This window comes from Sceloporus undulatus, chromosome 6, assembly GCF_019175285.1.
Source record: "Sceloporus undulatus isolate JIND9_A2432 ecotype Alabama chromosome 6, SceUnd_v1.1, whole genome shotgun sequence".
Taxonomy (NCBI): domain Eukaryota; kingdom Metazoa; phylum Chordata; class Lepidosauria; order Squamata; family Phrynosomatidae; genus Sceloporus; species Sceloporus undulatus.
In genome coordinates this window covers 3,432,922-3,490,103 of record NC_056527.1, presented here as the reverse complement: position 1 = coordinate 3,490,103, position 57,182 = coordinate 3,432,922, and the positions used below count along the sequence as shown (strand labels likewise).

Below are 57,182 nucleotides of genomic sequence, written 5' to 3'. Positions count from 1 at the left end.
CACACTCCTGCAGCCAAAATGCTATCTGGAACCCAATTGCAGCTGATACCAAGGACTCACTGCACACCACTGATGTACAAACTTTCTGGGAATGGTAAGTCCCTCGGTGGTAGGCGTTCAGAAAGACAAACATTCGCCCATGTGGCTCTTCCCATTCTACTCTCCCTCAGGTCTCCAGACTGCATGCATAAATATAACACAGCATGTGATGCTCAGCACATGATGCATGGAAACTGAAATGTGGGAGTTGTGTTGCTACATCTTTCCCTCTCCTGCTTGCTTGTGAAGCCGCCTGGGATGTCTCAACGGCATGCAATTACAAAATTCTGTAAATGGATGTGAAACCCATCTACATCTTGTTATGCAATTTTTAGCTTGATGAGATGAATGGAAAGGGCTCCAATGGAATGATTTTCCTGGACAAATTGGTGGGCAAACAGAGATGTAAAAAAGGAGCTTAACAGTTCTTAAGAATCCTGTGCTCTGAAAGATCCTTCCCCTCTGATCCTGGAAGCTAAACAGGGTCAGCCATGGTTAGTACTTGGATGGGAGACTAACAAGTAATTCTAGCTGCTGTAGGCTAGATTTCAGAGGAAAGAACTGGCAAAATCACCTCTGGGTATTCCTTACCTAGGAAAGCCCTATGAAACTCATGGGACTGCCCTAAATCGACACAAATACTGCTTTCTTTAGTCTGGACAGTATACTCCTTGTTGATGCAGCCCAGAACTCTGTTGGTTTAAGGAACTAGATGCTGTCTGATCTTGGAAGCTAAGCACAGTCAGCTCTGGTTAGTACTTAGATGGGAGACAACCAATGAATCTCAGATACTGTAGGCTCTATTTCAGAGGAAGGAACTGGTAAAACCACTTCTGTGTATTCCTTGCCTACCAAAACTCTAGGAAATTAATGAGGTCCTTGTAACTCAACTGGCAATTTGAAGGCACATACGTATGCACACACACACACACACAAAACATATCAGTGCTATTTGTCGTAATGTGCCTTCACATCAACTCTGGTGTATGTTAGCCCTAACCTATGGTTTTCTTGACGAGATTTGTTCAGATTTACCATTGTCTTCCTCTCTGTCTGAAGACTTGCCCAAAGTCAGGGATTCGAACCCAGCTTTCTTGGGTCCCTAGCCCAATACTCAAACTACAATACCACACTGGCTCTCAACAGTGGTACTACGCTAACAGAAAAGTCTGTTGAGATCTTGGCAAGTTATTTTTAGCAAGCAGTTAATTGCGGTCATTTTTCCGAAGTCCCACAAAGTAGATGGCCTTTGAAACACAGAGAAGCTTCCTATGAGAAAGGCATGTGGCTCCAAAGGCATGTGGAGGAGCTAAGTAGTAGCTCACATGGGAGGACTGGCTTCCTGCATATCCTTTTGCACTAACAGACATAGAGGTCTCATTGCACTAGGCCAGTGATGGCAAACCTTTTTAAGGTCGCGTGACGGGGGCGGGGCTTCTACCCCCAGGATGGGGGCTGGGTGCCGGGGCGGGGCTTCTGCCCCCTTTTCAGAGGGAGGGAGCCTCTGGCTCCTCCCCCCGCCTTTGACGGCCCCAGAGGTTCCCTTCCAGGGCCGTCAGAGGCCAGCAAAAGGGCCCTCGCCCTTCCTTTGCTCATCGCGAAAGGGCTCCGCAGAGCCCTTTCTAGGCAAGCAAAGGCAAGCCAGGAGGAGGAGGAGGCTGGGCACGCGTCCCAGCCTCCTCATCCTCGGCCTTCGCTCGCCAAGAAAGGGCTCCACAGAGCCCTTTCCTGGCAAGTGAAGGCAAGCCGGGAGGGAAGAGGGCTGGGAGGAGGAGACAGACGCCCACACACCTGTCTCCTCCTCCCAGGTGCCATTTTCTGGCTTCCCGCTGTCTCGCTTCCCGCTGGCGGAAGAGAGACATCGGGAGGCCCGAAAATGGTAGGGAGGAGGCGGAAGGGGCACACGCCTGTTCCGCCTTCTCCCTCGCCCCCATGCCTGGCGAAATCGCGCTGCATGCCACCTGTGGCACGCGTGCAACGCATTTACCATCATGGCACTAGGGTAAGTAAAGCAAGGTTTCCTACCTACCCTCTGCCATGTTCCCAAACAACCTTGGGGTTATCCTAAATCTAATAACTGTTTTGTAAATCCAAAGTTTAAACAATCAGTCATTCCAGAATCCCACTGCGGGTTCTGTTCAGAGCATCAGGTCTTTCTTACTTGCAAGATATCACCAAGTATTCCTAGAACCTAGCTATCAGGTATAAATATCAGTCCCAATTCTGTGAGCACAGAGAGTCTTCTTTGCTCACTGTGTCGTCCTTGGATTTTGTCTGAGCCATCCCTCGCTTTCTGTGGATCTGTCTGCAGGACTGGTAAATATGACCCCTCTACAACCTTCCGCCTCCACTATCCCACTTCCACATTTCCTTTCGGTTAGCTCTGTATGGTGCGACTGTTTGAATTGCTATTGTACAGTATTGTGAAGTTTTTGGTGAGTTTTTCAGGCAGGCCATGTTCTAGAAATTTATTCCCGACGTTTCGGCTGCATCTATGGCTGGCATCTTCAGAATGATGCATGGGAACCAAAATGAAGATGCCAGCTACAGATGCAGGCGAAACGTCAGGAATAAACTCTTCTAGAATATGGCCACAAAGTCTGAAAAACCCACAAAAAGCTATGCTATTGTAATTCAGGTGCTGTAGGTTAGATTTCAGAGGAAAGAAGTGGCAAAATCATCTCTGAGTACAGTATTGGATTTCAAAATAAAAACCTGCTTCATTTCATTCAGCCAGGAGTTTTCTCACATTAGTACCGGTAAACATCGGTGAAAACAAACCTCTAGTTACCCAGCCTCTCGCAAAGCATCTTTTGAGTTAAATTGCTTCCAAAATATTTAAAGACGTTGACACAGTTCCAGCCCACTTACCTTTTTGGATAACACACTTCTGCCACAGAAACCCACTGGGTGACCTTGGGCAAGGCACACTTTCTCAGCCTCAGAAGAAGGCAAAGGCAACCCCAACCCCCTCCCCTAAACAAATCTAGCCAAGAAAACCCCATTATAGGCTCATATTTAGGATGCTATAAATTGGAAACAACTTGAAGACACAACAGCAACAACTACCTGGAACTGACCCGAAGAAAATTAATTCTTTCTCATTTCTCTCTTTCTCTTTCTTTGTATACACTAAGTGTACTTCTCCAAATAAAATCCTACCAGTATTTGGAATATTTTTTTCTCAGATTCCTTAAATAAACCTCTTCCTCTCTTACTCCCACTCCTCTCACACAGACTTTATCTTTGGATAAACTGTTTCTGTACTTCAGTCTGCAACCTGTACCACAACAGAAGGCATGTTCACAAGGGCACATTTTCATATTCATGGGTCTCATTGTGCAAAATCTCTAGTCTCTCATCACCTCTGAAAGGCTGAGTAATTTATTCCAGGGAGAAGCGTTTAATCTCTGTCCTTCATCCTTCCCAACGCGATGCCTTTGTCCGAGGCTTCATTATGCCGCTTCTTGGGGTTGATGTTGCTACTCCTGTCTGTTTGCTTTGAAGTCTGCTTCCTACAATAGCTTCTAAATTATTTAAAACGTAAACATCTGGATGAAATGAACTAGACATTGGGGATGGTTTTGCACATCCATTCTTCAGTCTGGCCTCAAGCGGAAAGAATGGCACTGCTTGACAGATATGGTGCATTTGAAGAGGCATCAAAGCCTGAAAACAAACAAAAGTCAAATTTGATGGATCATATCTGAATTTATTTTTTTAGTTATTTAAACTCAAATGTCTCCTTTGAATATGTGAACCTGACGCTGATGAAGACACCCGAGGAAGGCATTTAAGCATTTGAAGGGGTGTCATATTGAGGATGGAGCAAGATTGTTTTCTACTACTCTAGAGACTAAAACACGGAGCAATGGATGCAAACTACAGGAAAAGAGATTCTACCTCAACATTACGAGGAACTTCCTGGCAGTAAAAGCTGTTTGAAAGTGGAAGATGCTCCATTGGAAAGTAGTGGAGTCTCCTTCTTTGAAGGTTTTTAAACAGAGGCTGGATGGTCATCTATTGGGAGTGCTTTGATTGTGAGTTCCTGCATGGCAGAATGAAGTTGAACTGGATGGTCCTTGTGGTCTCTTCCAACTCTATGATCATAACGAAGAATAAGGGTGCAATTAAACTGTAGAAATAATGTAGTTTGACACCACTTTGTCGTGAAACCAGGATTCGATTCCCAGCTTTGCCATGAAACCCACTCTCTGCCACTGGATTCCTCCATCACCACCACCTTCCTTTCCTTTCTCTGTGGCTGCAGCTGCACTGCAGAATTAATGCAGTTTGACAACGTTTAACTACCACATGGCTCAAAGCTATGGAATCCTGGGATTTGTAGTTTCATGAGCTACATGTCCACTGGGGTTTGGTTCCAGGTACGCGCCTCCCCCCCATGGATACCAAAATCCATGGATATTCAAGTCCCATTAAATACAATGCTGTAGTAAAATGGCAAAATCAAGCGTTCCTTTTTTGGAATTTGTCTTTATAAAAAATATTTCCATGCCATGGAGGATTGAATGTATGAATATGGAAGGCTGGCTGTAGTTGTACAGTGGGCCCTTGGTATCCCCTGGGGTTTAGTTCAAGGATCCCCAGTGGATACCAAAATCCGTGGATGCTCAAGTCCCATTAAATACAGTGGCATAGTAAAATGGTGTCCCTTATATAAATTGGGAAATCAAGGTTTGCTATTTGGAATTTATGAATTTTGGGAATATTTTCAAGCTGTGGATACTTGAACCTGTGGATAAAAAAATCCGTGGATAAGGAGGGCTGACTGTATTTAGCTTTCTTCGTCAGAGGGCTCTGGTGCTTTCCATGGATTTCTCTCCTGGAAAGGTAACTCTTGCCCTCTGCAAATTCTCTCCATCCAACCTCTACAACCTTCTTGCAAACAGTTTTGTATGATTCTTAAGGCCACCTGGGCTTTTGTATGTTTGCGTGCACCCTTGCATATTTTCTAAATAAAGCACTTTATTTACCTAAACTGGAGTACTCTCTGCAGTTAATACTGGTATACATAGGTGGAAGATCCCCATAGTTACCCTCCTCTCACAAGCCTCCTTTTGAGCTATTTTGTTGTTAAGTGCCCTCGAATAGATCTTGACTCATGGCGACCCTATGGATGAGACATCTCCAAGACCGTCTGTCCTCCACTGCTCTGCTTAGTTCCTGCAACCCCATAAAACCCACAGTGACCTCCTGAATAGAGCCCCTCCATCTGGCCTGTGGCCTTCCTCTCTTTCTGCTTCTCTCCACCTTTCTCAGCATTATGGTCTTTTCCAATGAGTCCTTCCTTCTCATGATGTGTCCCAAGTACGACAGCCTCAGTTTGGTCATCTTGGCCTTTTCCAGTGAGGTTTCCAGCTTGATCTGCTCTAGGACCCGTTTGTTTGTCCTTTTGGCTCTCCATGGGATCCTCAGCACTCTCCTCCAGCCCCACATAATCTCAAATGAATGGGTTTTCTTCTAATCTTCTTTCTTGATTGCCCAGCTCTCACATCCATCCATGGTAATAATAGGGAATACGATGGCTTGGGTGGTTCTGACTTTTGTGCTCAGTTTGCATTTTGGAATCTTTTCTACTTCTTTCGTAGCCACCCTCCCCATTTCTAACCTTCTTCTGATTTCCTGGCTGCAATCCCCATTTCTATCAACGTTTGATCCCAAGTATGGGAATACTTTCACTATTTCTATTTCTTCACTGTCTAAGCTGAACTTCTGAAGGTCATTGGTGATCATTATTTTGGTTTTCTTTAGGTTCAACCTTAAGTCTGCCTTTGCACTTTCTTCTTTGACCTTCCTTGGTAGTTGTTCCCGGTCTGTGAGGTTTTTTGCTAGTATTATGGTGTCGTTTCCATATCTCAGATTGTTGATATTCCTTCCTCCTCCTTTCACTCCTCCTGCTTTTGTGTCCAAGCCTGCTTTTCTCACAATATGTTCTGCATACAAGTTAGAAAAACAGGGTAATAGGATGCATAATTCTCCCAAATTTTAAGGAGATGCTGTGGCTGCTTATGGGACCCCTAATGTCTCCCCGCCTTTTAGGATAACAGATGAGACTCGTGATATTCATATACATCTCTTGTTTTCCCCCAAAATTGGGACTCGAGGCAGCTTATACAATTTAAAGAAATGCATATAACAGCACATAAATCAGTAAAAACATACAAAACAAGTTTGCTGAATCCTGGGAGCTGTAGTTTATCGTGCCTGACAGAGAAGACTCAGTGTTGTCTCACAGTTCCCAGAATTCCATAGCACTGAGCAAGGGCAGTTAAAGTGGTCTCAGACTGAATTATTCCTGAAGTGTATTTTGGACCAGATGTGGTCTTTGAGAGCTTTTCATGACCTATGCCAGAGTGGTTCCCACACTTTGGTCCTCCAGATGTTTCGGACTTCAGCTCCCAGAATGCCTGACTCTTGGCCAAGCTGGCTGGGGCTTCTGGGAGTTGAAGTCCAAAACACCTGAAGGAGCAAAGGTTTGGGAGCTTTGCTATATTCTATAAAATATATATTCTATAATACATGTTAGAATATAATATATATTCCATAATAAAACATATAACTGATCTCCTTTTGCAATTCTTTGGAGGAGAAGGGAAAGGCTGTCCTCCTCCCATCGATGAGCTAGGCGCTCTGCTCGCCTCCCTTGGGTTCGTCGATCGATGATCTTGGCGCTCTGCTGACCGCCTCTGCTTTTTTGCCCATTGCGCCTGCGCTGTGCGCGGCAAGATGGCGGCCGCGCCGGGAGGGCTGCAAGAAGAAGCGCTGAAGCGGAAGGAGCGGCTGAAAGCGCTGCGGGAGAGGACCGGGGCAGCAGCCAGGCAGGTGGGTCGGGGGTCCCGGCTGGGAGGGAGGGAGGGAGCCGCTGAATGCCGGTGGCTCCGGAATGCGAGGGCTTCCGGTACCTGACGGAAAGGGGGCGGAGCCTCTGGTGATGTCACTTGTGACGTCATCGTGGAACCATGGGATTTGTAGTTTGGTGACCTTCAGCTGTATCTGCATAACCTTCTCAACTTTCTTTTCTGTTGTATTACATTTGTGTTGTTTGCTTCAATAGAGGTTGCATCATTTCCTACTTTGTTATTGTGCTTGGCTATTATTACGATGGTTTATCTTGTATCCTTTGTATATATTGGTTTTGTATACTTTTGTTTTATACACATACACACACACACACACACACACATATATATATATATTGCTTGTTACCCTTTTAAACAACTATAGTTAAAGCTTATCCATAGTACCCTTTCTTGTTTTTTGGTCTTTTCCAGTCCATTGCTTCAACAGTATCCCATGGGATCCTGGGATTTCTGGTTTGGTGGGAAGTTGTATAGACTCCTTTGGCTGTGTCTACGCTGCAGAAATAATGCAGTTCGTTACCGCTATAATAATAATAATAATAATAATAATAAATTTTATTTGTACCCCGCTTCTCTATCGAAGATAATAGAGGCGGCTTATCTATTAAAGCTCCATCCATACTAATCCTCAATATCCCCTTCCGTCCCTCCCCTAATTAACAGAATTAAACAATGAAGTATTAAAACAATCTCAAAATAAAATAATCCAATTGAAATGGACAACGAGGGATTAGGCACAAGGCAGTCAATGGCAGCCCTTTTAAAGCTAAGGCCCCATACAGACAGGCCAAAAGAAAGCTGCTTTGGGTCACTTTGGAGGTACGCTGTTTCAATGATACATGCGTCCTAAGAGTCCGGAAGCTGCGCCAAAGCTGTGCTCTAGTCCTTAGGACTGGATTGTGACTTTGGTGTGGCTTCTGGACTCTGAGGACACATGCATCAATTTAACAGCATGCCTCCAAAGTGACCCAAAGCAGCTTCCTTTTGGCCTGTCTGTTTGGGCCTTAAGATAGCAATAAGACGGATCTCCGTCAGGCCATTCCATGGTCTGGAAGCAGCAAAAGAAAAGGCCCTCTGGGAGGTTGGGGTTAATCTGGCCTCTCCCAGAGGACCAAAGTGCGCAGGGAGGATTCTAAGGAAGGAGGCAATCCCGCAAATAGGGTGGACCCAAGCCATGTAGGGCTTTAAAAGTCACAACCAGCAACTTGTCCTGCGCCCAGAAGCTAATAGGCAGCCATTGGAGTGATGGGGTCACTTCTAGATTTTCCCATGACCAACCTGGCTGCCATATTCTGTACCAATTGAAGTTTCCGGATTAAGCACCAGGATAGCCCCATGTAGAGTGCATTGCAGAAGTCGAGTCGTGAGGTTAGCAGAGCATGTAAGTGATGGGGTCTGGTCCCATGGGATACTGGGATTTGTAGTTTAGTGGGGGGGTGTTTAGGCTTCTCTGGGTGCGTCTGCACCGTAGAAATAAGGCAGTTTGGCACCACTTTAAGTGCTGTAGCTCCATCCTGTGGAATCCTGGGATTTGCAGTTTCCGTCAGACATAACTCTTTGTGCCTACTCTTAAGACTGGATGGATGAGCGAGTAGAGAGGGTCAGTGCTTCCAGGACAGATTGTACTCTTGCTTTTCACCAGGGGATGGCTCCTCCTCTTAAATAAGAGTTAAGATGCTTTACTTACATTGACCCCATGGATGTCGACTGAGGCTTTTGGGGTCAATTTTTTGACCTACATTTTTAGACTTATACATGAGTATATACAGTAATCGAGTTTGAGACCACTTTAACTGCCCCGGCTTAGTGTTAGTGAATCCTGGGCACTGGAGTTTTGTGAAACATTTAGCCTTCTCTGTCAGAGAGGGTTCTGGTGCCACAACAAACTACAGTTCCCAGAATTCCCTAGCACTGAGCCAGGGCAGTTAAAGCAGTCTCAAACTAGATTATTCCTGCAATGCCTCAGAACAATTCACAGATTAACGTGGAAATCACTCCTCCCAATTTAGAATCATATATATATATATATATCTTATATACCCCACTCACTTCCATGCCAGCATTCTCTGAAAATGCCAAAGCCACAGCTGCTGGCGAAATGTTAGGAATAAACTCTTCTAGAGCATGGCCACAGAGCCCCAAAAACCCACAAAAAACTATTTGGGATTTAGCTTAGGATAGTTTGTGAGATTTTTATTTAGAGGAAAGTGAAAAGCATTCATTTGCTGTCCAGCCACCACAGTAAAGGACCCATCCTCTGAAACTGATCCGTCAGGATATTCTGCTAAGAGACACAGAGGTGCATAAATAACCTAGAAACATTCCTAGTGATGAAGCTTGTTATAAGGAACTTTTCAAAGGGTCAGCCAAACGCTTGGAGGAATAGACCTGTCAGTGGTAGTTAGCTTTAATAGGACTCTTGTTTGGAATATTTTTTGAGGAGCAGAAGCTGGAGAGCAACAGGAGCTGACTATTTCCATGATAATTTGCTTATGAACTTTCCAGGGGTTAGCATGCAAGGTAAGGCTATGATGAGGCAATTCCTTTGTTTTCCTCATTTCAGTAATCCCTTTAAAAGAAGCCTGCCAGCCTAGATTTAGCCCACGTTGGTTTGCATGCATCCAGTGCTCCATGTTAAAATCTGCATCCGGTCCTGGGAGAACTAGGCAGTGTGAACTGAACTGATAATAATGTAAAAGAGGAATGCCATTGGCCAGTCCCAGCTGTGACTTGCCCAAGTCCTGCATGTCATTGTTTGTTTTCAAAGGAGAAAACCGTTGCTCTGGTCCCTCCGAAGCCTTTTGTCTTTTAATTAAAAAGGAAGATGATAGCTGAAGGTTTGCTGGTGCTCTCCTTGCCGCTAGTGCCCCTGAGAAGCTACGGTCCCATGAATTATCCATGCTTAGAATAAAGTGATCTGTCTGGCCCATCTGGCAAGATAAACCGTCTGCCTCGTTGCTCATGGTTTATTAATAGTTTGACTAATAAAGTTTTCTAACAGCTCCGGGAAACAGATTGCTTTAGACGAGGAGGCTAGATTCTGTAATTTGCTTTGGAGAGAAGCATCTGGGTGACATAAAACAGACCCAGCGACAGGCACTGTCACCACTGGAGATGTTTCCTGGGCAAATCCCATTGAAATAAATAGTTGTTGCAATATTATTGCTATACCATAATGGTCGTAAGATGCAGCGTGGCATAGTGGTTTGAGTGTTGGGCTTCAACTCTAGAGACCAAGGTTGGATTCCCAGCTCAGCCATGAAATCCACTGGGGGACCTTGGGCAAATCACATGCTCTCAGCCTCGAGGAAGGCCATGGCAAACCTCCTCTGAAGAAATCCTGCCAGGAAAATGCCATACAGGTTCACCTTAGCGTCGCCATAAGTTGGAAATGATTTGAAGGCACACAACATCAACAACAAAGTGTATCTTGGAGGTATGTTGTGGAAGGCAAGAGGAAAAGAGGGACATTACACTATAGGTGGAGTGACTCAGATCAAGGAAGGTGTGTCCCTGAGTTTGCAATGCCTGAGCAACAAGACTGAGTCTCTTGGAAAGCTCACCTTCATAGTGGCGCCATAGGTTAAAAGTTGGCTTGACTTGGTGATGGAACACTGCATTTAGTCTCTTGGGAAGGTCTATGTACTCTTTGTTACGGAGATAGCTTAAGATGACCAAAGAAGTAAATTCTACATACCTTCCAACATTTCACAGATTAAAAACCAGGACACATGTGGCCAAGAAACATCAGAGTGTGATTCAGATGGCAAAGGTTATTAATGGGGAAGTACACACAAGCTATTTGCTACCTAAATCCCCTAAAGGCGCCAGATCCTGCCTGATCTTTGGAGATAAGCAGAGTCATCCCTGGTTAGTACTTGGATGGGAGACTGCCAGTGAGTACCAGGTGCTGTAGGCTACATTCCAGAAGAAGGAACTGGCAAAACCATCTCTGAGGGTTCCTTGCCTAAGAAAATGCTATGAAGTTCATGGGGTTGCCATAAGTTGACAGGTGACCTGAAGGTGCATACACACACAACTTGGTTAGGAAATCATTTGTGCCTTACATGTTCGGCTTTGTTTTCTTCTTATTGTTTGCCTTCAAGTTGTTTCCAATTTATGGTGACTCTGAGGTACTGTTTGAGTAAACAGTTGTTGTCAAGGCTCAGGTTGGATAAAAATGAGTGGATTTTAAGGGGGAAGTATGCTTTTAAAAATTTACACCAGCTTTTTAAAAATTTAAATCAGGATTTGTTTGGGTTTTTTTAAAGAAAAAAACATTTAAAAATTATTAACTAAAAATAACCGATTAAAATGAGATCAGAATGTTATATTACAGTCACTTTTCATAATCGATTAAAGAACAAGCATAATCTTGCATAGAATGCACCAGTTATGGTTCTGATAGAGTTAAGCATTTTAAGCCCAGTTGAGTTCAGAGAGATTTGCTTTGCTCATGCTTTGGTTTCAAGTAGCAGGGCAAAGAGTACTTAAACCTTTCCATGGAAACCAAATTGTTTAACTTTAGTCAGATCTTATCCCTTGAGGACAGAGTCAGAACTCAAGATGACCTTAACAGATTAGAGAATAGGACCAAAATAAAGTGGATTTCAGCAGGAATAAATGTGAGGAGCTACATTTAAGTATGGGAAAAATCAGATGTGCATGCTTTTGAGATGGGTGACACCTGGCTTGGCAGCAGTATGCGTGAAAGGATCTAGGGTTCTAGCAGATCACAAGATAAACATGAGTTAACAGTGTGGTGCGGCACCAAATAAACCAATGCAAGTCTAGATGTAGTAATACCACTCTGTTGTTCTTTGGTCAGACCTCATCTGGAATGCTAAGTCTAGTTTTGGGCGCCACAGTTCAAAAAGGATATTGACAAGCAGGAGCTTGTCCAGAGAAGGCCAACCAAGATGATCAAAGGTCTGGACACCAAGCTTTATGAGGGATGACCTAGGAGCTGGGTATGTTTAGTTAGGAGAAAACTGAGAGGTGGTGTGATAACCATATCTAAAGGGATGTCACATAGAACCTAGAATCACAGATATGGAAGAGACCCTGAGGGGCCATCCGGTCTAACCCCCTGACATGCAGGAATAAACAATCCAAGCACTCCAAACAGATGGCCATCCAGACTCTGCTTAAAAGCCTCCATAGAAGGAGACACAACCACACTCCGAGGGAGCGTGTTCCACTATTGAGCAACTCTTACTGTCAGGATGTTCTTCCTAATGTTTAGGTGGAATTCCTTAGCTCGAATCCATCGCTCTGGGTCCTATTTTCTGGACCCCCTTTGGCCATGCAGGAAAACACAGTGTAAGCCCTCCCTGCGACCAATAGCCATCCAGCCTGTGTTTAAAAATCTCCAAAGAAGGAGATTCCACCACGCTCAGATGGAGTGTGTTCCACTGTCAAACAGCTCTTACTGTTAGGAAGTTCTTCTTAAGGTTTAGGTGGGATCTCTTTTCCTGTAGCTTGCATCCATTGTTCCAGGTCCTGTTCTCTGGAGCAGCAGAAAACAAGCTTGCTACATCCTCAGCGTGACATCCCTTCAGATACTTAAACAGGGCTATTCTATCACCTCTTAATCTTCTCTTCCCCAGGCTAAGCATACCCAGCTCCCTAAGTCACTCCTCATAGGCTTGGTGATTTCCAGACCCTCACCATTTTGGTCGCCCTCGTCTGGACACGCTCCAGCTTGTCAACATCCTTATTGAATTGTGTCCCCTAGAAGTGGACACAGTATTCCTGGTGAGGCCTGGCCAAACCAAAACAAACTGAACAAGTTTGTTTTCTGCTGCTACAGAGACTAGAACAGTGGAATAACTACCTTGGTGGGTGGTGGACTCTTCTTTGGAGGTCTTTAAACAGGTTGGATGACCAACTTTCAGGCAGGTGGCTTAACTAGATAGTTCTTGCAGCTCCTTCCAACTCATAAGTTTCTACAATTTTCAGTAGTTTATGCCCAGAGGATGGTGACCAAAATGGTGAATATTCTGGGAACCAGGACCTATAAGGAATGGTCCCCAGAACTGGATATATTTAGCCTGGAGAAGAGAGGACCAAGAGGGATATAGTAGACATTATTGAATGTCTAAGAAGCTTTCACATGGGAGATAGAGCAAGTTTGTTTTCTGCTTCCTCAGGAGTAGTACTGAAGCAGTCATTCAAGTGACAAGAAAGGAGATTGTGACTTCCTGACAGTAAAAGTTGGTTGACTGTGGAAAGGACTGACTTGAAGAGTGTTGGCATTTCCTTCACTGGAGAGTCTTAAATAAAGGTTGGAGAGCCATGGTCAGGGATGCTTTTCGTTTTTCATGCATTGGCTGAGTTTGAACTAGATCTCCCTTGGGGTCCATTACAGTTCTGTGATTGAAATCAATGCTTGTTTTGTTCTTTGGGGGGGGGATGGCGGCAATAATATGTCGTCAAGAATTAGAAACCACTGCCTATCATGTTTATATGCAGATCATAAACATTCAAGTTCTGTCACTGTGCAGCACAGATTCTTTATTTGCACGCCGTCTCTTCCAACTCTATGATTCTATGATTCTAAGCATTGTTTTGCCCAGTGATCATCAGCTTTAGTTCTGGGTTTAGATTGTGCTGCTATGTAGCCTCCTTGAACTGCGTGTTAGCCATGCCCTCCAAATGCCAACATGTCTTCTTGATTCATGTTTTGCATTAATGAACTCTTCTCTGGGTCAGCCAAGTGTCCCAGTCATTGGGCTCACAGTCATAAGGATGAACTCTAAATGCATACAGTGTGGTCTGTTATTCTTGTCTTGGGGATGGTAGGACTTATAGTCCACACAGTCTTGAGAGTACCAGGTTGGGGAAGTGGGGTACTCGGTGACCGGAATTTCTCTTGATATGCCTGGAGTTGTCTGAGGTTTTCATCTGCCTCTTCTGGAGGCAATAACTTCCAGTTCAGCAATTGCATATTTTATTTTTTGAACTACCCCAAACTCAGGGATTCAACTGGATTCCTCCTCCCTTCCCATATAGATTTTATTTCTTGGAAATGAGGTGTTGCTTGAAGTTGAGAAACTCAGGCTCTCACATCGCCAGCAAAGGTTGTAGGAGGTGTTGAAATCTCTCGGTTCAGTGCAAAGGATGTGACAGCTTTGAAGACTTGCAGTCATATTTTTAAACCTGTTGGCGCCAGTCGGTATACTGGTATAAATAATGAAAGTGGAAGGGGATTAATTGCAGATAACAAATGCTGAGCAAGCTGGCAAGACTGGGAGAATTTTCTAAACACATTTTACAAGTATTTGGGGAATGTGGAATTCATAGCAAAATACCTTCCTCATAAAACTGCACTATGTTTTCTTCTGCCTTCCCCTGCTAAACCCACAAATGCTCCAGTCGTGGACATTTCTCCCCTCTGTATGTTTATACCTTGCAGTATTTCTTTCTTGAGACCCTGCAAAGGCACCAGAACTTATTTAGGTGGGGAAGTATTGGTTCTTTGGGGCTTTGTCTTCTCTTGCAGGTATGAGTAGTTCTGTGACCCAACAGAGCTTGCTGGAAACTTCTGGAGCTAAGCTCAACATTTACGGCAGTAACTCCTGTTGCCTTTGTTCATCTCCATGGGTTTTGTTATCTTCAAACTGTCTGCTCATTGATTACAGAAGTAGCTTACTTCAAGAAAGGGTTTGCTTTGTAAAGCCACTACAGAGATGTCTACTTGCCACTACAACCAAGTTAGAATCGTAGAGGTGGAAGAGATTGCAATGATAATCCAGTCCAATACATAACTAAAGCACTCCCAATAGATGGCCATTCAAGTTCTCTTTAATGACCTCCAAAGAACAGGGTTGGAGTCCACCATCCTCTGAAGCACTTCATTTTACTGTCAAACACATCTTACAATCAAGAAATTCTTCCTAGTGATTTGGTTGTGTCTCTTTTCTTATCATTTAAATCCATTGGTTCATTCCATGGATGTATTCACACTGCAGAAATAAAGTCGTTTGACAAAATTTAACTGTTATGGCTCCATTCTGTGGAATCCTGGGATTTGTAGTTTGGCGAGGTATTCAACCTGGTCTGTCAGAGATGTGTTATTGGTGTCAGACTTTTCTTTGTACTGTTCCACATTGAGAACACTGACTGTTTTTTGAGGGGTCCATTGGCACAAGAGAATTAATAGTGCTGTTATTCCCTTTAAATGCCATGGTTCAGTCCTGTGGAATCCTGGGATTTGCAGTTTAGGAAGGGGCATTTAGAATCCTCGGCCAGAGCCCTCTGTTGTTTCACCAAACTATAAAGCCCAGGATGCTGTCGGATGAAACCATGACATTTGAAGTGGAATAATAGTGCTATAATTCTGTAGTGTGCATTAGCCCCAGGGTTGAAAGGTTGGCCATTTGGCTGCTTGGTTTTCTAGGATTGCCTTTTTTTTTTTGGTGGAAGCTTTATTGCAAAAGCTGGTTATGTGTCCCTCATATTTTTCTTAATGTACTTTGGCAATTTTCTGTCTGTCCTTCTTTCTCTTTTGCTTGGATAGGAAGGAGTTCCTCCGATTCAAGGTTATCTTTAATTGTCGGGTTCCTGACCAGCGCTGAGTTCCCCTCTTGTTTCCAAGCTTATCATCGTCCAGAGATAACAGCAAGGACTGGGGCTGCCATAACTCCCTTCATGAAGAAGGGGATTTTTTTTTTCAAGGACCTTCCGGTTTTGAAAGTGCAAATTAAATGTTTGATTAAAGCATGCTTTTCTTTTTGAGGAACATAGGCCCCAGCTTGATAGCCAGACTTGTGTTTTTGAACTTACCTTTGTCAAACACCTCTGCCTTTTTCTGAACTAGCCGGAGGTTGTGGTTTTTTATATGCTTTTAAAAACATGGGGTCTGGCTAGAGAAATAGCTCTTGGAAACTAGGTTAATGATCAACTCCAAAAATGCACAGTTAGATTTGTCTTGCGCCCACTTGGGAATGCTTCATTAGTATGTGCAAAGCATGAGATTTACATCTGCAAATGGCTCCCTGTTGTTTTTCCTGAAATTAACCTGTTAGGCTTGTTCAAAGTGTTATCTGTAAAAGCCGCTTCTGACTTAAAGATTATTAGTGGTGAGCACTAATTTAGCTCTTTGTGAACAGCTCAAGCAAATAAAAAACAGGCCTTTGCCAGTGAGGACCGTGCAAGACTGGATATTTCTATATTTGGACCAAATTATTTTCCAAACATGGAAATGAATAGCTAACTGGGATGGATGGATGTATAGATAGATGATAGAAAGAAAGAAAGAAAGAAAGAAAGGGGACAAATGGCTGAAAATAAGTGAAAGAGCGCTCAGATTTGTTATAAGGCAGCTTCACACTGATAGGATTTTTCCTCTGTTTATTACTAGGTTGCTGTAGGCATTATTTCAGAGGCAGAAACTGGCAAAACCATCTCTGAGCATTCCTTGCCTTAGAAAACCCCATGGAATTTATGGGGTTGCCATAACTCTGAAGGCACATACACACACAAAAGATCTGACCTTGGTCTCTTTCCCCCCAAATATTGCAGGCTGGAAGTGGATCTTGCAGAACATGAGAAAAAAGATGCCTTTTTGGAGTACCACTCTCAGAATCTGGGAGAGATACTCCAAAAAGAAGAAACTTCCCAAAGCCCAAAAGGACTGCCAATGAATCCCAGGTGCTGTAGGCTCTATTTCAGAGGAAGGAACGGGCAAAATCACCTTTGAGGATTCTTTACGTTATGTATGTATGTATTTACTTACGGCCCTAGACCAAAATATCTGAGTATTTCATGCCTAAGAAAATCCCATGAAATGCATAACCCCATAAATTGACATAAGAAGATCTGAAGAAGGCACAGAAACACACGCATTGTGGATAGAGAGGGAGTAAGAAATGGAAATAAATGGTTCTCCCGCTTCCTCACTCCCCGAGTGTCCACTCTGCTGTGGTCAAGAATCCTCTTTTGTCTTCTTGCTCCTTGGAAATTTCGAGTTGTCCTGTGTCGATTTGCTGATAGCTTCTTCTTGGCTTGCTAAGAAACGCTTCCTTCTTTCGGAGGACTGAGAAAATCCCAGGGAGCTCTTTTATTCTTTGGAGTGCCCCGAGGGGAAGTGTGTGCAGCCCTTTGATAAAAAGTCCGAGAGTGGAACAATCCTTATCTGCTTGAAGTCTCCATTTAAAGCCAGGAATGTGGCTGCCGGGGCAGTAGTTTTAATTGGAATCTTTTTATAAACAAATTGGTTTCTAACTGCCTGTGCCCTTGACATCTTTTCTTTTTTCCGGTCCAGTGGTGGCATGTAAGGGTGATGATGTTGGTTTTATCCATAGAAAGAGCAGGACTACAAGGTTCAGGGTGTTCTGCCTCCTTCTGAGGCAGAAGACCCTGCAGATTTTGCTTCTCTCTAGAAATAAGGAACTATGGTGCGTTACAGAACTGTGGTCTTGCACCGCTGCCCATGCTCCATGAGGGAGCTGCAGGAGCCAAACCGCGCGGTTCCCTCACGGAGCAAAAGAAGCCCCAAAATGACACCTCTTCTTGCGCCCGGATGGGACGCCGCAAGGCACTACTCGCACACTTGCGGTGACATATCCGGGGCGCGACATGCGGACGCTATGCGCCATTTTTACACCCCATCAGGGGTGAGGCCGGTGTGGACGCTAGGTCCTCGGCCAACCCCTAGCACGTGACGGGGGCATCGCAAAGGGCCTATCATAGAATCATAGGGTTGGAAGAGACTGACCTCATTCTGCCATGCAGGAAGACCCAAAGCACTCCCAACAGATGACCGTGCATCCTCTGCTTGAAAACCTCCAAAGAAGGAGACTCCACCACTCTCCAAGGAACCATTTTCCACTGTCTAACAGCTCTTACCATCAGGATATCAGTGATAAAACCTTGAACTTGGACTCATACATGAGCCCCAAAAGGTTGCTAGCTGGGGGATATGGGGATACCTGCAAGTCTCAGGACACAGCCACCTCACCTGATAAACCTGGATCTGAGCTGTACGAGAGCTTTACAGGTCATCACCAACACTTTGCATTGTGCGCTTGAATGGTATGCCTCCTTCTGGGGCCTTTGCCACTGCATTGGCTAAGGCTGCATCTATACCGCAGAAGTAATGCAGTTTCATACCACTTGAACTGCCATGCTCCATGCTAAGGAGTTCTGGAATTTAATTTTGTGAGATCTTAAGCTTTTCTACCAGAGAGCTCTGATGCCACCACAAACTACAGAGGATGGAGCCGTGATGGTTAAAGCGGTGCCAAACTTCATTATTTCTTCAGCCTAGATGAAACCTAAGTGACAGTGCTTTGCTAGCATTTTACTTTTTAAAAAGCATTTCTTCTTTTGCTGGCATTTGTAGGTTTAGTGCAACCTTTTCCCTTCAAAAATCTGCATACTTCCTGACCTACCTTCCTGGCTTCATTCAGCAGAGGGAGCAGACTTTTTTATTAATTTGAGGTTCAAGGAAGCTTTGAGGGATATTTGGGTTTTTGAAGTCCTTTCCCCTGCATATTTGGGTTTTTTTCCTCCTGCAGGAAGCCATAATACACTGCAACTTCCATTATTTCCATAGCAACCCGCTGTGATTTAGCAAGGATTACGACTTCAATGAGGACCAAGCAACATGAGCTGCTGCAGCTTTAAAATTTGCTCTGAGGTATTTACTCTTGGAAACCAATGGAGGAGATAAGCACATTTGCTCCATGTAGACAGGAATTTTGTAAAGATCTTTAAATCCGATGTGCCCTTACAAAAGGAATTGCAATTTGGGCAGTTTTTCAGACGCTATCACCCTTTTGCAAGCACATTCCTGCAGAGATTCAGAAGGAAAGTAGTCAGATTGATGCTGGTAATGGTCAAATGTCCAGCTGCCTGTAATGTTTTTAGCCTGTCTTGTTGTTGGAATCCACTCCATGAATCTCTACCATAGAGTCTTCTGGCCATTTGCAAAGGATTCTTGGAGAAAGTGGGTAGGACAGGGTTAAAGTCAGCCTGGACAATTTAGTTTGACCCAGAACTTTGAAGAATTAGGGTTTGGGAGGAGTAAAACTCCCAGAATCCCTCAGTCAGCCTGGTCCCATGCTGATCAGAGGATTCTGGGAATTGAACTCCAAACAAGCAAGTTTTCAGAACTTTGTTTTGTCTCTGTTCTTCTTGGCCTCCTTTCTTGAAGGAAGAATCAGTTGCGTTCTACACTTGCAAACATTTTGCTGCCCACTGGCTGTAATATTCCACCTTTTTCCTTTATTCCTATGAAGTGTCTGATTTGGAGGCAGAGTGTTAACCATGTAAGACAGTATTTCCTAAATCCAAGGTCTTCATAATTTCTCCTAAATAATTAGAGTTCTATGAATATATAAACTGAAATTTATGATTATAGGAGATGGGGAGAGAACTGACTTTTCATGTATTCCTCAGTAGCAACCATGGGAATGCTTTTTGTTTGGTTTGGTTTTTAAACTCCTATTTGCTTTCGCTTAATTTTTATATCAGATTTTCCATACTGAGGAATGCATGAAAAGTCAGTTATGCTTGGTTTACCTTCAGAACAAAGGAAGGAACCGAAAGCATGTTTTGCTGTGCCTGAAAGCATGGGTCACCACCTGCCACCTGTTAGATGGAGTGCGGCCAAATACAACTTTTCCATCATCTGTCCACCTGCAAATGCAAGGGCGCATAAACACAAGGCTCACACAAGGTTGCTTGGTTTGTTGTTGTTAGCCGCCCTTGAGTCAACCCCAACACACAGCGACTCTGTGGATGAGACATCTCCAAGATCCCCTGTCCTTCACTGCTTTGCTCAGGTCCTGCAAATTCATGCCCATGACCTCTCTGATTGAGTCTATCCACCTGGCATGTAGTCTTCCTCTCTACTACCTTCCCTACCATTATTGTCTTTTCAAATGGGTCATGTTGTCTCATGATATGACCAAAGTACAACAGCCTCAATTTGAGAATCTTGGCTTCTAGAGAGATTTCCATCTTGATCTATACTAGCACCCATTTGTTTGTCCTTTTGGCTGTCCATGGGATCCTCAGCACTTTCCTCCAGCTCCACATTATAAATGAGTTGATTTTCATCCTATCCTTTTTCTTCTCTGTCCAGCTCTCACATCCATACATGATGATGGGGACTACAGTGGCTTAGACTATTCTAACTTAAGTGGTCAGTTGTATAGCTTGACTTTTTAGGATCTTGTATACAGGTAATTCTTTCATAGCCACCCTTCCTATTCCTAGTCCTCTTCTGATTTCTTCTCTGCTGAAGATCCCAGCTGGCTCACAGAACTGATACTGTTGTCAGAAAGACCAAGAAAGGGGAGACTATGGGATAGTTGGAGATACCTGAAACTGGGCAGGGTTTTCTCAAAATCTACTGTGCGGATAAAGGGGGAAGAAAATGGTTGAAGCATGGCTCAAAATGCTGGTGTGCCCACAGTGCTCTCTTGGCTACTAATTGTTTGCTTCCAACAACAATGCCCTGTCTCAAAATCCTCCCCAAAGCTGCACCTTTGCTACACCTTCAGCAGACTGCAAGCTTTTGCTGGAGTGCAGTGGGGCAATTGGCTTCCTGGATTTGAAGGACTTTACTCTACACCTTCACTATTAATCTTGTTATATTGTGAACCATATTATTGGGAAATCGGCCACAATTTTTTAGTTTCCACTCATTCCTCCCTAAGACAAAACATTTTCCCAATCCCTGTTTCATATTTGCCTGCATTTTAAAAAGAATCTGAATAGCTAATGTTTTACGTCAGATAATTTCATGGGAGCAGCCAATGGAAAAACACAGAAGACTCTGGTCCTTTCATGAATGCACTTCTTGGCTATGGAAATTAATGTGCATGTATCAGTCTGTTAAAAAATGTCATTGCCCAATGTGCTAAGGTGTACAGTCATAGAGTTGGAAGAGACCCCAAGGATCTCAGTCCAGTGTTGGCTGGAGGGTGAACTTGTAGAAAAGATGCCCTAGTTTAGGAAAAGTGGTTGAATTGAGGAGTTGGTTTCTTGGGGGGGCAGGTAGAGGTAAATGGCAGAAGCTGAAGAGAAACTGGCCTGGCCAAGGGCATCTTGATGTGGTGGTAACAGATTGTTAATCATGTTTTAGGACTAGGATTGACGTGGCTGGAGAAGCTTGTATAGGGCTTCCAATCTATCAAAAGGGGACCAACCAAGAAAAATCGTGAAGGAAACAAGAAATGGTGTTTGACGTTCTGCTAGTTCCTGGCTTTTGCCCTGGACTTGATGGGATTCAAGTCAAACAGAAGATTTCTCCCATACCCTATCAAATGACGATTTTGAACTTCAGTAGCATCAACTGCCTTTTTCTGTCAAAGGCTTGTTCTTTGCAAACCCTTTTTCTCACATCATCCAGTCTGGCTGCTTCACACCTCCAGATCTAAGGGAGGAAGTCACTCCTCTTGTTCTCATGTTGCTATACAGACAGAGCATGGTCCCAGTTTTACTTGCTGCCTTGCTATGCTGTCTCTGTTTCTTCACCCTATGAATTCAGTACAGCTGCATTGAAGTGCCAAAGGAGGCAAGGTTTATTCCAGCATTTATTGTCAATTTGACCTTTTTTAAAAGAAAAAGAGAAAGACAGATGTTCTGCTGTGTAACAGTGCAACCCAAACTGTTGGTGGTTTCAGCATCATTATTTTGAAGCATTGGTTCAGTTAAAATAATAATAAATCCATCTGATGTAGCCCTTCAGTAGGGTCTCTGTTGGGTATTTCCCTCTCCCATCTCTGGCTTGTTGCTTGATTTGAACTTGGTTGAGTAAGGACGATAATGAAAGTATAAATGCTGAAACACATAAACCGCTGTGCACAACCCAGTTGCCACCACAGAGCTAATTCCATTTTCCCCTTGCTGTGTTTTGCCTTTCCAATTTCTCTTGCGTAGTCAACTCTCAGTAGGAAATTGCAGGGGAGGGGAGTGCTTTTGGAGTGAAATGTGATTAAGCCCAAGTACCAAAGGGTTTGGGGGGGGGGGCAATGTGGTAGCCTGCGACACCATTGGCATGCTGTTCTTGTGGTCAGCCCTGTGTGCCTTCCCCTACCCAGCTAGCAAAGCTTCCCACCTGGTGAGTTATATCATTTCTCTAAATTCTCTTTCCCTTCTCCCTGCTCCCAGCAGAATAAAGATGAAGCTGCGCCAGAAGCCAAACAGTTCAGAAGTGACAACGAAGAGGAAGAGACACCAAAGTACAAGTAGGTTTCTGCTCCTGCTCTCTGCCATTTAAGCACTTTCTCGCCTTTGTGGTTTGGCATAGGGATGTCCCTCTTCATAGAACTTCATTCTTACAGCCAAAACTGAATAATTTTGTTACTGTTTTCTCAGTCTAAGAAAGAAACAAACTGTTCAGTTTTTGAGGACTTTCTTGGGGTGAGGAGAAAACAATAGCAAAATTACTCAGTTTTTGTTCAGTGTTTGAACATGGTTTGGTGTTTGGGACTCATTCCACCCCCACCCCCCAAAAAAGCCAGCATGTGGCTTTTGTTTGCCCAGAAAACAGCATTTCGGGCACATAAAATTATGTTCTGTGCACAGAAAGCTTGCTTTCTATACCAAAATTGTATTTTATGCACAGTCCGCATCACGTTCTCCCCCACCCCACCCAGAATAAGTTCCAGTCGTACTCTCCTCATCAGGGGGTTCCCAACACTGGGGGTACCTACCTACTCTTTCCTCTATCATAAGACTAAATTTACACATTACATCCCTAGTCTAGCTTAGCCCCTACAAATCCCTGTTTGCAAATCAAGAGCCATGTCGTGGACTTGCTCAGGAAGGAAAAGCCAGTTTGTTTCTAAGGTCCGAATTTGCTTTTCCTGTCAACAGTGCTAGAAGGTAAGTGAGTTGTGAGATGTCATGTTACCTGATCCTGAGGGTGGTGAATAATGAATGCCTTGGATATTGCCTTACCTGTTTCTGCTGATTAGGGCTGACGGGTGGAGCATACTGTAAAACGGAGACCCCAAGCGGCAATGTAAGACAGAATTGTAGAAATGTTGAGCTGGGGGGGGGGGAGAGAAAAGTGCATACTTCCGTTGTCTCTTTGGCCTTGTGAATGGAAACACACTGACAGATGACTAGCTAGGCTCTCTCTGTTTACTTTTGAAATATCCAGTAATGGAGGTATTGTTACTATTTGAGTGTATATGTTCTGCTGTTTGAAAGTTCTTGCACTTAAAAATGTTTTCAGGCTGCTATTCGAGCCCACACCTATGGAGGAGGAAAAATGTAGGCACATAGCCATTTATGAATCCTGTTCGGAGGGAGGAGAGTGGGAGACAGACACACACACGCACACACTCAGGTATCAAATCAGTTTGATCCCAATGTCTGGAACCTAAGAATTTGAAATACTGCACCAATCCTTCATAATCACTCCTATTCCCCCCTTTTAGTCCTGCAGTAGTACTGAGAGGACATTAGCAGAGTATTAGTAATAATTTTCTTAAGCCACATATATTCAAACTATGTCTGTCCCAACAAGTGAAGGGCTAAATGTCTGTCACCCTTGGTCTCACCTGTGTCTTTAGCTCCTCACTCACTCTGTCGCCATCATTTTATATCTTCCTGATCCCTGTCTTCCTTCCCTTGTCCTGTTTCTTCTCTCCGTTTGGAAATAACATTGGCATGGGTTCTTGGTTGGCTTGAGTCCCAGTGTTGGGGAGCAGGCAGGATATAATTGAAATGATAATGAGAACAATAATAATGGTGATGGTGGTGGTTGGCATCCTGTTGTTTAATCCCAACTAGAGTAGACCCATTGAATCAGTTGTTGGACAGTGAATTAACACCTACGGTAACTCATTGTTATCTATGTGTTGACTCACTGTCAACAGGAGTGAGCCTGGTAAGAACAACAGTGATGAAGATGATGAAGGTGCAGTGTAGAAGGGCAGCCAGCAAAGCAACAGAGGTAACAGCTCAGATGTGGTTCAGGGGTGGATACTTGGGTAGTAACTGAGGTGGCCAATTTTCTGCCCCTGAGACTCTCTGCGGAGCTGCTCAGACAGCCCCAAATGGTTTGAAATGGTCAGCATGCTAATCCAATTAACCAGTAAAGCAGACTGCCCCAAATGGCTCCAATGAAAAAACTGGAATGGCTACAAGTCCACTTTAAAAATGGTATATTGTAAGCCTGAGGGCAGGGAAATGTCTAATTAACAATTTGTAAGCCACTCTGATAGCCTTTTGACTGAAGAGCGGGGTATAAATAAATAAATATTATTATTATATTTTATATTTTTTTATGTTAAACAGCACATTGGGCCTCGTGTCTAATTAAAATTGGAATTGCTGCTCCCAGAAGCTTTCTCTTTTATTTACTTTCTCATTTGGGGCACAGAAAGGATTGTCCAGGAGTTTAGAGGGGTCAGGAGCCATGAACACAGTCTCTGAGGCCATTTGTGGCCCCAGTGCTGTGTTCCATGCACTCTTGGTGCAGGGGGAGAAATCTAAGGCAAGTCCAGCTTAAGGGCACAGGCTTGGGCCCTCTTGTAGGGAGCCTTCTCTGTCCAAGGAAAGTGTGTGTAAAGCTTTCTCTGTTTCCAGTGTTCTTGCACAATGGTCCTGGGCAGAGCTTTTCCAACCTGTCGGTGGCCTTATTAGTTCCAGGCTGCCTCCCGAGAATGTAGTCTCCCCACCGTGACATGCTTTGAAGACATGCTGGAGATAGCATCTCTCACAATTGCTCTGACCTCCAGTCTGCCTTGATGTCAACAACTGTCCTGGAACATTGTTGTCCACTCTGTTGTCACGTCAGGATACGGTAGACTGAGGATGTGGGGCAGCATTTTGTAACAGTCAGTTGGATGCTTTGCCTGTTCTGTTTTGTGGATAGAAGTGGGCCAAGTCCATTAAACTGGAAGCAAAAGGGTGGTCCCTGGTCCTCTTAGTTGGCAATTCTGAAAAAGGCCTGCTTGGATCCAAGGTGCTGCTGATCAGTCTTGAATCTGTTCTCTTTGGGGAAGATAACAGACCCACATGGTGGCTTATCAGCTTCAGTTTCATTAAGATGGCAGTAATTGTCTAGACTTGCTTCAGGCCTGGATTTGGGGCAGAAATCTACTCGTTCGTGCTGATATGCAATCTTTGCAAGAAGATATGCACCCGGATCACTTCCCTATAGATGCTCCAAGACCTCAGAGGTCTTCAGCATCATTAGCCATTGTATCCTTCTGAACTGGCTGTAAAGAGTTGGAGACACTGCTTTGCAATGCTTCTCGTTCAGTTTGTCCAGGTAAGTTCCACAATGTAGTTCACTTCCCCCCCCCCCCCCCCCCCCCCCCCCCCCCCCCAAAAAAAAAGACATGAGAGAGAAAAAATACCACCCTCCATGACATCAACATTTCTGGAGATTTTACAACTATTTACAAGGAGAATAATAAAAAGGCATGAATAATAGATAGGCTAGTTCATATGATCTCCTCTCCCAATGCCAAACCAGCCTTGTTTCCTGGATGACCTTTTCTGCTCCAAGCCCTGGGTTTAACTGTTCTCTCTTGACCTGTTGCAGATGTATGCAACACAAAAGCAAAATAATGCTTTAAACAGCCTTTTTTCTGCTGCTCCTCTGCTGAGCACTACACACAGCCTGTCTGTCCACCCCAAACAAGTACAAATATGTTTGGAAAACAGTCCTTGTGATCTCCTCACGTTGTACTTGCTCAACACACCCAGACACTATGGATAGATCCTATCCAGAATTAAGTATGCTTGGCTTTTTGTCATGATCAAATCCTGGGGGACCCTGTCGAGGGTCAGGCAAGGGACCATACAGTAACCTCATATAATCGAAGTGACAGCATGTCCAAGGGTTGGAGCTTTCTCAGTTCTCCTCTTCTCTTTTCTAGGGAGCTCAAGTTGCGGAATTATACTCCAGAAGATGAAGAACTCAAGGGTCGGACGGTGCCTCAAGCCAAGCCTGCCTCAGGTAAGGGCCTGTTTGGAAAGAAAGGTGTAAGAAGAGCTCTGCTGAAATAGACTTGTCTTACCTAGAACTTGGAAATTTTACTTTTAAAAAAGCTATGGGCCACAAGTCACAGAATCTTCCAGGTAGCATTTGGGGGGCTTCTGAGAACTGGAGTCCAAAATACAGCCAGAGGCAACAGAGGCAAAGTCACAAAGGCAGAGCCCACTTTCTCTGGCTTATGCTGTCCCTGAAGATTTAAAATTTAAATACTGGCTTGAACAACCACATTTTTTAAATTAGTGGGTGGTGATCCTGGAACCAAACTCCCACAGATGACAAGGGCCCACTGTAATAATGGTTTTTGATTTGTGGTTTTTCCACTTTCACAGAGGCCCTATGTCCCTAACCCCAGCAAAGTTCGAGGACCCACTGTAATTTGCTAGAGATCAGGGCACTTCATGGCGGCCCTGATACAGGTCTGCTTGTCGTTTTCTTTTTTAGACCAAACTGGTCTGGCTGAGAACACAGCTGTATTTCATCTATAAACCTGTAGCTTTCCCAGAGGGCATCATGGGAATTGAAGTGCCACACAATTCCCTAGGCCTATTTCCACTTGCTAACCCTCACTAGATTATAACCATTGATTCAGTAGGATTCACATAAGTGTTGACTTACCTTTCAGAAGTTAATTATTAAGTGGGTCTGTTCTAATTGGAACTGGTAACTGGATTTCGGATGTGGAAATCACTGGAAGAGTTTCATGTCTCCTTATTTCAAGAGTCTCCAAATCCAAACAGGATCCCCTCCATATGTGTTGGATTGCTACTCCCTGCACCCTCTAGTTAATCTTTAAAAAGCATATTTTTGGGGCTGAAAAAGGACCCCCAAACCTCAAGGCTGTTTTTAAGCCTAAGAGACACCTTTTTGGTATATCGGGATTCAACGTAAAACAGCTGGGTGGTAATAATGTGGCAAAGTTAACCCCACCACTCTCTAGGGGACACAGGACGTCATTTTCAGAGGGGTCTTTGACACAGTTTGGGGTTCTGCATGAGGTCCATGGACTGCCTTTGTTGAAGGGCAGGGTCAGCTTACAATGCCGCAGTCCCATGAGTGTTGAGAATCAGAGATTTGCTCCAGAAATCCCTAGAGAGCTTTCCAGCCCCCCTCCCGCAGGCTTTGTTTGTGTTATCCTGATGTGTTTGTGTTTGTTTGTGTTTCCTTTGTTTGTGTTATCCTCTGAGCCAACTTGTAAAGTTCTGCTTTTGTCTTCTGCCCTCTAGTGGAAGACAAGGTGAAAGATCAGCTGGAGGCGGCCAAGCCAGAACCGATCATCGAAGAAGTGGTATGTGTTGACCTTCCCTATCTTTCAGTCAAGGGTCAGAACTTGGAGTGGGAGTGGGGGTCAGGGACTCACGTTGCCCTCTCACTGCTCTAGCAGGTTGCCCAAATGTATGTCGGGTGGCCAGAAGTGACATCAGTTGACTTTTAGCTCATAATCAGTTTTAGCACCAGATCAGCCATTTTTGGTGGTATCTTGGAGGTGGGTTAAAGAGTTTGGGGAGTATAAGGAGGGAAATTCTGAGAACCAGTTTAGTGTAGTGGTTTGAGTATTGGATTTTGCAGAACAGGGTTCGAATAGCCATTCAACCATGGAAACCCATTGGGTGACCTTGGGCAAGTCACACTGTCTCAGCCTCAGAGGAAAAGAAACTTGCCAAGAAAACCTCAAGATAGGGTTGCCTTAGGGTCACCATAAGTCAGAAACAACTTGAAGGCACAACAACAGCAAGGAGGGAAATTGCTCTGAGCCACCATGTTTGCATGGCAGTTAATATGATTTTGATTCATTTTCACATAATTTTACACCTGAATTTCCTTTTCTGGAATCTTCGATTAGTCTGGAAACTACCCAGGGTACTATGGGGATGCAAGGAAGGGATTTGGGCATTTTGCCATTGTGAAGACACACTTTCCTAACCCCTGCTGTAGATGAGGTCTTTGGATCTCATTTGTTATGATAATAATTAGTAGCACATAAGAAAAGATTTGACATATGGCACCCTATGAGAGGAGGCCTAAATACCATGAAAGCACCAGATCCTGTCTGATCTTGAAAGTTAAGCAATGTCAGCCCTGGTTAGTACTTGGATGGGAGACCATTAATGAATACCAGGGGCTGTAGGCTATATTTCAGAAGAAGGAACTGGTAAAACTGCCTCTGAGTATTCCTTGTCTAGGAAATCCCAATGAAATTCATGGGCTTGCCATAGGTCAACAAGCGACCTATGGCTTGAAGGCACATATGTATGCATGGAGACCTCCAGATCTTCTTCTTATCAACAGTCCAGTACAGATCTTGCAAACACAGGGCAGATTTGGCTTCCTTGGACAAGTCTATCCACCTGTAATGCTGTGTATAATTATTATTTTTTCCTTTTGCTTTTTATAGGATTTGGCAAATCTTGCACCCAGAAAACCTGACTGGTGAGTATGAAGATCTGAAAAGGCCTGGAGGTCCTTTCCCATCTCTAATTTTTTTAAAATATAGAAAGATAAAAGTAATTAACCAGACATGTCCAATGATCCACTAATATGGTCATCAGTAATGATCAGACTCTGGCAACCAGCAGGGAAAAACTCCAAATTTACTCCACCATAGCAAAGAGCCAGTGTGATGTAGTGGTTTTGAGGGTTTGACTACAGCTCTGGAGACCAGGGTTCGATTCCTCTCTCAGCTATGGAAACCCATTGGGTGACCTTGGGCAAATCACACTCTCTCAGAAGAAGGCAATGGCAAACCCCCTCTGAACAAATCCTACCAAGAAAACCCCATGATAGGGTCACGATATATTGGAAATGGACTTGAAGGCACACAATATCAACAACAGGAAAGTCTAATGCAGAAACAGGGACTGGATTGCAGCTTCCATCAGCCCTTGTCAACTTCTGTGCTGGCTAAGGCTGATGGGAGTTACAGTCCAACAATAGATTGGAGGGCCACACTTCCTTCATCTCTGGCTGAGGGAAAATTCCAACTGTGGTGTCTTCAGAGGGAAGTATAAAACTGACACTTACATTGCATGGCAAGGATATTAACTAGGTTCAATCTCGCTTTCCCTTTCTCTCTCAAGTTCTTTTTAAAAAGCTTTACAGTAGCCCCTCCCAATTCACGGGGGATCCATTCCAGACCCCTTCGCAAAAATGGCAATTTGCACATATTCAACTCCTGTAGAAAAGAATGGTGTGCTTGCCCATGGCGTGTGTGCAGGACCGCACGCAAGCATGCGCTGCCATTTTATTAATGGCCGCATGTCCCTTCCACGAAGAGCAACACCGCGGATTCCAAGTCCACAAAAAGGGAAGGACAACTGTATTTGGCTTGATGGCCCCTGACATTTTAAAAATGATGTTGACTCATAATAGCTATGGTGATAATTCCTTTCTTTGAAATGTACTTCTCTGCTCAGAGCACTTGGAGATAATTGCATGGGCCATAAATCAAGACTTTCCTCAAAGGACTGTCCAGTTCAGTCGCTTCCTTCTTTTTTCAGCCAATGGCTGTTTCTTCTCTAACACTCTAGATATGTTCTGAGTTTCCTGCAACCACTCCAGCATTGCAGGGTCCTGTTTCTTTCTTCACTTCCTCGGCCCCCAACCCTACGAAGGACTGGCCCTTGTGGTCTCTCTGTTGTGGCTCCACTCTTTCCTCAGTGCACACGTGTGTCTATGCTTACCTGAGCTCAGTTGGTTTCAGTTTCCTCCTCTTTCTCCTCAGGGACTTGAAGCGAGATGTAGCCAAGAAGCTGGAGAAGCTCGAGAAGCGAACACAGAGGGCAATTGCTGAGCTAATACGTGAGTGATTTGTTGACAGGTGGAAAGGTTACAGGACTGGGAACAAGACTCAAATGGTGGAACCAGAAGCTGTGAACTATGTTGAGAATGTGACCGTTTTCTTCCCCTCAGATGGCTTCCACCCCTATTCCTCTCCAGGGCATCCTGGCATTTTTGCTCCAGTAGTAATTTTGCCACACAGTGCCTACCTCCTACTATAAGAACTGGATTTTTATTACTCTTTCATAGATACCGAGTTAAATGTCCATATTTTGCATCCTGTTCCTGTACAGTCATTTTGCTACCCCAAAGACTTCTGCTTCTAGAACTGGGTTGTCTTGGGAAAGAGCCTATACAGTGTCTAGAGGAACTTTGTAAATGATGCCTAAAAGTGTTAGACTACAATTCCCATCATCTTGAAGCAGCATGGTCAGTGTTAAGCAAGGACTAGGGAAGCCTAGGTTCAAACTCTCCACACTGACTCAACTGTGGAGGTAACAGGGTGGCTTTTATTGGAACCAAAGAGGCATCAACATTTGTATAAAGTGTTTGGAGTAAGAGTGGGGACCATAGATGATACCTGATCCTTGTTTCACCTCTATATCTTTCTTGGGTCTATGTACTCAAGCCTTTTGCTTCGTTCTTACCTGCAAAGATCACATCCCCCTTCTTCAATAGGTTTTCTAGTCTCTTTGTCCATTTTGTGTGGGAAGGAAGCATCCCCGGGGATCCAGTGCCAATAAAGGTTGCTAGTTTATATCCACACATGAGAGCCAGCTTTATATTCCTGTACAATGCTTGTGTTACCCCAAAGGCTTCTACTTCTAGGGGCTCTTTTAACCAAACATAGGTCATCTTCTTTGTCCATTTTCTTTCTGATCTTAAGTTAGATTTCCCAAGGCAATAAATATGTTTTGTTTTTTTACCTTACAACCAAAATGGTGAAAGGTGTGGAAACCAAGCTCTATGAGGAGTAGCCTAGGAAGCTGAGTTCCCATAATAATTACTCCTATCTCTACCACAATAAGCTCATAGTGCACTAGCTCTGCTGTACTCTGCTTAATATGGATACCAGATATTCCTACAACTTTGAGCCACTTGCACTGTTGTACTGACTTACCCTTCAGGGTATTAAAAGGGGAGAGAACAGTCTATATTGGTCAGTACTCCATAGAATAAAGGAGAGTTAGAAATCTTCTCTCCAAGAAGCATTGGTGCTGTTCTGTACCCTGCATCCTTCTGCTTCATGATAAGGAATGTGGCAGCAAGAAGCACTAAGCTACTTGCCTAGAGAACCCCCAAGACTGTCTATATGGAAGTCCTACTTGCTGGGAGTATTTGGATAACTGAGCATTCAGTCCTGTAACCATGATGCTGTAGATGCCTACGAAAGGGAAGGAGGGTGGGTGAGAGGGAAGCTTATATCCTACGATGTGAGGTGACACTTTTCATTCTCTACACATTGCTTAAAATGATGTAACCATGACAAATGCTGAAGGGGTGTCTCTGCTTCCCTTGTAGGAGAAAGGCTAAGAGGCCAAGAGGAGAACTTGGCATCGGCGGTTGACTCGGCAAAACAGGACGGAAGTGATTCGGACTGAAGTTCCCCTTCAAGCCAAGTTGGGAAACCTTCTCGTGATCCTCTTGGGTTTGGCTCAGGTGGTCAGTGAAGAAATTTCCCACAGTTTCCTCTGCTTACAGGGCTTTGTTGAAACAAGAGGGCCAGGCATATTTGATTCAGATCCACAAAATATAAAGGCATGCTGATGTGTATGTGAAACCCATAGCAGGGAGACAAAAGTGTGAGGCATCTCAGGGAGTTGTTTTTATGTAGGAAAACCTCGGGGAGACCAAGGCGAAAAGGAAGATAAAAGGACTGAAGAAGTGAATTGCAATTACTTTCAGACCTGTGTCCAGGGGAGATAACATCCGCCCACAGAAATGATTGAACAATGCCAGAAGAAAGCCTAAGGAATCACTGTAAAAGCAGATAACCCCAATTTGAGAAATTGCTGGGTAGGCGGCAGCCCCTTGAAATTATCTCACATGTGTTACAGGTAATTGGCAAGCTGAATAAGTCCATGAGCAGAACTTGGAAAACTTGATTTTGTACACTACAACTCCCAGAATACTCCACCCTGCATGGCCAGTGGCCATGCCAGCTGGGAGAGCTGTGCTGATGAGCAGGACTTTGCAAACCTGTTTGCTGTAGTAAGTGCTCAGTAGCCAATTCCATGTGTGCTCAGAGGGTGCCTTTTCAAAATAACTACAACAATCCAGCAACAACTGAATGTGGTGACTGTTACAGGAGGCAATGAAATGCAGTTTGGGCTCCCCCAGATTTGAGCAGAGCACACCTTCCTGATGATTTTGACTTCTTCTGAATGCCTTTGCCTACCCAAAACGCCAGGCCTCAGCTGCAAGAGATCTCCTGACTGATCTGTTCCCCCTCCACAGCAAAAATAGACCACTACAGACTGTGAAACCATCTCTCAAGGGGGACAATGTGCTAAAACAGCAAGATGTCTTTTTAAAATAATCTTTGTTCAAGAAACACAAAACAAATACACAAACTTTTAAAATAAACAGCAAACATTAATAAAAGAGAATCCTCCATTCCAACCATATCCCATTATATCATTCCTATGGTACCCTTCCTATCGGTCTTAAACTTATCTTTTATCTTAGTTTCCTAAATCCCATTCACATCTAAAATCTAATATCTTAGTCTTCTAATGGAAATCACATCTAAGATGCTATTCAGACTTCCATATTCCTTCTAACATACTTTAAACCACTATCCCTCCTTAACCCTCTTTCCAACTTTTTTCATATTTCATGCCTCTTCCATATACCTTCTACTTTCCCCCTTCTCTTTCTCATCCCTTCTTTGAACAGCAAGACGTCTTTGAACATCCACTCTGTGATCTAAGTCCTTCCCTACACTTCCACCCTTTCAGGCCTTGGTGGACCTGAGTTGGCCTTTTAGGTGGCCCTGGCATTGAGGTGGTGCAACTGGTTGCCTTGGCAGGAGCTCCTGTCCTCTTAGTGTGGTGCAGTTGAAAAAACACGATCCTCCTTCCTCTTGGTGTTCTAGTGACAGTCATAGAATGGCCCCTGCTACATTTGGCATGTGAAAGAGGGGCAGTATTACTTTGTGGGTCCCCTGAACCAGTTCTGAACGGAGAAGACAAGAGAGGAAAGAAGACCTCTGATGTCTTTTGTCGTAGTTTAACAGCCAAGCAGTCCTAGAAGAAAACCTCTCTCATATTGTTGCCTTGAGATGTTAAGTTTGCATCTTAACATCTCAAAGCAACTTGGAATATATGTATGTGTAGACACACACACACACACACACCCCTATGCCACTCCTTGAGATCTAATTTTTATTCTCAGACCAAATTGTACTGATTAATATGGAATTATTTTTTTATAATAAAAAGCTACAAAAGTGATGAATAAAGCCTTGTGCGTACTTTGTAAATTATATCCTTTTGGGGAAAAGGATGGGAAAGGCAGCATCATGCTCAGTGCCTTATTCCTCACAAAAGTGTCACGTACCAGAGGAGCAGCTCTGTGGATTTCTAAAGCTTTCACATATTCTCTTCCCAATGCTGGAGAGGGTCTTTGTTTTCATCCACTTCTAAACAGCCGTTATCTGCAGCCAAATTTCATCCAGCTAATACAAGCTGCATTCTGCTAAATATTTATGGAGGTTTCAGTGAGGCGTATGCTTGGTGTGTGCTTCTGACACACACTTGACTTCTTCACACAGTACTGGAAAGCATGTCTCTCCTTCTTTCACAAGAGGAATCCTGATTGAAGAAACTTCTGGGTGAGAAAAGTGGTCAAGCAAGCTGGACTGGATTGGGCTCCAGTCCCAGGATTTCACACTGTTGGCTTTGCTTGTCGGAACTGATGGGACTCGCAGTTAAACAACTACAGACACTGGCCACCTCTGAAGTTCTGGAAACAGGCGGAAACTGCTTTTCTCTTTCCTCCTTCTTCCAAAAACATGTTTTGGGATAATTGGAAACACATGTAATTTTTAAACCTAAACTTATTTTACTACTTTTGCAACAGAAAATGATTCAGCAGCTACCATATAAGCTTGCATTATTAATTGAAAAAGGAAAAATATATAGAAGCTTCACACACAGAGAGTCTGTGAACATTTAGAAGGGAATGCCATAATCACAAAAAATCAACATGAGCTTCAGAGAAACAAGTCATGTCAGACCAATCTGATTTCTCTTACCAGCTTGGTAGATGAAAGGAATGCTGTGGACATAGGATATCTTGGTTTCAGTAAGGCCTTTGTCAGGGTTCCCCGTGACAAATGTGGGCTAGACAATACAAGTGATTGACCAGCCGAACCCACAGGCTCCTCTTTGTCCTGGAGAGAAGTGACCAGTGGGATGCCAAAGAGTTCCATCATGGGCCCAGTGCTATTCAACGTCTTTAACAGCAACTTGGACAAAAGAATAGGGGGGCATGCTTATCACATTTGCAGATGACGCCAAATAAGTTTGAATTTTGATCCTCTCCTCTAGGGTATTAGCTGCTACTTCTAATTTGGCGTCATTTGCAAATTGGATAAGCATGCCCTCTGTTCATCTAAGTCATTGATAAAGAAGTTGAATAGCACTGGGCCCAGGACAGAGCCCCACTGGACACCACACTGGTCACTTCTCTCCAGGCTGAAAAGGAGCCATGGCTGACCATCCTTTGGGTTCGGCCGCTCAACCAGTTACAAATTCAAGTAACAGTGGCCTTGTCTAGCCCACATTTTACAAGCTTGTTTGCAAGAATGTCATGGGAAACCTTGTCAAAGGCCTTATTGAAATCAAGATATACAGTACTATATTCACAGCATTCCCTTCATCTACCAGGCTGGTAATTTTATCAAAGATTTGTCTGGTATGACTTGTTCCTCTGAAACCCCTGTTGACTTTTTGTGATTATGGCATTGCCTTTTAGATAGATGTTCACAGAATCTTTCCTGGTATTGATGTCAGACTAATTGCTGGGATCCAGGATGAAGAGAAGCCATTGCTTTGGGTTCAGTTTATGAGCCAACTACAAATCCACCTAACAGTTGCATTGTCTAGCCCACATTTTGCTAGCTATTTTGCAAGAATAACTCATCATTATAGGTCCCAGAGTTACTTATAGTTTTCAAGACTTGCAAACCTAGTAGCAGGGGGTAAAGAGCATCCAGGCTTTGGGCTGGAGAGGCTCTATGCCCCCTCCAACCCACTATAATTTGGGGTGATACTGGAACCCTTCATTTTCCCATGTTTCCCAGTCCATGTGCTGCAAAAAGATTAAGATTAGAAACAAATCTCTACTCTTCCCCCTCCCACCTCCAGATGGCGCTGTTGGTGTTGCCTTTGAGGAAAGAAGAGAATCCGTGCGGGCGGAGCGCAGCAAACAAAACAAGGCACATCCCGCATAGCCTGGAATGCGCATGCGCATATTGTCTGAGCCCTTGGCAGTTTTGTGGTTCTCTACTCGAGACGAGGAAGGACAGTTACGCGGACGGTGCAATTCCTCCCAAGGTCAGGTTTTTGTTGCAGAATTAACGCAGTTTGATACCGCTTTAACTTGTCATGGCTCCATGCTATGGAATCCTGGGATTTGCAGTTTGGGGATATACTTACCTTTCTCTGTTAGAGAGCTCTGGTGCCCCAAGAAACTACAAAGTCCAGGGTTTCATAAAAAAAGATGGAGCAATGGTGTTTAAAGTGGTGTCAAACTGGGTTAATTCTGCAGTGCAGATGCAGCCAAATTGTTGCTGGTTGGAAAGAAGAGACTCGAGGGGTTGGATTCACTGAATTGTATGGCTTTGCTCCCCTTCTTTGCACTCCTTGCCCTACCTTACAGGGTTGTTGTTCAAACTGGATGTAATAAAGCTGCCAAAATAAATGAAGCTGGACACTTTCTGGGCATGGAATAGATTAAATTATATAGAGACTCCTTAGTTTTGAATTATTATTATTATTATTATTATTATTATTAATCTTAAAAGTACAAAATAAACAAATATAAAACATACAAGTAGCAAATTCACATAAATAACAAACAATAAAAAGGAAAACAAACAAAAGACTTATATGCAACCAATTGACAACATTTGCAATAAGATTTTAAAGACTTTTATGCTGTTTCAATTAAATTTGGTTAATTAATCATTTCTACATGTCACTGACAAACCCAATGTCTCATTAAAGTTGTGTAATTCCAGTTTTCCAATTATGTATATAATTTCTTTTCTGTAACTGTGTTGATATTATTATCCAAAAGAAAAATCAGTTATTTTTGGTATCATATCTATTACTTTCCCTTTTCCCATTATTGTTTAAGCCTCACGTTAAACTACACATCCCAGGATTCCATAAAAGGTACCATAAAATTTTGGGCTGCATCCACACTGCAGAATTAATCCAGTTTGACACCGCTTTAAACTGTCACAGCTCCATCCTATGCAATCCTGGGATTTATAGTTTGGCGAGGCATCAGAGCTATCTGGATAGAGAAGGCTAAATATCCCAAAATTTCATAGCACTGCGCCGTATTAGGCTGCATCCGCACTGCAGAAATGATCCGGTTTGACACCACTTTTGCCTGTCCTGGCTCAGTGCAGTGGAAATCTGAGATTTGTAGTTTTGTGCGACATTTAGCCTTCTCTGTCAGAGAGAGCTCTGGCGCCACAACAAACTAGGAATCCCAGGATTCCATAGCACTGAGCCGTGGCATTTAAAAGCAGTCTCAAACTGGATCATTTCTGCAGTGCAGATGCAGCCCATATATTGAATATGGAGAGAGAGAGAGAGAGAGAATGAGATCTGGTGTGGAGCCCAGAGGAAGCTAAAAGGGAAAAAAATTAATTTAATTTAATCATTTAATAATTAATTTAATTTAATAATTTAATTTAAGCAAGTCACACTCTCTCAGCCCCAGAGGAAGGCAGTGGTCTTTTGGCAGTGGCTTAAAATGTTCCTTCTCACTTTAAACTCTTCTGGGATCAGCTCCAAAAGGAATCTGCAAAACCTTTCAGTGTGCAAGAATTTCTACTTTTCTAACTTCTAATTTGGGGATTTGCCTTTTTCAGGGACAAAGGTCAGGAATCCAAGAGGCGCCAGACAGACAGACAGCCGGAGCAAAACCTCTCCAACTGCTTTTCACACCCTGAACCCGGCCACACGAACTTTGCATCGTCCTGCGACGGGCTCAGCGTTGTACCAGTCGCCGCTGATCCCTGCGTTTCGAAAACTGGACTTTCACCCCGTCCTGGGAATAGCAGCAACAGAGGAAGAGCGGCTCTTGCAACTACAAGGTAGGCGTCCTTTCCCAAATTAAGTACTAGAAGTCCAGTAACCTCCAAAATCCACCAAATAGTGATGCCTTTATGGGGCCAACCAAAATGCACAGAACACACGTTGCAAGCTTTCCAAGCTCAACCGGCTTCTTCGCCAGGCAAAGCTTGCAACATGTATATTTTGGTCCATTTTGGTTGGCCATATAAATCCACACCTGTTTGGGTGGATTTGGGGTGTTGCTGTACTTTGATACAGGGCCAGACAAGGCTACCCCCGGAGATGTTTCCCAATTTAACCAATATACATTGGAGTAACTAGACCTTGATCAAAACAACAAGGTGATAACCTAAACCTGAAACAAGACAGTAAAAGAAACATAAAGGTCTAGGAAAAGAATATGCTAAACAAATGAATCATAAAAATAATTTTATTGTCTAAAAATGCATTCAAATAGTGCAATGACAAAGAATTCCCTTATATCAAAATATACAGTGTATAAACAATGCAATGCACTGTGCAAATATGCATGAGAAACAAGGAATATAGGAACATCCAAATGCGTTTCGACATGCGTCTTCCTCAGTGGTAAAGTGAAGCTAAAAATGGGAATGTAGTAAAGTGAGTTAGTATATAATTCACATATGAACACACCATATTGTAAAATAATAATCCAACAGATACAGCTGAGTAATTATCCTATTACCAAAGAGTCATCCAGTATCTGTAAATAGGACGGATCAGGCTTATAATAAAAAAAAAAATTCCTGTAGGAAACATATATAAATGTAAATGTTTAAAACTTATTTAATTCTTTAAAAATATTACTTCCACATACTTACTGTATCCTGAATGCTCAAAAACGTTACATAGTCTATTATGGAGCTTGGCCTGAAAGACTGCATGTGATGAGAGAGTGCTCAGTATTACAATGGGTGCATCTACTCTGCAGAAGTAATGCAGTTTAAAGCCGCTTTAACTGTTGTGGCTCTGCTCTCTGACACCAGAACTCTTGGACAAAGCAGGGTAAATATCCCATAAACTACACATTTCAGAATTTTGTAGCCTGGAGCCGTGGTAATTAGAGTGATATCAAACTGCATTAATTTTGCAGTGCAGATGCAGCCTTACCTACAGACTCTGTTTTCCTGTCTTTCCTCAGATCATGTGGGCCGGACGGCGCATGGAGGAGCTTCCGAGTCCAGCTTTCATTGTAGATCTTGACGTGGCGAAGAGGAACACACAGCGGATGAGGGAGCGCTGCTGGGAGCTTGGGGTGGCCCTCAGGCCTCACATGAAGACCCACAAGACCCTGTGAGTGTGGTGGGCACCTTGGATCATGACTAAGGAACCTCTGCAATACCTTTTCCCTCCAAGGCTGCATCCACACTGCAGAAACAAAGCAGTTTGACACCACTTTAACCACTGTTGCTCCATGCTGGGATTTGTAGTTGGTGAGAGCCAGTATGGTGTAGTGGTTTGAGTGTTGGGCTACAACTCCAGAGACAAGCGTTCGATTTCACAGTCTTCCATGAAACCCATTGGGCAAGTCACACTCTCTCAGCCTCAGGGAAGGCCATGGCAAACCACCTCTGAACAAATCTTGTCAAGAAAACCCCAGGATAGGGTCACCATAAGTCTGAAATGACTTGAAGGCACACAACAATGACAAATGGGACCCAGAGTGGATTACAACGGCAATTAAAGCAAGCTCACAAACAGTACAGCAAGCTAGCAGAAAGCTCACAAAGTTTAAAAAGGATTAAATAATCCAATTAAGCATTAAAATAAAACCAATTAAAACACATTAAATGCATATTACACATCCCTCTACCGCACCCAGTTAAAGACTGAAGGCTTGTTTTAGTAGGAAAGACTTTGCCTGCTGGTGTTAATAGAGCAGAAAGGGAGGGAAATAGCCTCTCCCACAGAGTTGGTCAGTTTAAACCAGGTTGTTATTTTTGTTGTTGTTATTATTGTTGTTGTTGTATCCCAAAATTGGGATACAAAGCAGCTTACGAACTAAAAGAAATACAGTTAAAACATATAGAAATTGACATTTTCTTTGTTAAAACTGTTATATTAACCATGTTTGTTTAAACCATGATTTAGACCAGGTTTATTTAAACAGAGTTTGTTTAATCCATGGTTTAAACTGGGTTTGTTTAACCCATGGTTTAAACCAGGTTTGTTTAACCCATGGTTTAAACCAGGTTTGTTTAATCCATGCTTTAAACCAGGTTTCCTTAAAGCATGGTTTAAAACAGGTTCGTAATTCAGTGGGAGGAAAGAAGAGGCGAAATCTTGCCCTTCCCAGTAGGCTCTGGCAAAAGCAAAGTGCTGCAACCCATCCTAATTGCTTTTTCTTCCTCATCAATAACTCTTTGCTATCTTGACCACATTCTGATGTTGCTCGGTCCTGGTTTTTATCTATGAAATATTACAAGGTATAGGTCTTTCCATCCTTTATAGGAAGGGAAAGATCCACCTGCCACCCTTAATGTTAATTCTCTTTTGCACACTCCTCCTCCAGGGAAGGCGCCCGCCTCATGACCGGAGGCACCCAGCGCAAGATGGTGGTCTCCACGTTGGCCGAGGCCCGGCTCTTCGCAGATGGAGGCTTCGACGACATCCTCTATGCTTACCCACTGCCCTTCGACAAGGTGGAAGAGTGTGCCATCTTGGCCGAAAGGCTAGACGCTTTCCACGTTCTGGTGGACAGCCCCGAAGCCCTGGCGCTCCTGAAGGAGAGACCGCTGGGCAAGGACAAGCGATGGAAAGTGTGGCTGAAAATAGACTGCGAAAATAACCGAGGTATTTTTCGCACTCAAGGCCTGTTGAGGTGTAAGATTACACATGTTCTTAGTGGAGGCTGTTGGGCTGCCATCTTGGTGAGAGAGCAGTGTGTCTTTTATATTTAATTAATTAATTAATTAATTAAAATACTAAAATATTTCTCAGAATGGGACGTTGGCAACATCTATCTAATCAGAGTAAGCCTGGCAACAACCCCGGGGTCTACTCCCAGGAGCAAGTATCCTTATCCCTCCACATTTGCAGCTTTGACTTTTGTAGATATGATTATTCACAGATTTTATTAACATGTTCTCTCCAGGAATATCTCGGTCCTCCAGCGCAATTCTGTGGTCACTTTTGGCCAAAAGTCGCACTGAAGGACCTAAAGATTCCTAGAGAGAGAACACTCCACTCGGCATTTCTAGCTCCTACAGCGCAACTCTATGGTCAATGTTTGGCAGATGTTGACCACAGAGTTGCTCTGGAGGACCTAGATATTCCTAGAGAGGTAAAAACATGGTGTTTTTGTTGTCTGTGGTTTTTCCACATTCACGGTGGTCCGGTGCCCCAACCCCTGCGAATGTGGAGGGACAAGCATATAAATAGGAAGAGAGGAGTGTGTGTGAGTTAGGGACCAGATAGAGACGGAGCTCTGAGTTCAAGGTTTATTAGACCCTGAGGGGTTTTGACAGCCAAGGAGGCTGAGGTATACTGCTGAGAGAAGTATCATCTGCAAATTGGATAAGTATGTTGGATAGGGGTTTTGAGTACCCAGGTTAAGGACGAGGAGTCCTTGGTAAACAGTGTCCAGGAAAATCCTGAGGGATTGTAGCCAGAGAAAAGGCTGCGGAAGCCTCCCATAAAGGATTTGAGTGGTGTGTGGCCTTAAAAGAGGTCAAGTGTGGAAACTGAAATTGGTGTGACTATGGAAGCCGAAACGATCCCAAAGACAAGCTAAAGGGACGGTCAACCTGTGTAACAAACAAGGTATGTAAACTCCGAATCCAGTGCGAACACCATCCATTAAAAGAAATACTGTATTCAGCCTGACTTGTAAATAAATCTATAACGTTATTTCCACAAGCAGCTATTTCAATATGGAAATGGAAATGGCACTTTTAAAAGTAGCATATCCTTGTTCTGTGCCTTTGAATCATTTCTGCCTTAAAGTGAGCCAAGGCGAACCTATCGTGGGATTTCTTGGCTGAGTTTGTTAAGCCTTTGCCTTCCTTTGAGGCCGAGAGAGTGTGACTTGCCCAAGGTCTCTGTGGATCTTCATGGCCCAGCAGGGAGTCTCCCAGTGTCCCAAATCCAGTGCTATAACCACTCCACCACGCTGGTTCTTAAGGCATGCCCTACAACCCATTTCAAAGATGAACTTCCAGAACATAATAAGATTGGTGCAACAAAACCACACTCCCTTTCTCTCTGCTTCCTTTCCAGCCGGCTTGAGACATGATGACCCAGCTGCCCTTGAGCTGGCCAAGGCGATTGCGGAGGGGACCACGGAGCTTTCCGGAATATATGCCCATTGTGGCAACTCATACAGCTGCCAAGGGGTGCCCGAAATACAGTCGGTCGCTCGGGCCACCACTGTACTGACCCTGAAGTTCATGGACAAGTGAGCATTATTATTATTATTATTATTATTATTATTATTATTAATATCCTGCCTTCCTCCTGGTCCAGGGACTCAAGAGTATGTGGCTTTGGTTGGCTGCTTTACCCGCTGGATGAGCAATGATCCCGTTTGGTGGAAGAAGCAGAATTTAGACAATTTGTGGGCTAGACAGAGTTGTTATTTTTTAAAAATATTATTTTTATTAATAATGAATAAACTTAAATGTATAATTAAAAAATCGCATAACGGAAAAGGAGAAAACAACAGCAAGATTAACAACAAATACAATGATACAGATGCAAAAATAACCTTTTTTGATGGAATTACAAGTTTGATAAATCAGGGGAATGCTGTGGATGCAGTATATCTTGATTTCAGTCAAGTCTTTGATTAGGTTCCCCCTGATATTATTCCAAACAACCTGGTAAAATGTGGGCTAGACAATATAAGTTGTGTCTCCCTAATCCGGAATTCCAAAACGCTCCAAAATCCAAAACCTTTTTTTGTGAAATAGTGATACCTTTGGTTTTTCTGAGGATTCAATGTACACAAACTTTGTTTCATGCACAAAATTATTTTTTAAAGTTTGTGTAAGTTGTATAGTGAATATGTATGTGATTTGTATGTGTTACAAATGTGGTGTGATTTCTTTTTAATGTTTTTTAAAAAAACAGTATGAATAAAAATTATAAATAATAAAAATATAGTGTATAATATTTTATGCAAAATGCTTGGCACCAGAAGTCTTTGAATTTCAGAGTTTGGGATTTTGGAATATTTGCATCATCTTGGAGATGGGATCCATGCCTAACCATGAAATTCATTGATGTTTCATATATACCTCATACACATTGCCTGAAGGTAATTTGACACACAATTTTGTGGATAACTGGGTGCATGAAAAAAAGTGTGTGTACACTGGACCACCAGAAAGCGAAGTCCCAGCCATTCATGCTCCATCCTGACATGTCCATCCTGACAAAACGCACACAAAGACCACCCTTTGAAAAAGCAACTCACCCAAAATGGGGGCTTTGCTGCTGACATACTACTGCCCCCTCGTGTCCATCTGAGGAACCCCATTAACCTTCTGGTTTTTCTTATCTGGAACTCCAAAATCTGAAATATGGAGTATTTCAGATTTTGGAGTTCCAGATAAGAAAAACCAGAAGGTTAATCAGGAACAGGCCTGTTATCTCAACCAGTGTCTGATTGCATTGTCCCCCAAAATATAGTATGTTTTGTGGGTGAGTTGCTTTTTCAAAGGGTGGTCTTTGTGTGCGTTTTGTCAGGATGGACACGAGGGGGCAGTAGTATGTCAGCAGCAAAGCCCCCATTTTGGGTTCTTGGCAGCAATACATACAAATGGGGTTCCTGCATGTGTTTGGTGGGGGGGGGGGGGGAGGCTTTTCTGTTCATGGGGCAAATTTCTCTCAGATGTTTCTTGTAATCTCAAATTAGTTGCAGACAGGAAGTGGCATGAAGTTGGGGGGCACCGAGAAAGGATGGGTAAAGGAAGGGGGGGAGTATGCAAGACTTTCCAGGGCTTTAATCATCCACATGCAAAGCAGACGGCAGGAAGAGACAAATGCACAAAACACGAGTCTTTTTCAAAGACTTTGGGATCTGAGCCCTTTGATGTCTGCAACAGGCCAGGCCAGATGAGAACTAGAACTTGGAACTGAGACGCAGGTGTTCTCTTGAAATGATAGAGCTGGAAGAGACCCCAAAGGATATCCAATCCAACCTCCTTTGGCCATCAAAGCCCTCCTTGTGACAGCCATCCAGCCTCTGTTTGAAAACCTCCAAAGAAAGAAACTCCACCACACTTCAAGGAACATTGCTGAACATCTCTTACCATCAGTTCTTTCTAATATATTAAACCATATTAAAATATTATTGAATCTGTGGCTGCAGAATCCATAGAAGCAGAAAGCTAACTGGATTTAAAATGGTGGCAACATGAATGCAAACACCACCATCATTTAATAATATGGGATGCAACCATGCACGTTTTTGTCATCTGCGGAGGGTTCCAGAACCGAACCCCCACAGAGCCAGAGGATGCGCTGTTGCTGCTGTTGCTGCTGCTGCCATTATTATTTCTCTCCCACCTCTCCTTATGGATCGAAGCAGGAAACCAGAGGTTAAAACACAACAAAGGGATGGACACATAAAACCAGTTAAAATATGTAATACCAGTGGAAAGAGCATGCAGATTAAAAACAGCCGATTCATAAATTTAAAACTTATGGTTTAAAAATACTCTGGATAGACCCGCTGCCTAAGACAGTGACCGCCAAGGCCTCCCATGGAGGCCAACTCCAACCCATTAATGACCCCTCTTGCAATGTTTCTGTCCCTGTTTCCATCCGCATCCTCCCCCCCAAAAAAAACCTCCATTGCCCCACAGCAACAATAGTGCTTTCAACTTGTTCTTCCAATTTAAAAGAGGCCATAAAAAAGCTGGTTTCTGGCTGCCTTTTATGACCCCACTAAGAACTTCCTGGGCTGATCTCCTGGTGGGAGGACAAAGGTGTTAGATGGCCTGGCCTTCACAACCCTCCAGCCCATGGTCCCTTCCTCAGGTGAGCCCCCGTCCCTTTGAAGCCACCGCTTCAAAGCCAGCACACCCTGCCAGCTGCAAAAAAACAAAAGCCTTCATGCTTTGGGTACCATTCCCTCCCACCCTGCTTGTGCAAAGTCACAATCCCCAGTTCACACCCGGAAGGGAAGAAAAGATGCAGGAAGGGATTAGCGTTGTTGGGCCACAAAACAGGGCTGGGATGGAAAGGAGGGGGCTTCAGCTACTTGGATGAAGGAAAAGAAGGCATGCTTATCACATTTGCAGATGACACCAAACCAGGAGGAATAACTAATACCCCAAAAGACAAGATTAAAATTCAAAATGACCTCAATAGATTAGAATGCTGGACCAAAGCTAACAAAATTTCAACATGGAAATATGTAAGGTACTACGCTTAAGCAGAAAAAAATAAAATGGACAGATATAGGATGGGGGATCCCTGGCTTTACAAGACTACATGTGAAAGGGATCTAGGAGTCCTAGTAGACCACAAGTTGAACATGAATTAACAGAAAACATGGCAGGGGTAGCTGCGTTGGCCATTTAACAAATCCAAACAAAAATCCAGCAGTGATACCTTTATTGGCCAACCGAAATGCACAATATACTTGTTGCAAGCTCTCAAAGCACCATGGGCTTCTTCAGCAGACAAAATGTTAAAAGAGTATTATGCTGCAGCTAAAAAAGCCAATGCAATTCTAGGCTACATCAATAGAAGTATAGTGTCTAGATCAAGGGAGGTATTAGTCCTATTCTGTTCTGCTTCGGTCAGGCCTCACCTGGAATAATACTGTATCCAGTTATGGGCACCACAATTCAAAAGGGATGTTGACAGGTTGAAGCGTGTCCAAAGAAAGGTGACCAAAATGGTGAAGAGTCCAGAAACCACCAAGCCCTATGAGGAGCAACTTAGGGAGCTACTGGGGATGTTTAGCCTGTAGAAGAGAGGTTAAGAAGTGATATGATACTAGCCCTGTTTATTTGAAAGGGTGTCACATTGAGGATGGAGCAAGCTTGTTTTCTGCTGCTCCAGAGAATAGGACACAAAGGAGTAATGGATGCACACTAAAAGAGATTCCACCTCAACATTAGGAGGAACGTCCTGGCGGTCAGAGCTGTTCAACAGAGGAACACACTCCTTCCTTGGAGTGTAGTGGAGTCTCCTTCTATGGAGGTCTTTAAACAGAGTCTGGATGGCCATTGGTCACATGGAGGGCTTTGACGGTATCTTCCTGCATCATGGCCAAAGGAGGTTGGATGGATAGCCTTTGAGGTCTCTTCCACCTGTATGATTCTGTGATTCAAAACCATGTCCAGAAGTTCCCAGAGATGCTCAGTCGGGAGAGGGCAGCAGAATCCTAAATGCAACCCCACCCCAGAAGTTTGGCTGCTTATTTCTCTGCATGGAATCAAGACTAGATTTGTATACTATGCAAATAATAATAAAATAGTTGGTGCTCCCTATCTATGGACTCTTTACCCACAGATTCAAGCATCCACAGTTTGAGAATATTCCAAAAATATATAAATTCCAAAAAGCAAACCTTGATTTTGCCATTTTATATAATAGAACACGCTTTTACCTGAACATCCACTGATTTTGGTATCCTCGAGGAGTTCCCTGGAACCAAACTCCAGCGGATACCAATATATTTTGCAATTTATATTTTTAAAAAAATATTTTCAAGCTGTAGATGCTTGAATCCATGGATAAAGAATCTGTGGAGGGCCAACTGTACTCTCAGACCTAGTGTCATCATACCAAAAATGATAATAGAAAGAAAATAATTATCTTTCTTTTTAATAAAAAATAAAATTTTAAAAGTCATAACAATACTGTGACCATGGCACATATAAAATGAATTAGTTCCCAAAAGGTTTAATTAAAAGCCACATTTGGACTTGGTGCCAGAGCAATACCAATGTTGGTGTCAATTTGGTCTCGGAGGGAAGGTCTTCTATGATAGAGATGCCACAAAGGAGAAGGTATTGGGGAACATTTCTGCTTTGACATTGTAGGTTGAATCCTGAAACCATATGAGTAATTCAGTGACTTATCTAAAAGTTCAAACCAAGATCCCCAAGTTCCTTTTAGTTGGGATCAGACTAGATGCTCTCAAGGTGGGGTTTTCTATGATGGAGAAATGTTTCCAAAGGCGCAAAGTCAAGGAGCATGAGCAAACTAGAGCTGACCCATATGGATGGTGGGGGTGAAAACAGTAAGAGTACTGTGGCCAAACCACAGCAGGGCATCACAGAGTTATTTTTGGCTCAGCCGCTTGTGCTTTTCCCTCCTCCTTCATTTCTTTCTCTCTGTTCTCTCTCTGTTGCTGACCAGATCTCTTTCCAGGAAGGAATGCCTGCCAGATGTTCTGTTCAAATGTCCTCCCTCCTCCTTTCCAGAGCCAGAATACAGTCAGGATGGAGGATGGATGAAAGCTAAAGCACCAGACCAAAAGATATGTGCCTTTTTTCAAGGGCAAATGCCGCTGAAGCTGCTTTGCAAATGGAACTGATCCTGGAATAATAATAATAATAATAATAATGATAACAACAACAACAACAACAACAGTTTGTTTTTACCCCACTTTTCCAATGTGATCAAAGCGGCATACAGAATATCAATAAAATACGTTACAATCCATAAAACCAATGACACAGAATTAAAAAGAACAATACTCAGCCAGCTGAGTGGGGGAACCCAAAAACATTACAAGAGTCGTGCCAGGTGGAGGCAGAAAATCATGGGGGGAAAGCTTGGGAAAAGAAGAAGGTCTTAAGATTCTTCTTAAAAAGATCCAAAGAAGTGGTGGAGCGGAGCTCATCAGGGAGATTGTTCCATATTCTTGGGGCCAAGATGGAGAAGGCCTGTTGTGAGGTCCTCACATAATGTGCATTTGGGACCTCCAGCAAATTTTTCCCTGCTGACCTTAGTGTGCGGGGCAGATTATATGGGGAGCCTTGCTTTTGGGGATTCTGGAAGTTATTATTATTATTATTATACTTTATTTATATAGCGCTGTAGATTTACACAGCGCTTGTACATACAAACAATAATTTGCACAAAAAGTTGTGCAAAAGTGCCCCAAAAAAGGTGCAAAAGTAACTTTTCAAAGCCCAGTCGCAAACACCTCTCAGCATTGGCACCCAGTGTATTGGGAACCCTTGTCCTTCCTGGAATCATTGCTTTTGTGGATTCTGGAAGTTGTCCATCTCTATATATTATCATTTGGATTTCATTGTCTACTTTAAGCGCTGTAACTCCATCCTATGGAATACTGGGATATGTAGTTTTACAAGGTCTTGAGCTTTCTTTACCAAAGAGGGCTGATGCCTCACCAAACTACAAAGTCCATGATTCTGTGGGCTGGAGCCATGGCAGGTAAAGTGGTGTCAAATGGCATTATTTGTCCAGTGTATATGCACCCTTGGGCTTCTTGCCCTGCTTTTATCCCTCAAAGAGGATAATCATTAAAAGAAAAGGAAAACTCACAACTAAGACCTTTAAAAATATTTTGGATAAGAAAATGAGATAAATCAGATTCCAATAACCATTGGATCCTACAATTCCTCTCTTGCTGTGTTCTCCAAAGAAGCTTTCAAGAAAGGAAGGTGCTTTTGAGACAAGGCGGTTTGGCATTCCAGCAGCCTGAAAAGGTTATTTGTTATTTATAGCTGGGCCTGTCTCTCCATGAACCTGGATCCTGTTGATGTTCTCCAGGCCCTAAGACGAAGTCTCTGGCTTTTGCTGATGCTGGAAACTGATTCAGTTGCCTGCTGAAAAATCTCTCCTCCTTTGTAGCTTGATGTGATGCTGGAAGAGCATTCTGCAGATACCTTGGGCTGCTAAAAAGGCAAATAAATGGGATAGACTCCATCAAGAAAGCCATGGCTACCCTGAGTCTTCTAGGTGGTGGTTGCAAGTCTCTCATTCATAGGGTCGCTATAAGTGGAGGTTGACCTGAAGGCAGTTAACAAAGTCAACAGATAATAGCAGCAAACAGTGGTGTAGCTATGGAGGGGGAGCTGGAGCAAAATGAGCACATTGCCCCTCCAGAAACCATCATCTTCAGCATCATTTGGGGTATTTATGTTGTTGTATGCCTTCAAGTCATTGTTTACTTATGGCAACCCTAAGGCCAACCTATTGGGGGTTTTGGGGGGAGAGGGGGGCAAGGTTTGTTCAGAGAGGGTTTGCCTTTGCCTTCCTTTGAGGCTGAGAGAGTCTCTTGCCCAAGGTCACCCAGTGGGTTTCATGGCTGATCTGGGAATCGAATCTTGGTCTCCAGAGTCATAGTTCAATACCTCAAAAGCACCCTGGCTCTCCTGTCACAACTATTACCATGATGTTTAGAGATATACGGGAATTACAATTTATGAGTCACATTATATTGCAATCCGCCTTGAACTCCATTGTGGGGGAAAGAGTGGATATAAATCCTTGAAATAAAATGAATCAATCAATCAATAAGAACAGAAAACATGACTGCGGAGTCCGTAGTGTAGTTATGGGAGGAAGTCAATGGAAGGGTGGCACCATGAGTTACTACTGCACCCGGTGACACCAATCCTAGAGATGTCACTGCTTCTTCTTTGCCGAATGTCCTTCTTTTCAAAACCAAACGTTTTGTTTTCTTCCATGGCTCCCAGACTGAAGGAGGCCAGTGTGGCGTGTGACGTGAGCAGCATTGGCTCCACTCCTTCCTGCAGCCGTCCTGTGCCAGAGATGGCCAAACTCACTGAAGTTCACCCTGGGAACTATATCTTCTATGGTAAGCTCAGAAGAGTAAAGGAAGCCAAGACTTTAAGGGTTTTGGCTCCATCCTATGGGAACCTGGGATTTGGAGTTTTACAAGGTCTTTAGCCTTCTCTACCGAAGAGCGCTGGTGCCTCACAATACTGCAAATCCCAGGATTCCATAGGATGGAACCATGGCAATTAAAATGGGATCAAACTGCATTATTTCTACAATGTAGATACACCCAAAGAACTTTTTAGACAGTTGTTGCAATGCGGGATGCAGTACTGTTTGCCTCATTGGCTATGTTTTAAATGCTTTTGCACTATTTTAAATAACTTCTGCATTTAACTGGATAGTTTATTTAATTGGTTTTTCAAAAACTTTTCTTTTAATACAGTCATAAGGGATATCTAAAGCTGAAGTCCCATGTTGGGAAACGGCAAGATATAAACTGGACACAGTATGCCTCAGTTAACAAACCTTCTGATAAAGAAACTCCTTTGTGTAAAGTCTTTTTATATCAGTCCAGCCATTCCCCTTTCTTCTTCATCCTCTGTCTTTGCTGTAAGTTTCTAAGCAGCATCGACATTGGGAAGACGGCAAAGGAGGCCTGGAGAAAAACAGATATTTAATATCAGGTGGAAGGAGTGTGTCTCTAGTAAACAGTTCAGTGAAATTTAAGCTGGAAAAAGAGTGGGATTTTATCCTAGCAGATCCTACTTTAGGTTGTGTGCCTGCCTACAACAGGCAAGACAAAATGGCAGTGGCTTCCAAAATGCCTTATTGAACCTGCATGCACAGAAAAAGAAAAGGGGAGATGCTTCACCAGATATCATAGCATGTTTAAGTGTAGATCTGTAAGTGTGGTCACACTGGGTCCCATAGCACTACAACTTCCAAAATCTGCTCCCAACAACACCTAAAAGGCACCTGACTACAGAGGTAAACTTGGTATGGGAATGCAAGTATGAATTCTGTTTGCAAGGCTCAATTTCTGAACCATAGCCTCAACAGGAACAGTCTCTGCTGAGGAATCTGTAGCCACGGATTCTTTATCCAGGGATTCAAGCATCACAGCTTGAAAATATTTTTCAAAAGTGATAAATTCCAAAAAAGCAAACTTTGATTTGTAATTTATATAAGGGACACCATTTTGTTATTCCACTGTGTTTCATGGGACTTAAGCATCCACAGAGGTTGGTATCCACAGGGGGTCCTAGAACCAAACCTCTCAGCAGATACCAAGGGTCCACTGTACACATGGGAAAGATTACAATTGGCAAGCGAAATCTGTCTGGGTTTTGCTAACATCTTCCACCAGGATGAGCAGTGCGTTCGCTCAGTTGCTCTCGTCTCAGCCTTCTTTCCTGCATAATTTATGTAGATCTGATGCTCCCTGGCCTGCCTAACGCTTTCCATGTGTTTCTCCCCCACAGAGATCATTCCAAAGCAGATTCAAAGAAAAGGAGGAACAGAAAGGATGTGTCTAGAGAAGCTTCCCTGATAGTGCAAGAAATCCATAGTCGTTTCAGGCAGCCATTTTCACCAAAATGCTGATAAAGCACCGTGTTGCATCTTTGAGGCAAACCAAAACTTGACTGAAGTGTAATAAATTCATTTTGGGAGGTGAAAACTCCCACAATCCCCCAGCACAGGAGAACAGTATAGTGTTCCCTCCACATTCACTGGAGTTGAGGGCACAGGACCTCAGGGGGAAATAACACAAATTAAAAAATACGTTGTTGTTTTTTTAATTGAGAGAACACCTCTCTAGGAATGTCTAGGTCTTCCGGCACAATTCGCTGGAAGCTGACCATGGAGGTGTTCATTCTAGGAATCTGTGGGAATCTGGGAGAAATTGCCTATAATAATAATAATAATAATAATAATAATAATAATAATAATAATAATAATTTTTATTTATATACCGCTTTTCCAAAAGATCAAAGCAGTTTACACAGAATTAAAACCAGTTACAAACACATCATAAAAATAGATAAAACCAGTAACACAATATACAGTATACAAATCTAAAACAGTCATTCAATAGGGTGAGGCAGAGAGTCGATGGGATGAAAATACAGGGCTCCCCCGGGTTACGAATTTAATTCGTTCCGCGGCGCCATTCGTAACCCGAAAAGCATTCGCAAGCCGAAGCCCCATAGGCGCTAATAGCGAAAGCCGCGATTTGGTGCGAAAAAGCGCCGAAAAGCACCAAAAAATTTTTCGTAACCCGAAATAACCTTCGTAACCCGGAACAATTATTTTTAATGGATTTTTTTCGTAACCCGGAAATTTCGTAACGCGGCGCATTCGTATCCCGGGGTACCAGTGTACACAACTTCATTTTCCAGAGGGGAAGGCTTGACAGAAGAGGAAGGTTTTAAGCCTCTTTTTAAATGTTTCCAAGGGGGTGATAAGGTGGAGCTCCTCAGAAAGACTGTTCCAGATTTGTGGGGCCGCTACTGAGAAGGCCCTCTGGGATGTAGTAACATATTTAGCAGGTGGGATTTCCAGCAAGTTCTTCCCAGACGTCCTGAGTGTGTGGGGCAGATTATATGGGGAGATGCAGTCCCTCAAGTAACTCGGGCCCAAGCCATATAGGGCTTTATAGGTAATAACCAACACCTTGTATTGCACTCGGAAGCGAATAGGCAGCCAGTGCAGATCTTTCAGAATAGGTGTTATATGGTCAAACCTGGAAACACCAGTGACCAATCTGGCTGCCATATTCTGTACTAGCTGAAGCTTCCAGGCTTGGTACAAGGGTTGCCCCATGTAGAGCGCATTACAGAAATCTAAGCGAGAGGTTAGAGTCGAGCTGGAGGATCTAGAGATTTCTAGAAAGAATATATTGATCAACACTGAATAATCAGATCCGCACCAGTCAAAGCTGCAAATGTGGAGGGCTGATTATAGTCCAAAAATGGAACTTCCCCCAAGCCCCGAACTGATGGTTTACATCCAAAAAAGTGAGTTTTCCAAACTCTGGAGTGGCCCATACAGAGGTGTGCAATGTGTAGCTCTAAATGTTGATGGACGCCAGTTCCCATCTCAGCATTGGCTAGATCTGATTGGGAATTCCACTCCAAAAGCATCCAGATGGTTGTACCCCCAAACCCACACTCCTGCTCTGCAGAGAGGTTCAGAGACATCGTCCCATTGGCCGAGCTGACTGGGGGATTTGGGCTGTTATGGTCTGGGAAAAAAGGAACTTTTCCATGCTCTGTGGTCCCTACTGCTCAAGAGATGACATGCTAGTGACCTTTGCCCTTGACTAAAGACATAAGGTGTATTCTCAGTTCTTAGAATCATAGAATTGTAGAGTTGGAAGAGACCGCAAGGGCCATCCAGACCAACCCCATTCTGCCATGCAGGAACTCTCAACCAAAGCATCCTTGACAGATGGCCATCCAGCTTCTGTTTAAAGGAAGGAGACTCCACCACTCTCCATTGAGGGAGTGTGTTCCACTGTCGAACAGTCCTTGCTGTCAGGAAGTTCCTCCTAATGTTGAGGTAGAATCTCAGTTCCTGGAGCTTGTATCCATTGTTCCAGGTCCTGTTCTCTGGAGCAGCAGAAATCAAGCTCGCTCACTCCTCAGTGTGACATCCCTTAACCATCTTTTCTCCAGGATAAACATCCCCAGCTCCTTAAGCCTTTGCTCATAAGGTATGGTTTCCAAACCCTTCACCATTTTGGTCACCCTTGTCTTGTTTCTTCCGGCCGCCCAGTGACAGCTGAGGTCTCAGCTGCCGTCAATGTATCTGGCATGAGAACCACCAAACACCAAAGCCATTATCTCTCTCCCTTCCAGATGTCCAGCAGATGATGATTGGGTCTTGCCAACTAGAGGACATTGCCGTCCGAGTCTTGACCAGAGTGATTGGCCACTACCCACATCGCAACCAGATGCTGGTGGACTGTGGCTGGACCGGCTTGAGTCTCCACAGCCTGGGCCAGTTGCCAACAGGCTATGCTCTTGTGGAAGGCCATGCTGACCTCAGGTGAGTAAAGCACCTCAAGATCTCACTGGGACAATGTTACAGGTTTGGGGAGTGCTTCAGATCGTGGCTGTGATCCAGCATGACTCAGTCTCACATAGTAGTTGGGCATTACACTGAGCCATTTACCACGATCCCCAGATCTTCTGTAGATCCCTTGAAGCCCCTGTCCCCACAGCCATATGTGCCTGGAGGAGGCTGGGGAGAATGAGAGATATGTCTGGCGATGTCCCTGTGGCCAGTTATGAAACAATTATATCATTACCTGCGCTCCTATGGAGTTTCGCCATCTGGGGTAATCATTTTGCATCTGGCTATGGGGGGTTGAGAAGGGGGATTATTTTCAATATAATTGTTTTGTTTGTTTATTGCTATGTAATTTGCTTTGTTAATTTTATTGCTGCTGTGAATTGATATGTATTTTTTGCTATTTACTGCTATTGTGAATTGCTTTGTTATTTTATTATTATTGTTTATCTGCTTTGTACTTTATTGTTGTAACCCGCCCTGATTCCTGGTGAGTGGGCGGGCTCTAAATAAATCATTATTATATTATATTATTTTGCATCTGGCTGCAGGGACACAGCCAGATATTTCCCTGATCCCCCACCACTGTCCTTTAGGCAAAGGTTATAGAATCTTAGAGCTGGACAGTCTGGATATTTGACGGACTGAGATGTAATCATTTTGCATCTGACTACAGGGACACAGCTAGATATTTCTCTGATCCCCCACCACTGTCCTACAGGCAAAGGTATAAAATCTTAGGGGTTTATTACACTGGGGCTAATTTCGGCATTAAAGAGAGATTAAAGCACGTTTAAAGCATCCTGCAAATATAGCAAAAATGGCAAGTAATTGTGTGAATGATTATCACAAGCGATTGCGCAAATAAAGTGATATCAGAAATGCGTTGTCGCTGAAACCTCAAAAGTAAAAAGATGTGTGTTAATGCTTCTTTGTGACTACTTTAATGGCGGTTTTGTGTAATAAATAAATAATAATAATAAAATTTTTATTTATATCCCGCTCCTTCCCAAGATCAGGGCGGCTTACAACAACAGATAAAAACAATTCAATACAATACAATAAAATCAAAAATTACATATACATTACAAAAATTAAACAGACTAAAAGCCCCATTAGCCCATCCTCTTTGCCACAGGAGAGGAGGGAGGCCCACAGGATTTTAAGCGGGGAATGCCTGCTGGAATAGAAAGGTCTTTAGATCCTTTCTGAATTGGGCCAGGGAGGTAACCGAGCGGAGCTCAGTGGGCAGCGTGTTCCAAAGGGCCGGGGCGGCGATGGAGAATGTCCTCCTCGTGGTGGAGGTGAGCCTGGCCCCAGGCACCTTCAGTAATTGCTGCCCAGATGTTCTGAGGGTGCGGGATGGAATATACGGGGAGAGGCGGTCCTTCAGGTATCCTGGGCCCAAGCCATTTAGGGCTTTATAGGTAATCACCAACGCCTTATATTGGGCCCGGAAGCGAATAGGCAGCCAATGAAGATCTTTCAATACCGGTGTTATATGGCTGGCCCTGGAGATGCCAGTGACCAGCCTGGCTGCCATATTCTGCACCATTTGTAGCTTCCGGGTTTGGTATAAGGGTTGCCCCATGTAGAGTACATTGCAGAAGTCCAATCTCGAAGTTACCAGAGCATGTACTACTATTTCAAGGTCCCTCTGGGCCAGGTATGGGCGCAGCTGGCAAATAAGCCGAAGCTGATAACTGGTGCTCTTGACCGTCGCATTCACCTGAGCAGTCAGATGAAGCGACGAGTCAAGAAGCACCCCCAGACTGCGCACGGAGTCCTTCACAGGGAGCGTGACCCTGTTCAGGACAGGTGGAACCACCGCCATTCCTGGACCAGGGGAACCTATCACAAGTACCTCCGTTTTCTCTGGATTCAGCTTGAGTCGGTTTTCCCTCATCCAGCCCATTACTGACTCTAGACAGGCCACGAGAGGAGAGACGCCATCCTCAGTCACTGCATCAGTCGGAGACATAGAGAAAATGATTTGGGTGTCATCAGCGTACTGATAACCCTGCGCCCCATGTCTCCGGATGATCTCTCCCAGCGGTTTCATGTAAATGTTAAATAGCATGGGAGACAGAATGGCTCCCTGAGGGACCCCAGTTGTAAGGGCCCGCTCATCGGAGCACACGTCTCCCAGCTGCACCATCTGGGACCTCCCGGAGAGGTAGGACCGGAACCACTGGAGCGCAGTGCCCCCGATTCCCACCTCTGCCAGGCGCCCCAGAAGGATACCATGATCGATGGTATCGAAAGCCGCTGAGATGTCCAAGAGCACCAGCAGGGACACGCTTCCCCTGTCGATGCCCAGACGGAGATCATCGACCAAGGCGACCATGGCTGTCTCAACCCCATAACCCGCCCGGAAGCCAGTTTGAAATGGGTCTAGATAATCCGTTTCATCCAAGACCGCCTGAAGCTGGATTGCAACCGCCCTCTCGATCACCTTACCCAAAAATGGCAGCAGCGAGACTGGCCGATAATTGTTGTGTACCAGGGGGTCGAGGGAGGGCTTTTTTAATAAAGGTTTTACTGTGGCCAATTTTAATTCCGATGGAAATTGCCCATCCCTCAAAGATGTATTTATAATCCGGCGTAACAATAAAGTTGCCGCCGGTCCCCCCTGGGCCGCTAGCCATGAGGGACAGGGATCGAGAGAGCAGGTTGTCTTCCGAACACTTCCGAGGATCTTGTCCACATCATCGGTACTTACCGATGTGACATTGTGTGGAATCGTTTTGCCTAATTACGTGATTTTTCCGGGATATTTCATTGTCTAAACTGATTTCCTTTGCATGATAAACTCTTTAGATTTGGAAGATCTTGAGGTTTCAGTGGCTGAGGTAATCATTTTACATCTGGCTACAAGGACACAGCCACACATTTCTCTGACTTCCCCTACAGGCAAAGGCTATAGAATCTTAGCGCTGGAAGGGTCCAGCCCCCTGCCATGCAGGAATACATAGGATGGTCCAGGGGACCAGTTTTGGGAAGGGACTTCTGGAGTCTGGGGACAACCACAGAGAAGACCCTGTCTCTTTTGTGTTTCCCCCAGATGTACCCGTGAGAGTGATGGGATGGGGAGAAGGTTTCAGAGCATGGGAGAATATGATCTTTCAGATAACCTGGACCTGAGCCACAGACCTTGCTCCAGACCTCTTGTCTTGCTCCTCGCCTTCTCTGAACCCACCCCAAAAAAGAGGTGCCCAGAATGAATGCAGAAATTGCCAATGTGTGGCTGGCATGAGCAGTGTTGTTTCAGAATTCTGTGCAAGACTGGCAAGGCAATTCTGGAAGAGCCCCCAGCCAGATTTCCTAACTGATAGTTCCCCTTCTGGTCTCCTCCTTTGCAGGTTAGTGAGCATGACCCAGGAGCATGGGCGGATTGAATCCACCACTGGGAAACTGGATTTTGCCAAATTTCCCCGGGGCAGCCTCCTTCGCCTTATTCCTTATCATGTAAGTATAGCTCCTATCATTCGTGAGTACGCGTGCGCACTTCCATGCTTCTAAGATTACTTGAAAGGAGGGGGTTTCCCACAGAGGTTGGAGATGTTGTGGTGGGGTTTTGTTTTTGGGGGGGGCGTTTACAACAGCCAAAATCCTCTAGCCATGAGGGCTTTCTGGAAAGGGGAAGGTCTTCCATAGTCTTTGGGGATGTTGCTTTTTTGACTATAGTTCTCAGTATGCCTTAGCCACCAAGGCTTCCTGGAGAAGGGAATGTCTCCAAAAGAGTTGGGAATGTTCTGGGTTTTTTTGGGGGGGGGGACTATAGCTCCCAGAACCTTCCAGCCAGCAGATTCTGGGAGTTATAGTCCCAAAAAGGCAACATTCCCAAGCTTGGGTCTCTGAGCATGCACAGACTGCTGCATCCTCAGTGTCTCTGACTGTCCTCCATCACTTGATTGTTTCCTTCATCTGACTCGCTTTCCTTCCCACTCTCTTGTGTCTCTGACAGGCCTGCGCAACGGCTGCAATGCACCCCATTTACTATGTCCACAGCCAGGGCCACGTGGTTGAGACATGGAAGCCCGTTCGGGGCTGGTAGGAGGAGGGCAAGGAAAATCCACAAGAGGACAGCATGGCCAGGCTTTCTGAAGAATGAGGGACAATCGCATCTCAACGCTCTCAAAGTCTGAGCAGCAATTTCAACACCAGCCCTCTGAAGAAATTATTCCTTTTGTTAAGTTGTGTTGACCCTCACACTTCTCTCGTGTCTCTTCTGAATGGCTACACAAAATGGGTGTCCGGCAGCGTGTGTATTCAGTTGTCTGGAAACAAATTCTAATCCTAGTTGGTTACAGGCCTCCTTGGACGTGTTGTTATCCTTGATTCTCATCCTTTCCTCGGAGGTTAGCATCGCATTTCTGAAAAGAGAGAAACTTGCTTTAGGACAAGGATGAGAATCAC

At 43.9% G+C, this 57,182-nt stretch overlaps 2 protein-coding genes across 5 annotated transcripts; both read left to right on the top strand.

The window, feature by feature from the left end:
- Positions 1-1,835: 1,835 nt before the first annotated feature.
- Positions 1,836-33,125, top strand: CCDC12 (coiled-coil domain containing 12). 2 transcript variants are annotated; one of them, XM_042475519.1, is made up of 8 exons: positions 1,836-2,355; positions 6,650-6,882; positions 22,050-22,123; positions 25,778-25,857; positions 27,120-27,181; positions 28,289-28,323; positions 29,615-29,691; positions 31,192-33,125. In XM_042475519.1, the coding sequence occupies exons 2-8, from the start codon at positions 6,787-6,789 to the stop codon at positions 31,269-31,271; spliced, it is 504 nt and encodes a 167-aa protein (XP_042331453.1). In that variant the 5' UTR covers positions 1,836-2,355; positions 6,650-6,786; the 3' UTR covers positions 31,272-33,125. The 2 variants fall into 2 exon arrangements, with proteins under 2 accessions (XP_042331453.1, XP_042331454.1); XM_042475520.1 differs by lacking the exons at positions 1,836-2,355; positions 6,650-6,882 and adding an exon at positions 18,465-18,564.
- A 1,899-nt stretch (positions 33,126-35,024) lies between these two features.
- On the top strand, positions 35,025-57,176 carry LOC121935197 (D-threo-3-hydroxyaspartate dehydratase-like). Of its 3 annotated transcripts, none has more exons than XM_042476448.1 (9): positions 35,031-35,231; positions 36,785-37,009; positions 38,152-38,303; positions 39,523-39,803; positions 41,229-41,406; positions 48,644-48,765; positions 52,550-52,739; positions 56,126-56,231; positions 56,731-57,176. In XM_042476448.1, the coding sequence occupies exons 3-9, from the start codon at positions 38,155-38,157 to the stop codon at positions 56,818-56,820; spliced, it is 1,116 nt and encodes a 371-aa protein (XP_042332382.1). In that variant the 5' UTR covers positions 35,031-35,231; positions 36,785-37,009; positions 38,152-38,154; the 3' UTR covers positions 56,821-57,176. The 3 variants fall into 3 exon arrangements, with proteins under 3 accessions (XP_042332385.1, XP_042332382.1, XP_042332384.1); XM_042476450.1 differs by lacking the exon at positions 35,031-35,231 and adding an exon at positions 35,415-35,510; XM_042476451.1 differs by lacking the exons at positions 56,126-56,231; positions 56,731-57,176 and adding an exon at positions 55,828-56,045 and having other exon boundaries at positions 35,025-35,231.
- Positions 57,177-57,182: the final 6 nt, after the last annotated feature.

What these genes read in the sequence shown, in the direction of transcription:
- CCDC12 (XM_042475519.1), top strand. Translation starts at nt 6,787, where the DNA reads ATGGCGGCCGCGCCGGGAGGGCTGCAAGAAGAAGCGCTGAAGCGGAAG. An exon ending in CCGGGGCAGCAGCCAGGCAG is followed by an intron (nt 6,883 to 22,049) that starts GTGGGTCGGGGG and finishes TGCTCCCAGCAG; the next exon opens with AATAAAGATGAAGCTGCGCC. An exon ending in GAAGAGACACCAAAGTACAA is followed by an intron (nt 22,124 to 25,777) that starts GTAGGTTTCTGC and finishes TCTCTTTTCTAG; the next exon opens with GGAGCTCAAGTTGCGGAATT.
- LOC121935197 (XM_042476448.1), top strand. Translation starts at nt 38,155, where the DNA reads ATGTGGGCCGGACGGCGCATGGAGGAGCTTCCGAGTCCAGCTTTCATT. An exon ending in ATGAAGACCCACAAGACCCT is followed by an intron (nt 38,304 to 39,522) that starts GTGAGTGTGGTG and finishes CTCCTCCTCCAG; the next exon opens with GGAAGGCGCCCGCCTCATGA. An exon ending in ACCCTGAAGTTCATGGACAA is followed by an intron (nt 41,407 to 48,643) that starts GTGAGCATTATT and finishes CATGGCTCCCAG; the next exon opens with ACTGAAGGAGGCCAGTGTGG.